A 72089-nucleotide genomic window follows, 5' to 3' on the forward strand; every position below is an offset into this window, starting at 1 on the left:
CGAATTAAAAATTGTCTTATGACTTCATTTCAACGTCATTCAGTTAATTCCTTTATAATATTTTAACATATGTCCCACCTTATAATAACTCCCACCTTATAAATCTTAACCATATCTTATACTTACTAAGCGTGCAAACATTTTTAAGTTTTTGTCGTCCACATGACGGTCGCCATTCAATCGTGATCCACTTGGCTGTCGCTCAGTTAACGTCGCCCAATTTTCAGTCCATTGAGTTTTACAATTAAATGTAATATAATGGAATCTTGTATCTTGTATTTTCTAAATCCAGTTTCTAATTCTTTCTGTCTGAGTATTCTTTTCAATCAATTAATCAAACGTTCATTAACTATTTAGAACCTGATATCTTATTCCACATATTTCATTTTCTCAATTACATTCACTTCTTTGCGTAAGTTTAATCGATTTAAACAATCCAACTTTTCAAAAGTAATATTTATATTATTACAATATAACTCATAAATGCCTTTACTTTCCCGGCTGTTAAGCATATAAACATATTATAATTGTGTCTAATTTTACCCTACAGCTTTTATGCAACTTTCTAGGTTTTTAAACCTCCTGAACCCAAAAAGTCAAAAATCAGGAAAAACCTTCCGAGACAGTATATGTGTGTTGGCATCTGTTTGGTTTAATATCTTCGGGATAATTAAGAAACGAAATTTGTCATGGTACAGTAATACCTCGACTTACGCTACCCCGATTTACGCGAACCCGGAGTTACGCGATTTTCAAATCTCGTCGATTCGTCTTTTGTTTGAGCGCCACGCAACCCTTGATTACTCACTCCCCCCACACTATTGTTCGGCTTACATATTCGGACGTGTCGCGCGGAATCGACACATAGCTACAATTTATTTTGTGTTATTTATTTCTGTGTTTGTTATATCTACGGAGACTCGATAGGCTCTATGTGGTGATTTCTTGTAACCGTGAACGAATCAAAAGACGAGATAAGATTAACGAGAACATTTATTAGATTACATACATCCGACTTGGATTTTACACAAATTGCGAAATTATACCCCGACTTACGACTTATATTCTACTTATATTCTACAAACAATAAACAATAGTGCAGTTTTAAAACAGAACATTATATTGTTCGGTCCCACCTATCGCGTAAGTTCGGGGTATTACTGTACTTTTTATATAATGGGTATTGATGCTATTAAATTTTGATTCTTAATTAAAGATTAGGAGCGTGGGGAGAGAGAAAAGTCATATCTCGAGAGGGATCGGACTTAATAAAGATTTTACTCGTTATTAGGATTTACAATTCTTTATAAAACTCATAATAATTAATAATATAAACAGTTTTCTATGCATTATGTTTGGCGTCATCTGTTATGAGATAAAATCTCATAACAGATGGCGCCATACATAATTTAATTATTAATAGTATAATTAATAATATAAAAGTTATTTTTAAAATTAAATCTCATAACAGCCGGGAAAGTTACAAAACTTGTTGCAGGATTTTTTTAAAAATTTCTTACTTACTTGTTAGAAAACTATTACATTCCTTACTGCTTGTACAAAATATTACATATAAATTATATATTTGCAAAAATGATTGACCATTTAAATTAAAACGTTTTATGCCAAGATGAGGCAGTATGATCACATTGTTTATAATTATTGAAAACCACTAACCACAGTTTCTATTCTCTCCACTGATTATTTTTTATTAATACATAATTACAGAATAATTTTAAAACAATTTTTAAAATACCTAAAAGGTTTGTAAAGACTTAAAACTATCGCATATTCGAAAGGACAACAGAAAAAGAACAAACAGTAACAATAGAATAAAGAAATGAAGAATGTAATAACACAACTTTTTTCTAAACTCACATTTAAAAACATACAATTATAAGTATAATAATTATATAAAACCAAATTCAATCTTACAAAACGTAAGAGAAATGGTTACTTAAAAGCGAGCGAATAATTTATTAACATAAATATATTATCTTTTTTATTTTTTAATTGCAGTAAGCATCTCACCTCACCTACAAGCCGCATATCTTTGTAGACAAATCTGGTTTAACGTCTGGTCAAACATAATTTATTTTCCAGTATATTAATTAAAACGGCATTTTATTTTTCTTATAATGGAAATGTTAATTTTCGCGATTCTTGATCGCAGATATTACATTATGCTACATTCCTCTTGATTGATATCACCTAAAATCAGGTAAATGTCAAAATGTCAGCTTAGATTCGAGTATAGACATTCATTAATATTTTTAACTCTTATTTTAGTTTCGATTTTGCGTTAATTCCAAAATAGAAAAAATGGCGCCAAATCGAAATTCCACTGTATACATTTATATAATGTCTGAATTTACTGGAATTGGGAATATTTTTATAGATAAATGGAAAATAGAATTAGGTTTTTATACTGACTCTCTCTATGCTCCAGGCAAATTTAGGACAACGCGCGATTGAAGCGATCGAAGTGATAGAAATATTTATTAAACCAGTATAATAGCATTAGAGCTATTGGTAGCGCAAGGACCAGTATATCTATCGACTTTGGTAAAATGAGCGTCCAATAAATTGAGTGTTTGCAAGACTTTTTAAAATCTTAATGAATTGAGATTTTGGAAAAAACCGTTTATAGTTCATTCATTCAAAAGGCACAATAGACAGATAAGTTACAATAAACGGTATAAAGATCATATTATCGAATTTTCCAGCAAAGAATTCTTATACTTTATTATTTGTGTTGTGGAATGAATAAAATTGAGAAATAAAGCACGTGAATTTTTGTGTCATTTGAATTAAACAAAGTATCATTCATTTGAATAGGTATTTTTTGGATTTCAAACTGAAAAAATTGTAGACCTATAAATTCCCTCTGTCCTCCGTATGGCTACATTAATCTCGAGAATGATGTTAGATAGATGAAAGTCGCGAACAGATATGGAAATCGTAGGGACAGGGGCCACCGATTAACTGTACAGGAACTTTCTAAGAATGTAAATAGTAATTTAGAATTTCTTTACACCATTATAAAAATTTGTATAAATATATTTATTTTTTAATAAATAAAGTTTAAATATTTGTAAGAGTATTACATTTGTTTGAGAGGTTTTTAATTCTTGTAATCATTATCATAATCTACGAATATTATTTAAATTTGTAATTTAAATATATTTTAACGGCCAATTCCATCTCTTTTATTCTTCTATTAATATCATAAATAGAAGTCGATGTTAATGAACATATAACTAAATTTATATTTTATTATAGAAATCCTTTGATAAAAGTTCAACAAAAAGTAAACAAGAATTCTCAAAGAATTAACAATTTTTTCGCAAATTTTTGCAAATAATTTCGTCATTATGAAGCTAGAAACTTTTTTTTATTATTATTATTAAATTTCTGTTTAAAAAATTGTTATAGAATTTAATTGGAATCGATCGAATGATTTACCCTTTGAATCAAGTAGCTTTAACAATGTCCAACGAAAAATAAAGGAGAAAAATAATTGAAAAAGCATAAACAATTGCAGGAAGTTTTATTCAAAAAATATTTTAGCACGTGACGAGAAACCCAGATTTTTTTCCGTTTTTAATTAGCTTAGTAGCGTTTATTTTCGGGGCTTTGTGTAGTTTAGGACGAATATTACACACTTCCGACTGGAAAAGCCAAAATCTTAACTAACCCCACCATCTTCTGGGCGTCATTAATCTATTGATGTCAACTTTTGACAAGATGAGGGAATAATAATAATAACTGATAAGAATCAAAAAATAATAATAAAACAATTATTACACGATTGCCACGAACTAGTTTTGTTGCTAGCAGGAACGTGAGGAAAATTACGAATGATAAAACATGTAAATTAGATAAGGCAGTGTTTACAACGTCATATTTGTATTTTTGACTTACCATCGAATGTCAATACGTCTGTTGAATATTTTACAAGCCTGATGCTATTTTTTCCGTAATTGAGTGTTTATACTTTGTTTTTCGTGTTATATTAATAATTGAAAAGTAATAAGATATTAAATAGTCCTTTGATTGTTTCCATTTGTTTTCTTCGCGTGTACTTTAAAATATTTTGTCTAATCGTCAAATTCCTCCTCTATCTTTTCCCCGAGAGGTATGTGTCGAGGTTTGATCAAACTTTGTCAACGTATCTATAATTAATTTATGAATATATTCATTTATTTAAAGATTAAGAGTTTTAAATTTAAAATTAGAATCATAACAGATTAATTTTCAGACAGGAAATTTCTATGAGTTAAGTTTAAATAATAAAATTAAAGTATTAGACGTCACTGACTTTGTTCTATTTTTAAAATAATATAAGAGATAAATAGCTTATCCAACGATTATGATAGATTGTGGTTATTTCTAAACTTAAAACAATAAAGATGAATATTAAGGTACAGATTAACAAATGAAAAGAGAGAGTTAATAATAAAGTTAGACTCGATGTTTGAATCCTCGATCAAGTAAATACAACTTTGATAAGAAATTTCTTATCATTTGGTCAAAGTGGGTTCATAAACGTAATTTTAATATTCCTCTTTCTCAGTTTTAAATGTGAACTAAATATACAGAAATTCAAATTTACGTTAATTAAAGTTATGCAATAAGAAATACGTGTAAGCCTAGGGTTCCTGCCAACATTCTATAGACATTATATAGACATTCTATATTAAAGGGGATGAAGACCCAGGCTACTCATAGATATTGCCTGGGATGGAAAAAGTGAGAGAAAAGGAATTTAAGTAAAGAGGCGAAGGGTAAAAAATAAAGCGAGACAGGAAAGGGAAGTACCATGTGCTCCTGCATCGGTTGTTTATTGAGAAAAACAAAATTACAAATTATTTAAATACAGAATATACATGGTAACAAAATTAAACAAAGGTAGCGCCCGATTTGGACGTGACAAGTCATTGAGAACAGAGTAATTTTAGACCCGACAATGTGGTTAACACTCGTAGCCTTGAAAAACAGAAGAGCCCAGACAATTCAAGAATAAGATGAAGTTTGTTATGTTAATTCGTGGAAATTTTGCATCTCGAGCGCACTTCCGTAGTTCTTATACTGGTCCCCGCCAACAGGATAAGTTTGAAAGAATAGACGGCGTTACTCAAAGGTATTTCCGTAAAGTTGGTGAAAAGAAGTGAGAAGAATATAGACGGTAGAGAAAGTATTGGTGGCAGGGGCCAGAGGAAGATGAAAAAGTGGAAGGGAAGATAGAAGAGGAAGGAAATCTCATGAGGTGCATCGGCATTTATTAGAAACACAATCAAAATATTTACAGCAAAACATATGTACAAAATCAGGAGGAACCAAATCAATCTTTTATAAAAAATATTTCGAAAAGCTTCACCCAAAACGAAAATGTCCTACGTCACCACTGTACATGGGGGTCTAAAATTCAAATTTGTCCGAGTCCCGTGAAGTTATAACGCGCCACTGAGTGGAAGAAACATAATTAAAAATACGTAAATATAGAACAATTATTAAAAACTTCATGGATTCAAAAATTCCAAATAATGTACAAAAGAAAAACAATAGTTAAAACAAAATGTAAATAAAATCAATTGCGAATTTAAAGTATAGAGCAAATAGAAAAAATATACATTGATTTAACATATCAACATTTCATCAATATCCGTATTTCTGTAGAATCTACAACTTTTGTAGTAGAAATGTAAGATGGACATAATTCTTTTTTCTTAATCACAAAGATTTTGTGATTAAGAAAAGAAAACATCAGTAAGATTTTGGCATCCTTCCTTAATTCTTCCCGAATGTAAAATATAATTTTTTTCTAATTAGAAAAATGCTATGACAAAGGTAACTATATTAGTTGTTTTTAGTCTTATATTCTCTCTGTTGGATTAAACGAATTTTACCGCTTTTTTATTTGTCTTTCTATAATGTATATTTAAAAAGTTTCGTTGTAATTACAACATTTCCTTGTGCTAATTTTACTTTCTCAGCTACTATGTACTGGTATACGTAACGAGGAAAAGTACTGGAATCGTGTTAAGTTTCACACTCCGAGTTTTTTTGCAAATATCACGTTAAGTCATTGCTTACTTTTTTATACTGTGCTCTAAACATTTAGTGAATCTCTAACAGTAGCCGGATCACGTTTACATTTTGTCAAATGTAGCCTCGTGAAAACGGTACGAGTGGAAATCAGCGAAGGCCATTGATGTGTTTGTGATATCTGTCAAAATTTGAGACAATTGCTCAGGATAGGTTATTATTCGTATATACTCCGTAAAGTTTGGTTTTACCCAAGAAATGTTGGAAATTACTCCTGGAGGTCCAAGTAAATCTGAATGACAAGCATTTTGTTTTTTCATGTGAACAATAATCTGTAATTCTTTGCGTAGATAATTAACCAAACTTTGCAATAAACCTTTGCCATAATTATATAAATTCATTGCATTTTTTATCTTGGTATCTTGAAGACAATCATTAAGTCATTTAATGACTGGCTTAGGTTAAGCCAGAGTCTGTTTAACTCTGATTTTCTGAGTTCAATATCGAAAACTGAATATCTGTTTACAAAAATAGAGTGTGAATTATCGTCATAATGCCGGGCCCCAATTTTTTACATTCTAATTTAAAATAAAATAATAAATAAAATCTGATCTCGATATTCATCTATCTAACTTTATTCCCGAGATTATCGAAGGACGGACGGACACACACACTGATGACAGTGGGAATTTAGAAGTCTGCAAGTTGAAAATTGTGGCCCAATAAAAAATTTTGTACTAGTGCCATATCGTAAATCTGACGTAAAATGAGCCAAAATTGTGTCTATCGAGAAAATATGTAGGATTAAATTTAAAAATTATACATTTAATTTTATTGTAAACGACGTGCGAGAAGTTTTAATTATAATAAAGACAAAATATGAAATGTTGAAACTCATTTTATTATTGTCCAACGTTATTAGAACTGTAGTCGTGTTTACAGATACAAGGAAATGGTAGTTACATACCAACATTGTTATTGCTTTGTAATCATTTAAACAAAATTAATTTCACCTGTTCTATATTATTTTATTTTTAATTTTTTTTCGTTGTTGTTACGCACAATATCCTTCAATGATAATTCGTGCAGTAATTTGGAAATAACATTATTCATTGGAGATTCGATAAATACGTACAAGGCTGCGGAGACGATCATGGTGAGGAGCAACACAAAGGTAAATATCATCATCTAAAAAAAGTAAATTAATATTTTAATAGGTTGTGAGAAGCCACTTTCTTATTTATGACGTGTTCGACGTACAAATTTGACAAATAAATAACAGAAGTAATATAATATCAATAGAAGTGAAGTTTCTTGTTTAGTTATGTTTGAAAATAAATTATTTCAAATAAAATGCATTTTAAATAAATAGAAAGGGGTTGTGTGATATATCATTTAGGGTTAGAATTTCACAAGGAATTGACTATTGAAATATTTTATTGAACTACCTCGAACGGTTACAGATTTATGCACGTTACACGATGTGCTCTTTGTACCTTTCTGGGTACATTCTATATTCTGTAGCAGGGTTGTTAACTGGCTTTCTTTCCCATCCTGAACTATTAATTTTCTTATTTAGCTGCATATTACTTAGAACATCAGTAGAATATAAATATTATTTTGAGTATCAAAATAGATAATAGAAAAACGATAATATTGCTCACAACATATTTGAGGAATTCAAATATAAAATTAGTTGTTTTCACATTCAAAGTGGATTTATAGTAAAATAGCAATTAGCTGCAATTTTTTTAAAAAATTTATGAAAAGTTGTGAGCATTTACAGTTTTTTGTTACACGAATTTTATCGACGACAGTTTATATCTAAGTAGAGAATGTTTTCATTCTTGTTATTCATTGTCAAAACAAGAAGCTTTAGCTGCTTAGAAGCTGTCATGGGAAACCGCATTCCGAAAAACAACTGACAATAACGAGTACGACTGTTTGTTTTGGCTGTAAATTCTCATCAATATTTATTATGTATTTTTCATTTCTTCGTTCAAAACATCTTTTTTAAATATCATGATAACTTTGGCGATATAAATTTATGTTGGAATAATTACTTTATCTATGTATATGGTTAAATAATAATTAAAACGGTTTTTAATTTTCTTATTAGATATTACTAATTAGACTATTTAAAATTATATACGATATAAAGTTGTTTGTTTAAATATAACTGTCAACCAGTAGAAATTCGTATTTTGGATAGCCTGTTACATACATCTTTCAAAAATGAATAAAACCAACATCATCGATAAACATGTAAATACAGCAAAGAGTAACTTATTTGACTTTTTGAAAATGTAAATTATAAATGATTTTATTATCATTCCAAAAACTGCTTTTATATTCTCATTCGATTAAATTGAAATGTTGAAAATGAAATAAAAGTTGTATCTACTTGAACGTTTTTAGGAAAGCTGGGGGAAAAACGTCGTTAAACTTAATCGAAATATTAAATAATACAGTAATTACCCATTACAAATGAAAGATATAAAACATTGTCTTACCAAATTCAACTTGGTGATTACGAAAGAATTTCTTATCGATGCAAAAATGAAAAATATAATTGCCTTATGTATGATGAAGATCCAAATATTTAAATGCTCTAAGATCACGAAAAACTTTGATGAAAGAAACTGGTTGATTACACCTAAAAACAAAATAAACACTTTTATTAAATTAATTAATCCTTAATCGGAAGTAGCCATTGTGTAGTTAATCATTACACGAAATACTTATGTGTGTTATTCGCTCGTGTTTAGAAAACTTTCTAATTTGCATTAGAATTAAAACATCAGAATTAATCCTGATTTTGAAAGTATATTCGAAACCAAATACACCATTGTAAAAATAATATCGAAAAACCAGAAAGAATATACACAAATAAAAAACTTGTTATGATCTTTTATAATTCCACTTAAAATAAATAAAATTAATAAGTAATGAAAGAGCAAAGTAATACTTAGCGTAACACTTTGCATATACATGGTAACAACTATTTTTTAAAGGTTGCAGACCTAACCTTATCGATTTTTGAGATATGTATTGCTGTAAACGTTTTTATCTATATTCGTATATAATACATAATACATCTGTATTTACTGTTTTCATTTTGATTATATGGACGTACAGTACTATACAATACATTTGTTTTTGTATTGCCAGTCATTATTGCTAATTAAATTAACGTCGAATCTAACAGATGATATCATCCGTTTATTTTAAGTATTTTACTCCATTTAGAAGGCGGATAAAATGTTGAAGACGAATCTGTAAACCACGTGTTACGTAACCGTAAGCAGAACTCCAATCTTTATTCCATATACAGTATTAGCTTTGGCTGGACGCATGTTTTGTCAACATGTTTAACCGTATTTCTTGTATTTATTTCCAGCTATTAAATTTTGCCATAGTAGCGGGAGATTATCAAGATGAATATTTCATATTTCATGTTAGTTTATCGTCACTTATTAGTCTATAATCATGATTTTTGTCGAGTGTGATTGGCTGGTGTTATTATAGGCAAATTTAATAATTATACGAACATATACACTTATCCGGTAGTTGTTGGCTTATTACGTATGTACAGAGATCGGGATGTAATACAGCGGTTAATAACGGCTCGAGAAGACAATTTCATATAGCTTAAGACATTAGTTATAAACTTTACTCACCTCCATATCCATTGGTGCATGCCACACAAACCCAATTTACTCCAAGTGTCCAGGCGAAGGGGGCCAAACACTGATGTGCGAGTAGAAAGTTTTCATTCGGTGAAATGTTGTGCGGTGAAGGTATTGAGAATGTCGATACAATCAAGAGAAGAATGGAACAAATCCAAAACACAATTAAATTTTTCTGGAAAATACATTAGAAAGACTATTTGAAATAGACATAGCATGTGAATAATATAAATTTTAGTATGTTTTGTCAACATGAAGGGTATTTAATATGAAAAAACTGCATTCGTTAGAATAACGTGATCAATAAAGCAATTTTGTATTATCACTTCTACATTCATTATTTCTATTAACGAATCTTTCTTTGCAATATAAGCTACTATATAGCCTTAATATCTTGTGTAATTAACAGACAAGGGGAAAATGTATTTCTGACGGTTCTTGTTTGCGCTTTTATTAAAGAGTTCTGACATAATGCTTGTTATAATTATTGTGGAAGTGTTATATAATTCACGTGTTTAATTAATTTAGAAATAATTTAGATGTTATGTATTAATTAGAATATTGCAAAGTTTATTTTTTGTCGATGTCAGATAAGCATTGTTATATAGAAATTGAACACTAATTTTTTATTACTTGTCTAGCACTTGAATTATAATCTGTAGTGGCTTTGTTGTTACGTATTTCGATTTATAATAGATGATTTGGTAATTATTTCTGAAATATATTTAACTTACTTGCTCAAATTTCATAACTTTATTCTTCGGTTGAATGCATCCCAGCAATACACCAGAAAAGTAAGCTGACAGATGAGAGAACCATGGTTTGATGTAATTATTCTGTATATATTTAATATTTATACTGAAAATGCATGTAAATTATATAAGTATACAGTAAAAGAAATGATTTGTAATTATTAATTCATCATAAATGTTGATTGTTATTACAAAGATTTGTTTAAAATCATACTCAGTCCTGTAAATTATTGCATAATATTTTCCTGAAAGTATATCGTTTACATGTAAGATAATTCCTTCTAAAATCAAGAAAATAATAATGACGAACCCAACATTGGGCCATCTGAAATATAAAAAATATATAGTTTTCACACATAGAAACTCATTAGACTATAGTTTTTTACAGTTAATTCTACATTATATCTATAATTAATTGTATTAAAATTGTTCTGCATAGTAATTAGTAAAAGTGTTCTTTCTCCATCGGTAAAATGATTTCATTCATCTGTTCAATCCATGAAGCAGATAATTAAATTGAAATTATTGCAATATAAATAAAATTACATATTATACTAAATAATATTACTCTTACCTTTCATATATATATTGTAAAATTATACAAAGTATAAATAGTTGCATCAGAGCAGCCATGAACCAAGTAACTGACATTTGCTGAAAATAAAGTAACTTCCCGTAAAATAAAAATTTTTTATTATTTTTGTTAAGAAATTTTCAGTAATACTATACACTATGTTATGTTGATATTGAAAAATTGTGGTATATATGTGATATATATAGCCTATATATTACGCTGTTACATAGAATTATATAAATTTTACATATGGACTAATGTGTGTTACAAATAAAGCAAACCACTCCCACAACACTTAAATGACTAAAAGTAGGAGGTCTGACAAATTATGGCCAAACAACGTGCAAGGATACACGTTCCAAGGCCGGTGAGTGTGTGTCGAGACTTGGATTATGGAGTACTATGCAGAGTCACTCTTTGAAGTCCAAAGGTAAGTGTAGGCAAAAATTGGAGTCATTATAAATACATGAAAATCTAAGCAACGGATTTATTATTTAGTAAGGTTTGATAACATAACTTGCACCATTGTTTTCATAAACTTTTCCAATGACGCTCTGAGAAGGTCAAAACTAGCGATGTTCCTCCAGCCACGAGAAGTAGGGACCCCTATACAGTGCTGTTTGCAACAAACATATTTAGAGTTTATTCTGGTTACTTTCATTTTAGATACATTAAAATTCATTTTTGTCGTAATGTGTGAACGAATTGCAATTGCAAGATTCCAATTACCAAATTACCAGTCTTTACCAAGAACATGTACTTGTCCTATACGCTCAAAAACTTTATTGTAGTCTTCTGGTAAAAAAATCAGTTCAGTTTTTCTTAACATTTTTCCACCCTTCCAAATGCCCTATTTATGGGTGAACTCGCACTGGAACTGTGAACCCGCACCAGATATGTAATCTCAAAAACTACACTATACATATCTGAAAAATGACTTAGTATTGCTAATAATGCGTAATTTTTGTTTTGTGCACTGCATCCATCACAAAACAAATTAATTTTCTTGATTTTTTTGATTTTCCTTACAAAAATTTCTACAATAAAGTACGCGACCTATTTCTAGCATATCGACTAAATACTTTTTTGAACTTCTTCAAAAAATGTGGCCATAATTAAAGAAAATTAAGAAAACAATCAAACTTAATAGCACTTGCAAAGCAGTCATTACAGTAAAATAGTCACGTGACCAAAATACACTTTGCAATTGTCTGTACGAAAATGCGAAACTCTAAAAATAAATACAAAACGAAAAACGTCACATTTAAAAAGAAAACCAATTTTTTATACACTTTTCAACAGAAGAAACACCTGTTAAGGGGGGAATATTGTAGCACTACAGAGAAGCACATTATTAATGTGTTGGTGCCACGAACTAAACAAATATAAAAAATGGAAATACGTCACTTTGAAAATAAGCTATTTATATTCTCTATGTAAATTATACTAGACATTAAAAAATAAGGGCCCACGAACTTACATTTAGTGACAGTTCGTACAGATTGACAACGTGAGTAATGTATTTCCACCAATTTTTTTCCGTGTCGATTTGACTTTCGACCAACACTTGCCAGTGAGGTCCATCCACCAGAAGGGGCATAATTATGGTAACTGCAATCAAAGTAATTACAGGAACAGTCAACCTGAAATAATCAACTGCAGAATGAGATACGAATTCTATCTTAATGCAACACAATTGTTATTTTCGTACCTGTTTATCCTCTTGACCAGGAATTTCACGTAGTATATTATATTTTTACTTTCACTTATATCTTGTTTATAGAATGCTAAAAATCCGCTGTTAAATACGTTAGTAAAATCATAAGAACAACAATAATATCATACCCAACAGAATAGTTTCAAATATAATTATTGATATTATCTTTCGAAGTTAAACACGAACGAGCAATTATTTATTGTGTCATCGTCACAATGCCGGGCTGAAATTTTTAATCATATTTTTAATTTATTTAATTTAAAATATATGCTCTCCACCTCAAATTAAATTAATTAGTAGTGTCTTGCCCTTGTACGTACTGTACTGTACATCATACTTTTCCTGACAACAGAGTCGTGCCTGTCATCTATGTAACTCTGTTCTGGGAAAGTTTTGAATTTAAATCACGTGACTTTTGGTATAAAACAGAACTTATGTATATAGTTAATCGGGATTTCACATCTTGTGTCGATTTTCAACTATTTAACTCCGTTCTCATGATTAATGTACGTCTTAAATTAAATAAATTACCTCCCCATTTCACAACAAAGGCATAAATATGATGCAGACCCATAAATCTATGCTCGTTAAAAAAATTTGACTAATAACACAGAATTACCAAATTCAGATTATGCTTGAAATTTTTTAAAATTAAACCTCTGTACTTATTTAATGCGTAGACACAATATCTTAAAGTTCTAACGAATACTGTATTTGGAAATTTTTCTCATTGAAAATGTTAACATTTCGCTTGTAGAATTCGCTGTGCTCTGTTCACACTTGACAAAAGTTACATTTTATCGCGGTGTCTTTACTTCCAAATTTCGTCATTTATTTGTACAGGACATTTGAATCATTAATTAACACATTAATTATTGGTTGTTACATAATTTATAAAAACCGTTTAAACGTATAATACGAACACATTTACCTGAAAAAGAAGAATGCTTCGATGGTTATCGTAACTTGTATAAATACGTCAAAAAAGTGATTTTCGTTCAAATCTAAAGTGTTTGCTATTTTCTCTGTAAGAAATGTAAACTCAACATTATAATGTTAAATATTTTCGGCTCTTAATGGTATATTTCGAGAAAGTCAATCGTTCATCATATAAATTACATCGATTAATTAATAGATGTAATTTTATTTTTTAAAATAACGTCAAATGGGATTAATGGAATGAATAAATGAATAATAATCAATATTTACTTTAATTAACTTCTTTAACAATATCTAATTAGATAGTTTGAATAAAATTTAGTCTTTTTCTAGTAATAAAGCAACGCAATAAATGCTGAAAATGTAGGCTATACATCTTTATTGTAAAATAATTCTTTTGAAATATTTTTTTTTATTTTTCCTCCTATTTATTTGTCTGTTCAAAAAGAACAGATAAATAAATAGGAAGGAATAATGCGAGAAATTTGCCATACCGATTCATTGTTACGGCTACAAAATGATTAAACGAGTTTATATATAAAAAGTCAGATTTATGTGTAATGTTACATAAGTAGAAAGATATGTAAATAATATGCCAAAAAATTGAATTTAATTTGACAGAAAGAAAAACATGCTAATGTGTACTGACTACCTATGTAAGGTGATCACTTTGAGTTATTCCCATCAGTGGTCACATTAGTAGGTTTTGCTGTATTTTCTAAGTTAGAATAAAACTCACCTCCGACTCCGAAATAATAAATAATCGATGTATAATAATGCAAGAATACGTATGTAAACAATAGTAAGAATTTCATTCCGCAGATCGATCGTGTATTTACTTCGATGTCCACAGATGCAAGTTTCTTCACTGATTTGTAAGGGGATGCCAAGAGGATCCACTTCGCGAACATTCCTAAGAATAAAATTAATTATTTCACTTTTTTGAACTTTACATATTAAATTAAATGAATCGTAATATAGTGTAGTCGTATGCTCTATCTAAGCATTTCCATGACCATCTGGTGGGAGCAGTAGAAGCTGTATTCGTGCAATTCGCATATTGATAGTATTATACATAAGTTATAGCCTAGAAGTTAATATATTTATTTATATAACCGTCGTTGGGTATTGTTACTATTAGTTGGCACAAGTAAATTTCTTCAAGAAAGTGCGCCATTTTTAAGACAGAAACTTTATATCGTGTGAAGTTAACGAAGTATAACAATTGAACAAGACTATACTTAACTATGAAATTTAATTACTATAAATTCTTAATACTAATCATTTATTTTGTTATAAACGTTCTATGCGAGAAATTATTTTGTTTTGTTGTTTATCCGTTATTTTATCAAATAAACACATTCTCCTAATTAATTAATCTATTATTATTTAAATTCTCACCTTCACTCCAAGGAAAAGTCATTTGAAAGTTCGTTAAAGTCTCCAGCAGAGTTGCCGACAAAACCCAAATTAAAATTATTCCAAAAACAAACCTAAATGAATAAAAAGGAAATGACTTTAAAATTAGTTATATTTATAAAAGATATAATTAATTACAAGAATTTTATTTTATTTATTTTGCAATTATATATTTTAATTTATTTAAAACATTTCCATCTAAATTATATTTTTGAAATATATTCTATAATATTTTGAAGTTGTTAGTGGCATTGTAAAATTTTGATTAAAATGTGTGAGATGTAATCCGTCTTTTGTCTTTTTAACATTTTCTAAATTAATAATAAGCGATCTGAAATACAACTAAAGAATTTCGGTCATGCATGATACCTATGTTGTAATATTACCACATTAATTCATTATTAATGTATTTTGTATTTTATTGCAAAGTTCTGTTATTTACATTGTTTATCAATCTATGTAATTTCTGTTTATTTACATTGTTTATCAACCTTTTCGTATATTATTTTGTACCTTTAATATTGTAACACTGTATAAATCTATTTTATGTTCGTATTCATTTGAGAGTGCTCCGAGATACCGGAAATTTTAATAAAGTTTTATTGTTAATAGTAGTAGTAGTAGCAGTACTTTTCAAACCGAGATATATTTTTATACGAGGAATAAAGCGTAGAACTTACATACAAATGAGCTGAGAAAGGGAAGGTTCCATTTTATCTCCTTTTGTTTTGCAAAAATCCACTCGAAATACCTCTCCAAACACTAGAAAGAAATTAAATTTGATTGTTAACACGAAAGATAACAATTTGAACAAGGGCGATTAAGGGTATAAAAGTTTTAGTAAGACCATACCATGAATATTGAGCGTGATAGGTTAAGTGCCCTACTTGGTCTGGGTTTATCATCAAAATATTTTAAAATATGACTCTTAATGTTTTAGTTAGATATGTTATTAAGATATAAATACATTCCATTGACAATTTTTTTACAAGAAAAAGGAAGAAAGCAATTGTAATTATATATATAACATATTTACTCCAATAACCGATGTTCTCCAAGTCTTTCTCAGAACACGCACAGGGAATGCAAACATCAATTTGAAGTCTGGAACTCCTTCCATTAGAATCTTTTAAAATTGAAGACAACTTCATTGGTTGCTGAAATATACACGAAATGACGAAAGAATAGTTTAAATACATAAAATATTTTTATTTAATTTAATTACGATATGTAATTGCGTTATAATCAACAGAAATAAGATTTATCATCTTTTTACTACATTAAAACAAACTATTAGAAGTTGTTTATTTAAGAATTTTGACTATTTATATTTATTAATTTTAAATTAAATTTAAAAAATTTTGTGACAATAATAAAAATGAAGAATTTAATAATTGATTTTGTCGGTTTAATTTTTGGTAAACTTTCCTCACTCATTCCAAATATGAACTACCCATACAAAATCTTTAATTTTAAAACGAGTGACTCTTATAATCACTATATATTCGATAATTACTATTACTATTCGATTTATAAGTAAGACATTATTACAAACTGTCAAATACTGATTATAAAAAATGGAGAACAAACTACTCGTCTAATTTATAGAAAATTCTTTCCATGAGTAACATAAAGTATATCGCATCAACAGTAATCCCTATAATAAATAAAATTGTTTATCTTACATACATTACATTATTGCTACGCAAATTACATTTAATACGTACAATGACGTTGCATTTACGTATTAATTAAAAGTCATTTAAATAAATTTCATAAGAAAATACATTTATATATTGAAGAAAGCTTACAGCTAAGTCCTCTATTGTTTGAATCAAAGTATTATTTTCGTATGCTGAAACCATTTCGATTATTTCCGGTTTTAACGGTGGTAATGCTATTGTCGTGGCACAAAATTTTCCTTGGATTACAGCAGATCTTTTGAGCGTGGACCATCTTTCGTTATCGGTGAACCCGATTTTTAAGCATTGATCGTAATCACCCCGAAACCACGGACTGCCCTTGACCACACCCGCGGGTGGCTTTCCTATTGAATCTAGCACTGTAAAAAGAAATAAATTGCAGAAATTAAAAATATAAATGCACTTCTAATAAATTTTATTGTACTTTTTTGAAGCTCTTAATACATGCAATTCTTATGCATTGATAATTCATTTATTTCAGAAATAACGAAAATAAATTTTCCTTAGTTTAATTGCTTTTCGCTGCAATAGATAAAAAAATAAAAGCCTGAAACAATAAACGTTAACTAAACATTCGCAGAATTGTAAATTAACAATAGACATTTTGTTAATCGTAAGAAAAGTAAGCACAGGAGCCAAAATTACAATAACATTTCAATTATCGATATTTAAGTTAATATATTTTTTATTTTTCAGATTACAGACAGCGACCTTTTAATTTTAACAAATTAATTTGTTTGTAATTAGCATTTAACATGTTGGAATACTAATTAAATACTGTAGTCTGGATGAGAAAATTATAAATTGTTTGGAAGAATGTTAAGAATTTTGTTATAATAACATTTTACCTTATTATTTCTTTTAAAATGGCAAAACGCTTGATTTTGAGGACAGAGATGAATTTTATAATAAAAAAATGTAAATATTAATAACGAGTAAAACCTTCATTTTAAATCCAACCTGGTCGGAGATACGACGAGTCACATCCTCTATATCTCCACTTTTTCGATGTTTAACGGTGAAAATATAATAAAATTAATTTAATACCCTTTATACAGACGCTATTCTGCCGAAAGTTTCGTTTTTTAATCATTCCTTCAAACTAACATATTAAACGAAATAGATGCACACATACGCAAACACACCTACATATTCAGAAAACTTTCCTCTTTTTTTTCTTTTTTTTTTGGTTGAGAAATCTCAAAACGTGGATATTTGCAAAAAACTCGGAGTGTGAAACTTAACACGATTCCAGTACTTTTCCTCGTGATGTATTCTGGTACTTAGCAGCTGGGAAAGTAAAATTACCACATGAAAATGTTGTAATTACAACGAAATTTTTAAATATACATTATAAAAAGACAAATAATAAAGGCTGTAAAATTCCTTTAATCCAACAGAGAGAATATGACTAAAAAAATTAATATAGTTACGTTTGCCAAAACAGCTTATAAATGTTAAGTTCCAGACGCGATTCAAAATTAAAATTAGTTATATTATTTCAGTAATTAAGATCAGAAAATTTCTGTTATCGAATCAGACCAAAGGTCGTGCAAGTTGAGTAAAACAGAGACGAGAAAAACGGTAGATGTCAAAACTAACGCGATGCGAAGATGAATGAAGTGATAGGTTGTAGTGGAATGTCCACCCGATGAGATGGAACTTTGACAGGACCCTCGTATACAAGGAGACGAAGTTAGAAAATCAAAAAAGGGGGGAAAGATTAACGGTCAAAGGAGCATTGTGTTGGATCATTGAGATTCTAAAACATCAGAGAAAAGATAATAATAAAGTAAAATTCGAGCGCATGTTTCAAAGTTTTATCAACACTTCCTAATCTAGCTAGAACCTTATTATTTAGAAAGTATGAACTTTGTAGGAATATTCCTATTTATTTAATATCACGCATAATTAAGAATACTTACTTTGAAAGGTCCACCCTTTTAAGTCCATCAAGTCTTTTGTAAATACTGTTAATTCTTTCGTACAGTAAGAAGAGATGTTGACTTCTTTGTACATTCTCATAAAGTAAGGAAGGCCGCTTTTGAGAAGGCCTTTCAAAAACTGTTTCATGCGCATTTCTGCATCTTCTAACGTCCTCAACACTTCGACCAACTCTTCATTTACTGCAAACTTTCGGTGGTGGTTACAGATGACAAAAATGGGCCGTGTCATTACATACAAATACCATGAGAATTTTAGTAGTCCCGCATTCATGTTCGGGCTATCGTTTTCTAGTTACTGTACTATTAAAATATCTAATCGTCGATACTTATAGGTTTTAACTGGTTTTTAAAATTAATATTCGAGTTCCCTATGTAAGTTTACTTCTGGGAAACAGAGAGAAAGAGAAACTTACAGCGAATTGCGTGTTGAACTTACAGATTAAAAATAAAATAGTTGCTTCATCATTTATTATTAAATACAGTAACATATAAACATTTTTCTTTATACATCTACGTGTTATGCTATTTGTTAGGACTTATCACACTGCGTTTTTTTAAGAAACTTGACTTGGACATTTCATTTTCATTTTTTATAAATTTTTACTCCAATAAGTTTTATGGTTTTAAATGTATTACTCCAACTGAAAGAAGAAAAAGCAAAATGTACATTAATTCTTTTTACCTCTACAATGTTAATGTTTATGGTTTACGAAAGTAGTTCATGTTAAGTAAATAACCCAGTTTTGCACGCTAAAATCGTCAGATGATGTAGTGATTTCCAGTTACATGAAGAGTTTGGTCATTGTACTCCATGGCACATTTTTACTTCTTTTTGAAAACCGTTTCATATAATCGGATTTCTAGTGTATAATATTTTTTTATACTAAGAAAGGTTGATAAAATGAATATATATTACACTATTATATTATCCCAAGCTAATTTAAAATTTTAATGATAATGCAAAATTTTCATTAGAAATGTTATACTGTACTACAAAGTTTTAAAATGAATTGTATATGGAAATTTTATATGGAACTACATGGAAATTTTAGTTTTGTTTTTGGAATAGAAAATTCAAGTTTATATAAATTAACTAAACAATTTGTACAGAAACGTATATAAAAATGTAATGCACGCGGTCTTAAACATCTGATTTAAAGTAATCCGAAATAGACATTTTTTTCTATTTTAACTTCTTCCCTAACCCAATGCTTTCGCATCCTTTTTCTATTTGGTTAAACATATCCTTCTTTAGAGTCATACAAATTCCAAAACTGCCCAAATCTAACCCGAATTTATCATTTATCTATTCGTATTAACTATTAAATTAATTAGTTTTATTATATTATATAGTTTAATAACGTAAAAAGAGTAAAGCATAGACTAAGTTGTCGTTGAGGATTAATAGAAAATTATGTATTTTCTCTACGTAAAGACAATAGGATAGGAGAAAATAGATATTAATTAATTAAAGTTGGAAATTATACAAAAACCTAAATAAAAAGTTTAAAATTAAAATTCATGCGCAAAAGGTTAATTTGTAGCTAGGAAATTACAATAATATAATACTTAAAATTTTAAATAATCTGCTTAAAGTGTAGACGTCACCGGCTTTCTTCTATTCTTAAGTGAATTTAAAATGCGAATTGATCATTTAAGAAGTAACAAATATAACTCAATTACAGTGGATTATATTAAAAATAATTTTATAAAATTGAAAGAAAGTCTTTTTCTTATTTTCAATGCTAAAAATTTTTTTACACTAACACGAATTCACGAAACTTGACTATTGGAATTCATTATACCAATTAGAAAAATGATATGTATTTCAAACAACTAAAACATATATCGATATTAAAACACACAATATAATAATAAGTTTAGAATTTAATTAATATGATATTAAAACGATAGAGGTAATATTAGTAAAAGAATGTCTCCCAACAATGTTTGAATTTTAAGACTCTGTGATGAAATATAAGGGGATTTTCATGGGAATTTTCTTAGAAATTAGTTTATGAAACATTACTTGTTTGACATACATATAATTGTCCTGATTGGTATAATAAATTCCAATAGTCAAGTTTCGTGAATTCGTGTTAGTGTAGGTAAATTTTTAGCATTGAAAATAACAAAAAGACTTTTTTTCAATTTTATAAAATTATTTTTAATATAATCCACTGTAATTGAGTTATATTTGTTACTNTATTTATGTATTATATTAATTTAATGATAAATTAATTTTTCCCTTTTTTTTTAAGGCGGCTCGCGCCGCCCCCTAGGCTTGCCGCCCGGGTGCCCCGCACCCTCTGCACCCCCGGGTCGGAACGGCCCTGATTGTCAGGATTAATATAACCTGACATTCTTCAAATTCTATTGTCTTGCTTTGAATATATATCTAGCAGTTTATTTCGGTACTCTTTTGTATGATGTAAAGAAAATACGTTTGTATTCGATGTATAATTTCCTTGATATCGTAGATATCTGTCTTATAAGTATCATGTGTTCAGACCTGAGTGTTTATTTTTAAATTTATATTTGTGTTTCTAAATGTATTTGAATAAAATGCATGCGACTTTCGTAAATTCAAATAATTCTTTTAATCGTTTAACCAAAATCTAATAGTCAAGTTTCTTTAGTCATCCACAATTTTGAAAAGCATAATGAAGTATAATGTACCCAAAAGTATTTTGTTCGAAAATACACTCTAGTTTGTTTAACAGAGCATCGGTAAAGGGCACACTATTCCAAACAAAATTTATAAGAGCCTGTCGTTAATCTTACAGAATGGATACATGGTTACAGTATGATGTATAATGTAGAGATTTGATAAGACCTTCCATCGATCAATTTCCTAAAAGCAGACAGTTAAAGGAGCATCATAATTAAAATAAGTTTTATTGAACACATATATGTGAAGCAATTACTTATGATAAAGTATCATAAAATATATACAGTGGTACCTCAGGTTACGAACGCCCCAGCATACGAAATTTTCAGGATACGATATGAAATTCGAACATATTTTTGCTCCACGATACGAACAAAAACTCACCATACGACGTTACATTAGTTCGTATTTTTCATTTGTTTTTCTTACTACAGTTATTTTTTTAAATGTATTACTTGGCTTTAATTTGAGTATGTTTTTCGCGTTGGAACGAATTATTTGGTTTTACATGTAATCGTATGGGAAAAGATGATCCACCTTACGACATTTTCATGATACGATCTCAGTTTCGGAACGGATTAATTTCGTATCCTGAGGTACCACTGTATACTGTAAATACTTCTACCACTACCTGATATATATCGTCAGTTCAGCTTCAGCTGAAACATACGAAATGATAATATTTCGTCATTTTAAAATCGTTTAATTTTAATCAAAAGTTTTTTTAGCTTGAAGTAGTTTTAATGTATGTAAATTATATATTCGAATCTATTCGATTAATTAATTATTTATTTTTTGATTTTCATCTTAATTTTATTTATTTATTTTTTTCGAACTAAGGAAACAGGTACAGTAGTCAATGTTTTTTTCTGAATTTCTGCCAAAAATCTTATACTTTTACAATTTCGTTATTTACAGTTATATATAGATGTATTTTATTATTTAATTAATTATTGACAAGACTATGTCTGTTTATAAAATCGTGCAGTCAATGGGTTCACACCTTAGCGGTATAAAAGGGACATGTCAGGAGTTGCAATTTCGCACACAGAGTATTAGTACCCAAATCGTGCATACATAAAAAAAATCTGACTCAGGGGACAGAGAACCCAGTCAAAATAAAATACAAAATGGCTACATCTTTCTACAAACAAGAAAGAGTGCAAGTTTTATGCATGCTTATATCGTTGGGAAGTTCAAAATGAGAATGTTGCAAAATCGAATTTTGACAAACGAATCTTTGGAAAAAAACCCATTTATCTCTCTGGTCGCGACCTGCTGACCTTGACTGGTTGACCAGATATATCTCCTTTCAGCATCAGAACGTTTTTGAAACTAGATGGCACTAGTCGTTATAATTTTATATTAAAGGTAACTTCTAAATTATAATTTTTTTTTGTTTTTACATTTATTAATATATTTATTTTGTTTGTAAAAAATAAAATAATAATTTTGGACAATACAAAAACGACGATAATTTTTTTCAAAAATGGGAAATTTTCATTTGGCTGGACAAAAATTCAACCTATGGCAACATGCAACCGACATTGGATAGTTTAATTTCACCGAAAATGCTCGTGGTCATGGCGATGACCAATGCTGGTGAAGTTTGAATAATCACATCGCGCTCTGAGTCTCTTAGACAAAAATTTCAAAAATCTTTAGTCTTTCTCAAAAATCAGCCTTGCCGTTTTACTTGTTTTTCTTATCTCTTGTCCTAATTTCATTTATTTTTTTCAAACAAAGGAAACATATTCATTAATCGATTTTCTTTCTGTAGTGTGTTTTTTTTACTCTATATTTCAGCTGAATCTTATAATATAATCAAGTTTGGTTGATAATAATAATAAGTGCAAAGTCCAAACAGTTAGGAGTTAAAAGTTGAAATTTGGTACAGAGTTATTGTACGTGATGATAATGTACACTAAGAAAGTATTTTTCAAAAATTCACTCTGCAGGGTAGAGGGAGAGGATTCATGCTTACCCTGAAGAACTCATCTTCTACTGTACTATTTTAGATGCGGATATTTGCGTTTTTGAGGAAAATCGAACATATTTTTAGACCCATCTAACAATTTTCTAATTAGTTTCAGAAGAGGGGGGACGTAATTCTTGCACCCGTGAAAACAGGTAAGATTAGTTATAATCTAGTAATCTTTTTCTTTGCTATCGTTTACCTTTTGCCCAAATATTGCTGGGCTCATCTGCTGCTGTGTATATATATATATATATATATATATATATATGTGTGTGTGTGTGTGTGTGTGTGTGTGTGTATGTGTGTTTATATAAATTGATATTTTTCAAGAGAAAATAGATCAATATATAAAAATCTTATATTATATTGTAGAAAACAATATTCTCTTTTGAGCTAGCTTGGTGCCAAAAACAAATAACAAAATGCAAAAATTTAGCTCATAATTTAACATTTCTTTTTGGTAAGTAATTTTTACTTCGAACAGTGATACACTAGTGTGCCGACAACTACATAAAAGTTACCAATGGTAAACAGACCGTCCTCTTTGTATGTGATTCGTCATCAATTACCACGTGACGTATTGACATCGTGGCATTTGAGGGCTCGAACTTTGTTATGGCGCTGCATAGAGATATGGACAACCTGCGAGCATGTTGCCAGATCTCGCAATAAAATCGCCACGTTTGTCGATATTTCGAGCCAGTTGGCATATTTTTATCTATTATATATACAAAAGATATTTAGTTAACATCCTAAGCATTTGTCGGTCAAAAAAGACAACAAAAATTAGAAATGGCAGCATCGGGATTCGATGAATCGTCACGAAATATTTTACAAGTAGATAAAGCCCTCCTACTAGTAATACAAATTTATTCAAGATACGATCGAGTTTTCAGGGAATCGCGTCTAGGCTAACTAAGCAATTACAATTTCCAAAGCCTGGATTCGAAAGGCACTGGTAAATCGATTTGTAAACTTCTCTTTGTTTATGTTTGAATTTAAATTGTTAGTAAACAAAGTTAACCTTAACAAGTAGACAAAAATTGCTAAAAATCATGAAAACAAAAACAAAAGTTATTAAAAATGTGCTTGTATTCTTAAATTCTGATATTATTTTTATTGTATTTCTATATTAACGTTTATATTCTTTTCAGTGTTGGATTCAACAGGAAAATTACCCTCAGGTCTTCTCAGAGGCAGCCCGTGGTTCCGGGGTGATTATGATCAATGTTTGAATATCAATACTACCACTAATGGAAGGTCGTCCACAAATAATAAGGTTCGAGGAAAGTTCTGTGCCACGACAATAAGATTACCAACGTTAAAACTTGAAACGATCGACCTAATTTCCGAATACGAAAATAACAATTTAATTCAAGTGATGCAGGATATTTTCGTAAGTTTCTTACTTCATAATATAATTCTAAGGTTTTATTATAAGTAACAAACGAAAATATTTACTTATTAAATATAGAAGCTTGCTTCTCATTTAATCATATGTTTGAATGTTATTCTTAAAATTTCCTTCTTACATATATTATAAATTTAAATATGAACGTATAATAACTGCCATGAGGTACTTTTATATTCGAATAAATAAAACAATTAAATTAGAAATTTCAAAGATTTATAAAAAGTAACTTTTTTGAAATTTCTAACTTCGAGTTATTACGTAAACTTCTTATTAGTTAAATTCATTACATTTCAGAAACCAATGAAACTGTCATCAGTTTTAAAGGATTCGGATGGAAGGAGTTCGAAACTTCAGATTGACGTTTGTATTCCTGGTTCGTGTACTGAACAAGACTTGGAAAACATTGGACATTGGAGTAAATATAAAATTTTTACAGTTATTTATACAATTGCGTTTACGTATAGCCTACTGTATCTTCTTACACAGACACACGTATACGTTGTGTATTTAAACAGGGTGTTTCAAAGCAAACTTTATAATTCTGCAAACGTATAGAATTTCAATCAAAAAATATAAAATTGTACAAGGGTTCATTTATGGAAAAATACATCAATTTTGTATCACGTAATGAAAAATGTTGCATCGGTACATATATGGTCCAATATTTATACGTATTTATACATGTTGTATTGGTAACTTTTATGTTATCAAATCTACTATAAGTAAGTTATCAAATTATGTTTATTCTATGACAAATACAAAATAGGGAGGCCTACAATTGTGTCCGAAGTTTTGTCGAACAATTTCTATAATATTTTGTCCTAAATAAAAGATTGCATTATTTTAATAATTATTGCACAGTCAGGTCTCTTTTCAGTATTTGGAGAGGTGTTTCGAGTGGATTTTTGCAAAGCAAAAGACGACGTAGTGGAACTTTCCATAGCTCAGCTGATCTGCATGTAAGCACACTATTCATTTACCTTAAATTTATACATTGTAATTTTTTATTCATAATTACTTTTTATTTATTTAAAAAAACAATGTAACTAGAAAACATCAATGTGATAAATAGCAGTTATAGAACTACTGAAATATTCATTAACCAAATAATATCGAAATAAAATACAGAGCAAAAACATTAGAATTCGAGATTAATTTTTTCAAATTACAAATGTTAATTATTCACTTGAATTATAAAATATTCTTTCATACTATTAAAGTATAGTTCGTATAATTAATTACATCTCTAGATGTTATATATTTTATAATTATTTTATGTTTATTGTTTAGCTTTGTTTTTGGATTATTTTTAATTTGGGTTTTGTTGGCAACTACAAAAACGATGATAATTTTTTTCAAAAATGGGAAATTTTCATTTGGCTGGACAAAAATTCAACCTATGGCAACATGCAACCGACATTGGATAGTTTAATTTCACCGAAAATGCTCGTGGTCATGGCGATGACCAATGCTGGTGAAGTTTGAATAATCACATCGCGCTCTGAGTCTCTTAGACAAAAATTTCAAAAATCTTTAGTCTTTCTCAAAAATCAGCCTTGCCGTTTTACTTGTTTTTCTTATCTCTTGTCCTAATTTCATTTATTTTTTTCAAACAAAGGAAACATATTCATTAATCGATTTTCTTTCTGTAGTGTGTTTTTTTTACTCTATATTTCAGCTGAATCTTATAATATAATCAAGTTTGGTTGATAATAATAATAAGTGCAAAGTCCAAACAGTTAGGAGTTAAAAGTTGAAATTTGGTACAGAGTTATTGTACGTGATGATAATGTACACTAAGAAAGTATTTTTCAAAAATTCACTCTGCAGGGTAGAGGGAGAGGATTCATGCTTACCCTGAAGAACTCATCTTCTACTGTACTATTTTAGATGCGGATATTTGCGTTTTTGAGGAAAATCGAACATATTTTTAGACCCATCTAACAATTTTCTAATTAGTTTCAGAAGAGGGGGGACGTAATTCTTGCACCCGTGAAAACAGGTAAGATTAGTTATAATCTAGTAATCTTTTTCTTTGCTATCGTTTACCTTTTGCCCAAATATTGCTGGGCTCATCTGCTGCTGTGTATATATATATATATATATATATATATATATATGTGTGTGTGTGTGTGTGTGTGTGTGTGTGTGTNATAATAAATATAATTTTAAATAATAACAGGAATTTCTTAATTATTTTTGTAAACTTGACGACAGAACGAAATAATTTTAGGTGTGGATTATTGCAAACAGAATATTTAACATTATGAGTTTATAATTGATTTTCAGTTAAGTCTCACAATTTACAAAATCACGTACACTCTCTTTACTACAACCTTGTGTTTATATACTGTACTTTCAGCATTTCATACATTCAATTTGAGATAAAATACTATTATTGACTAATATATTTGAAAGTATTCGTGATAAAGTTAGCACGGACAACAGAGGTGGATTTAGTGGGATGCGCAGGATGCAGCTTCAGTTCCCTTTTGAGGGTTTTTATCGAGTAGACACAGGTATGTAGTGTAGTATAACATTTCCTAATTCATATTGTTTCCTTTCTGCCCCGTCTAAAAATTTTTCGTTCCGCGGTTGATTGACAATATTAAATTTTTAGTTCCTAATTCCACATAAGTAATCGCTGTTTACCAATAATGATGAAATTTTGATTTTTCCAGTTGATTACGCAATATCTCAGAAAATTCTCATTTTATTTTATTGACAAAATTAAGTTCAAATTAAGAAAAGATCGGTTCTAAATGCGCATTCAGAACTTTTCTTAATTTGAAATACCCAAAATTAGTATCGAAATTCAGAAAAAGTCAATAAATCAAAACACAATGAATAACATAATTTTCACTACGAACAGTTTCTTCAGTTCTACAATTAGTAACTAATTACAAACGATATTAGGACGGCTGAATTAGAACGTGCAAACCAACTTTCACCCTGGTGTTGTACCTACCTGAGTGTATTACTGGCGTGTGTGTTAAAGCTAAACACTTACATATTTTATATGTGTGTATAAGTTATTTATAAATTAGACTTGTTCTCTTAGCACAAAAGATTGTGATCCCAACATTTTACTATATCATAAACTGATCACATTTAACTATAGCTATAGAAGTATTTATAAAATATGATGCATAGTTCAATTGTTAATATTTTTAGTTTTTATTATTTTTCCTTCAGATTTGGGGTCCAAGACCCAAGGCATATAGGCACATGCCTCAAGTTCCTAGTGAACTAGGCACTGTTTCTAGGAATGCTGTTATGATTATTATTAACCAATGAAATGTAACATCTGTGCAACAATAAGAGGATTCAGGTGGGTGGAAACTTTTTGGAAATTCGAAATCGTTAACAATCACAAATTCTAGCACAGATTCTTTAATAACTAACGTTTGAACTTATTCAAAAGCTTTCATCAAGCTACGTAACTTCGAATTTTAGAGATGCTAACAAAACGTATTCACAGAGATTCTGTCAGTATTTTCATATTCGAAATTAATTGATTTGATTTACTAAATCAAGCTATTAATAACACTCAGAATTTTTTGACTAAACAGTAATTTTCTCATTAAAGAACTATCATTTAGTCTTTAGTTTGCTTGCTTAATCAAAGCATTTTAAATTTCGAATAAACATCCTTCCTATCTTTTTAACTTTCAAATTAAGTAATACGATATGTTGAAACAAAGGTTGCAAATCACATCATCTGTTTTGTGTCCACCTCACGTGTGTAATCTCTTGATTTTTCCCAAAAATTGCTCATAAATGAGAGGCTATGCCGTATTTTATTGATTTCAGAAGCAATAAAATTTTTTTGTAAAATATAAACATTTTTAGTATTTTACAGAAAATGTTATATAGTTACATAACTTATTCGGGTTACAGTAATTGGGAGGTTTAAACTATTTTACATGATAATTGTTTTAAAAAAATAAGAATAAACATCTCTACAATACCGGGCTGCAATTTTTAATTTAGTTAATATAAAGTATATGCTGTCGATCTCAAATTAGCAGTGTCTTGCTCCTGTACAATACATCATGCTTTTCCTGATAACAATAGAATCGTGCTGGTCATCTACATAACTCCGTTTCAAGGAAGTTTTAAATTGAAATCACATAACTTCCAGTCTAGACCGGCAGTTCATATATAGTTAATTGGGACTTCCTCCCTCTAAGTTTTTCATATCTGGTTTCGATTACCGTCTATCTAACATTGGTCTTAAGATTAATTAAGGGTGGCAGCTCAATAAGAAAACAGGTAAGTAGATATGAGCAAACACATAATAGGTATTTTCTCAACTTTAATTACAAACGTATTCATATATATTAATTATGTAAGTATTATAAAATAATTGCATATGTATGAGGTTATTAACAACGTAAGTAATTTAAACAAATTTTATTTTTAATTGAATACTGTTATGCACAGAGTAAAATACAAATCTACGAAATTGTGACCGAGGTATGAATATTTTGGAGAAAAAAAAAATCAAAACAAATTTTATTGAATTTCTACGTGCAAATTTAGTCTTAATTCAGGACTATTCAAATTTCAATTATACTTTCTTATGCGAGATTAACAGCTATCTCGAACGAAACTGTTATATCGCTGGTGAATGAATTCGTAATTTACTTTATGATCAGAAATAATTAAATTTAAATAATTTGATTTATTTTTAGGAGGATTATTTGAGTGGACTCTCTTGGCATCACCCTTCAAATCAATGAAGAAACTTGTATCTATAGACATCGCTTCAAACACTAGATCCTTCTGCGGAATTAAATTCTTACTGCTGTGTACATATATAACTAATCACGTAATACATTCTACGCTTTATTATTTCGGAATTGGTGGTAAGCTTACATTTTCTAACTTTTTCTAATTTAAAAATATTTAATTAATTTAATTTTTTGCAAATTATTAATATATTTGTACGTTTGTTCAATTTAATTTATTCGCATCATTATTTCCGCTAATTAATATATCCTATACCAAGTAATGTATCCTAAAATATCAAATCACTTATACGGTCCTGGACTATATGTTGTCACTTTATACTGTATATAACTTTAATGAAATGTAAGTAAAAAGAAATAATAAAAAGTGATTTTCTACAGACGAATACATGTAATTATTAAATTGCTCACTTCTAGCCCTTCTGTATATTATTATTAATTATTTCGTTAGTATTATTTTTTAAATATATAACGTCTTTTAGGGCCTATCATACATGGAGATAGATTTTCAGATTTTAGTTTTTATTTAACATTAAAATAAAGTACTTTACTAAGTTTTACAATAAAATACAAGTATTTTACAAGTCACATTTACGAAATAATTATTTTCTTTTTAATAATAAAGCAAACGTTACGATTTAATTAATTTAAGCAAAAACAACATAATGTGCTTAATTCACGTCGAATTAATGTATTGATATTAAGATTTTTCATCTGATCATTACCATGATTTCTCTTGTATGAAGGCGATTTTTTTCATCCTCCGATGGTCCATAAAACGTAGATAAGTGTAAGTAACAAAATGAATTTATTACTTTTCGACATAATCACCGTGGAGATTGAGGCTTTTATCTATCTCCACGGGGATTATGTCGAAAAGTAACCATGTTTGTACCTAAATTTTGGTAATAAATTCATTTTGTTATTTACACTTGTCTTTGTCTTATGCACCATCGGAAGTTGAAAAAAACAGCCTACATATTTACAATAAAACAGCTGAATATTTTATGAATGGACTCAATTACTGAAGAATTAACTCTCTTCACTCTCAAAACATTTTAAACTTATAATATTTATCTTTTTACAGAGAAAATAGCAAACTTTGTGTACTTGACTAAAAATATCTTTTATGACATTTTCTCTCAAGGGATTATAACCATCGAAACTTTCTTTTTTTTAAGGTAAAAATGTTCACACCAAGTATATTATTAATGTATGAATCTTCTGAATTATATAATCACGCGATATTAATAATTAAAATAAACGAATAAATATTAAATTTATTGAAATGTTTTTCGCTATTTAAAAATATAAAAAGATGAGTATAAAATTTTGTATTTGAAAATTGAAAATGTCACTTTTGAAAGTTTTTGTTTACTTTTTCTTAAATCTTTAAAAAAAATTTCTGTCGGTATTATTCTATAAAATTTTATTTAAAACAATATTAAATACCCTATATAAATTCATTTAATGGAATTTCATACTTTAATGAAAGTTTATTTATATATTCAACAGTGGGTTTTTAGCATTCTATAATCGAGATAAAAGTAAAAGTAAAGAAATAACGCACTATGTTAAGCTACTGATCAAAAGATTAAACAGGTATGTCAATTGTTTTACTTGAAATCTTTGTTACTTCTTTTCAGTCTTTGTTTAATTATTTCAGGTTGACTGTTCCTGTAATTACTTTGACTGCAATTAACATAATTCTGCCTCTTCTGGTGGAAGGACCTCACTGGCAAGTGCTGGTCGAAAGTCAAATCGACACGGAAAAAAATTGGTGGAAATACATTACTCACGTTGTCAATCTGTACGAAGTGCCACTCAATGTAAGTTCACGCGCAATAATGTTCCAATGCATAATTTATAGAGTATTATAAATATAACAAAGAAAATATAATATGTCACGTCAACAATCCGTTCCCGAAATCAGACATTAACAGGGAGTCCATTTTGCACTATTTTAAATAAAAAGATTTCCGGTACATCGTGTTACAGTCTTAATTCAATACTCTCAAGAAACTAATAAACAATACGATACCAACGTGCAAACATATTTGGATATAAAATACTTAATACATCGCTTTTTAATTATCAAACTGTTAAATCTGTAATTGTAAAAAACACTTACTTTGCGTTAACACGTACTGTACAGTAAAATCTGCATGCTTTATATCTATCAGTTACATTAATTTCTGCAGTACGTTGAAATGGTCAAGTTACTTTCTGATGCTTGCTTATTCTGTAATCAGGTCTAAATAAAAGTTATAAAATTATATGAACACCTATATTAATTAAATAAATTGCAATAATAAATATCAATACCAATATATAGGCTTACTATTTATAAAATATTGTTAACCAGACTTAGGTATCTTATTGGAAATTACTTCTTACTTTTTAGCAAATAGGAATTACTTGGTTTACGGCTGCTTTGATGCAACTAATTATAATTAGTGTGATTGTACAGTATATATACGAAAGGTAAGAACAACATTATTTAATTTATGCTAATATTTGTATATGATCCAATAATTTTAATGCTGATTTTCTATTCTTCGAACTGAATTTATTTTGTCGGTGGGGAAATTCTGTTTATTTTGAAATACAATTTCCAATATTTAAATCAGTTTAATTAATACTGTAGGTATAATCTAAAATTTACTACTTTAGTCATTATATTAAAAGTCTGTTACCGTATAAATTATATATTGCTTTTTTATGTTTCAGATGGCCAAAAGTTGGATTCGTCATTATTATATTTTTGATTTCAGGAGGAATTGTCTCACATATAACAGATATACTCTCTGCAAAATATTATGCAATAATTTATAGGCTAGAGTACGAACAGTCTGAATCAATCTTTATAATTACAGTCAACATTTAATATAAATTAATGTTTTATTAAAATATATAATTATACAGGATTTTTCAAAAGTAACGCGCCATAGGAAATTGTTTTTAAGAATCATGTGGGCAAAATATCAGGAGCAAATGTGTAATGTATTGGTTACGTTATCTTCAATACTGTTAAATGGAAACTAATGGCCATATTAATTGCGCGAAAATCATGTGTGGTCGAATCACTTTCAACTAATGTGGGCCCAGCTGCTTAATTTCTATAATTTACAACTAGATATGTTAACAGGATTGAATTTGTTTTTATTTAATGTATGAAACGTTACTGGGTTTTTTATCGCTGTTATTTTGTTTTACTCAAATAAAATTAAACATAACTGTAAAAAACTGGCAATGTGTCGTGTCATTGCTAATGTCATCTGCATATCGAGTATTAGAAAAAGCAATCAATTCTCCGAACATATCGGTTAGTTACAAAACTATGCATCTGGGCTTACATTACTTGAAAGTGATTCGACCACATATGAATTTCGTGCAATTAATTTCCGTTTAATAGTATTGCAGATCCAAACTAATGCATCACATAACCAATACACTACACACTTGTTCCTGATATTTTTTCCCACAAATCTCCTGATGCTTCTCTGCACAATCTCCTAAGGCACATTACTTTTGAAAAGCCCTATTATAGTGATAATTACGTTTAATATTTAATTTCAGTATATATATGAGATTTTCACAAAATAATTATGTAAAACCATGGTTTTCTCATCTATCAACTTACTTTTTTGGAGTTTTGTTGGGGTGCATTATTCCAAAGGATAAATTTATAAAATTTGGAAAAGTAAGTCAAATATCTTTAATTCTTGTATATGTACTGTACATTAATATCTATATAGAAATCTATCTTTTGATTTTTTGGACATGTAAAATTCGATTTATTGTTTCAAAATGTAATGTATTTCCAAATCTAAATATCTTCTTTCAAACAATATACAATATCAAAAAATTTTACATCACAGTTTACACTGTAATACAATCTAGCGACACTTGAAGACTCTGAAAATACAGAAATTTTTACTAATTTCACTATACATAACAAAATAAATTAACCAGTTTAACGAATTTATGATATACACAAAAATAAACATATTAGAAAATGCAATAATTGTGTACAAAATGTACAATAGTTTATACAAAAACTGTTGTATAAATTATAATTTTAGTAGAAAAATGTCATATAATTTTGGAATAATTAAAATCATTACAAATGAAATTACATGAAATACTGTTAGATACTGTTAAATAAAAGTAAGCTACATTTTAATTCAAATCTTACAAAAATTCCGAAAAATTCAAGTGTTATATTTTTAGATTATAATAACATAAAATATAATAAATTTCTGGTTCCATTAAGAAGACAACCAATTATTTGTCATTATCACTTTCACAATAAAAATTACTAAGAAAAGCTCTGATCAAGATGAAGCGAGCGCAACAAGGCTAATCGGGAAAAAACTTTGTTCTCCATTCCCTTTAATATATATAAAGAATAAAGTATCTATTATACAGAGTCATTAATAAAAGGAATTAAACTAAAGATCATAATGCTGAAAAATTTGCTTCGTTTATTCTATTACACTTTCAACATGATGCTCTTCATCCTTATATAGTCTACGAAAAATCGCACTTTAATTGATATGAATTTCAACAAGAAAAATTCAACTATTTCAATGTCATACTATATATAACAACATCTAAAATAAGCCCAATAAAAATTTCTTGTTTGTTGATTTTCTGCTTTGGAAGATAGATGTACTGTATGTACTCTTCGATAGATTTGAAGCACTAGTTTTGAGCAATTAGCTAGAGCTTTAAAGGTAACAAACACATTAACTGCCTTAGTTTTAGATGCTTAAATTGAGCAAAGACAGTTTCGGCTTTATTCCCGGAAAGATGGGATATCTTCAAGATGGAAAATTATATCTGAAACCTTAAATGGGATTGCCCTGGTCAATCACAGTCTCTAGAAAATCCTATAAAAAAACTTCTTATATGTTGAATTACTAATACATTTGATCATACAAACTTATGCTTTTCGATTGAAATAGTTTATGATTTACTATTATATTTGTTTTCATTGTACATAAGTATCGATGCTATTAACGATAGTTATAATTCAGCTGAATAACTTGTAGGCCTATAAATTCCCAATGTCGTCCGTTTGCCTGTCTTTCCTTAAACTCGAGAATGGAGTTACAATGATGAACGTCGTGACCAGATATGCGGCAGGAGATTCTGATTAATTATATACGAACTTCCAACGTAAACTGAAAGTCATGATATATCAATTAAATTATTTTTCTCCGAAAGGACTTAGGTAAATGACCGGCCGACCCCATTTCTAACGGAAAAGTATGATATACAGGGGCAAGCCACTACTAATTTGCAGTGGAGAGCATATATTTTATATTAATAAATTAAAAATATGATTAAATTGCATCATTGCTTGTTATTATTAATAATTACTATTAATTATATTATTATGTTTTGCGATTACAGTAGACCCCCCTATAACACGATAGATACGTTCCGTTTTATATGAATTCCGTGTTTTACGAGTTAATTAATTAAATACATGAGCCAATCACAGCGCGACACATGTGCAGTTTGAAAGGTTTTCTTCCATAAAATTAATCGATTCTAGACTAATTTGACTCAACATTTTCAAAACACATATAATTTTCTAAGAATAATCCATATAAATTATGTTATAAACAAAAAATTGTAGGATTACTTACCAACTGTGTACCGTTCGACGACGTCATTGTTTAAGCTTGTTTTCGTCTCGGAGCGGCTCATCGAGCGGTGGGCGCGTGTTTCCTTATAAGTTATTTTTCTGCGAAAAATTCGCTGAACTATGGAGACATCATTAATATGAATATAATTTTTATGACCGTTAAATAATAAATGGTTTTTAGTAGGTCAGCTGCTCGTTTAAACTCAACGGTTTGTGCAATGTCCGCTATTGGTCCAGATGCGACCAATCCTGTCGCAACACGAGTCGGCGATGACGTTTTACCATGTTATACGAGTCTCTTTTAGCGTGTTATACTAACATTATCGCAATTTTTCGCCGTGTTATACGAACCTGTGTTATAGGAGAGTCTACTGTATATCATAAAGAATTCCTAATTTTAACAAATGATTAGTTACAACCGGTAAAATTAGAAATCTCTTATATGATTATACCGAGAATATTTTATACATCAACTAACACTAATTTTTTAAGCAGAAAATGTGTTAGTTATGTATCAAAAACTCTCGTTCAAACCTATGAATTCATATACGTTCACAGTTACGAAAAGTAGATTTTCTTGTGTATTTTCAGAAAAACTTAATTGTCTTTTGGATTTCTTCTTTTGTTTTGATGGGGTTATCAATATTTTCAATATCTATAGTAAAGAATAACATTTCTCTCGACGAAAATATATTACTTGCGTACCAATGTTTGGCTCCATTCGCATGGACACTTGGATTAAGTTGGGTTTGTTTGGCATGCATCAACGGACACGGAGGTGAGTAAAATTCACGACTAATGTTTTACATTATGTAAAATATTTTATTTATGATTGTATATTTAATATTGGAAAAAGAAACGTTCGTTGGTGTATTTTACAATAAATTCTTGATGGTATTTGAAAAATCATTACATTTTTGTTAATTTAATAAAAACGTTTTATTTTTAGGAATAATCAACCGATTCCTTTCTCTCGAAATTTTTGTGATAATGAATCATTTAAATATTTGGATTTACATCATTCATATCGAAATTATCTTTTGCATGTTTGCATCGTTAAGAAATTCTTTGATAATCAATGAATTGAATTTGGTGAGAATATTTGATTTTTCTAAAATCTGTAGTTCTAAAACGTTCTTTTCTATTTATTCTAGTTAATTATTATTTTACACATTTAACACATCAATTATTATAAAGATTGTTACAAAATCTGTCGCGAAGGACTTTACGTAAATGTCACTTAATTAATATTTTCAATTCTTTCGTTTCGTAAGATATTCCGAATAAAACAAAAGAAATAAATAAAGTTTTGAAATTCGTATCTTGTTACAATCAGAGTATAGGGTGGGAAAGTCATTTAACACCCCTGCTGCATAATGTAGAATGTACCCAATGTACCCAAAGTTAATTTGCTCATGTCACAAACACATTAGACAAAGGGGAAACAGATTGATGTGTGTCACATGCACGGCTGTCATCTTGATGGCGGCCATATTGAATGCAACTTCGAAACTGTAAATGGGAATAGAGTCGCGTGACACATCAGTTAGGGTCATAATTCCACAAGGAATTGATTGCTGAAAGTTTTTATCGCCCTACCTCGAACGGTTACAGAGTTATTCACGTTACATGATGTGCTCGATGTACATTCTTTGGATACATTCTATGTTCTGTTGCATCGTTGATAAGTAACATTCTTTCCCACTCTGTAGTTTTAAAATTTATGTTTTTGAATGGCAGAATTGTAGTATTAAGTATGAAGTTATAACATACTTTTTGTATGTTCATACATTCAATGGTTGTTGTTATTTTTGTTTTCTAAAAAAAAAGTATAGAAGCAATACATATTAATTTCTCGCAGCGAAAGTTTAGGTTGCGAAGATACGTCTTTAATAATTTTTCCAATTATTAAAGGAGTATCCTCGCTATTTCCAATTATTAGAATTAAAGACCGATAAAAAAATGAAAATAATTTAGTTATTATGTAAAAATATACAAAAATAAATATAATCACTCTAATAAAAATTAATGATGATAAAGTATTTTGTAATTTCACACTAAATTTCTTAAAATAAATTATGAAACTATGTACATTTTGAAAATCTTATTTGTATTTATAAACGACTGGTATTGTATTTCTATTAAATTAGAATCTGTCACAAATGTTTTCTCCTAAGTGTAATTTAAGCAGTTTTTCTTCTTATAATTCACAGTAATAGTTTTTAATCCACCAGTTCGCTTAATTAAAATTTTGACATCACAAAACTATTATCTTTTTATCATTTCTTCTGTGATATTTTGTTTCCAATTCCAGATTTTACTTTAACAAAACAATGCTTAAATTATATTTACAGTTCTCTATCAATTACCTCATTTTGATATTTTGTTATATCCATTTTAAAGTATAAATTACTGTCAAGAATATCACTTAATATATTTCACAAATCAATTAAACATTACACAATATATTACATATTCGAGTAATAAAATTTGAATTATAATTATCCAATAATTTTAATTTCTATTATTTTAATTCTCTTTATTTGCGTTAGATTAGAATCCTAAATATATAACAAATAAGAAATTTGATTTAACAAAACCAATTTGTATTATTAAAAACATTACTTTATTTTTTTTCTTTTTAGATGATGCTATTTACATTTGTCATGCTACTTACCCTGATCCTCTCTCCAGTTTTTTACGTATTCATCGAATCTCCAATGAATAATTTAGTTTCTAAATTACTGGAGAAATTGCCATCTAATTACGTTGGGCATAACAAGAACGAAATAAAGTTGAAAACAAAATAACGTGAAATACACGAAAACAATTATGTTTGAATGATTGGAAAACAATAACAACGTTAGTATTTAACTATAATTTTCTTATATCTGCAAATACAGTCGACCCCCTATAACACGGGTTCCTATAGTTCGGATTCCTATATCACGGCGAAAAAAATGCGGCAGTATTCGTACAAACATGCTAAAAAACTCCTATAATTCGGTAAAACGTCATCGCCGACTCGTGTCGCGACAGGATTGCACAAACCGTTAAGCTTAAACGAGCAGCGGACCTACCAAAAACCATTATTTAACGTTCATAAAAATTATATTTATATTAATGATGTCTCTAAAGTTTAGCGAAATTTTTCACAAAAAAAATAATTTATCAGGAAGCACGCGAGCGCCATTCGATGACAATTTCTACGACGGAAACAAGCTTAAGCAACGGCGTAGTCTAACGGTGCACACTCGGTAAGTAATCCTACAATTTTTTTGTTTATAGCATAGTTTATATGGATTATTCCCAAAAAATTATACGTATTTTGGAAATGTTGAGTCGAATTAGTCTAGAATCGATTAATTTTATGGAAGAAACGTTTCAAACAGCCTAGTCCGTAAACTGCATACGTGTCGGGCTGTGATTGGTTGGACTCCTAGAAGCTGGATTCATAAAAACAGGAACGTTTCTATCGTGTAATAGGGGGGTCGACTATACTAAACAGTAAATGCTTGGCTAGAGACGGTCGACAGCCTTTCACTACGGATTGAAATCAAATCCAAGATGGCCGTTTAGTGAGATTATTGTTGGGATATTACATTACAGTGCACTTATAAACAAATTACCAAATAATTTGTTTATTCTGGCAGTTTCAGAATTATTTTATTTCATTGTACGTTTTTATTAAGAGTCTGCTAGCATAGCGAGCACAAGTGTATTTCGAGTCTATATTATTTAGTTTATCTACACGTTAAAATCGTAAAGAATAGTGGAACGATGGACTCACTGAAGAGTCCAAATTTTATATTTTATATTTAAGTAAACTTATGTAAAAGTTTCTCCGGAAACCACACTCAATATGAGCCGTAGCATCTAGGGGAAAAAATCTAAATAGGAAGCATTCGTATTAATTGCATGTCTGTATAGACCTCTCTTAAAAATCCAACGCTTCCGCATCAGCTACGTTCTCTTTTTCTTTAATTTCTTACAATGTACAGACTCTCTCACTCTACCGTGTTTCCCTCTTTTAGATTTTCCTCTCGTAATGCATAGTGTTTTTGCTTTAATCTTCGCATCCTTCTATGTTCTCTAACCCACAACGAATTTCAGATATATAGATTTTTTTATCCTTTAGGGGGATTTCATATATTTCGGATTTTTCTCCTTTCTTCCTGTTCTCTTTATCATTCCTTCGTCACATAAAATCAAGTTTCTCTTACTGGCAAATTTTTGTCAATAAAGAGAGCCAATAAAACCGTGTTTAATTCGCTACATCCCGGAGATGAAATTTTTTTTCTAGATATTCCCATTTTTAACAAATATATAAAGGTCTTTTAATCAGGCTTTAACAGCGATGGTATAATAGTTAACGAGAGATGCTTTTTCAGAAGATCTACACGGATATAATTAATACGAAGCTGCAGAATGCACAGTGGAAGATGTGCAAAACTCCATATTGTAACTTTTTTTTTTTTTTTGCTTGTAAGTAAATCTTATCACGGAACTTCATAACATTATACGTTTTCATTTTTAAGTCTTTAGATGTTCTTAACCGTGGGTAGTTTTCGAACTTTCGGAATTTTGAGGATATGTTCGAATTTAGTATTTAGTGCTTCATCTGATGAGCACCGTTTAGCTCGAAAGTACTAAAATGTTTTAAGAATTTTTCCGATTTCCTAAAGAAATTTCTACGGAATCATCAGTATAATTGATATACAGTATTTTTGAAATAAATGTATAAGTAATTTCCATAAAATAGCTTAATTAAACTATTAGTTAATTTTCTGTAAACGAAAATATTGTTGTATACGCGCAATTATCTGAAATATTTCATTAAACAGTAACTCTTATATTATCTGAATTAATTTCAATAAGTCTCGCTGGCTTGCGTGCATTAGAAATGTCCTTTCTGTACGGCCATATTGGATTCTCGCCGAATTTTACGGCGACGCAACCAAAAGGAATTTAGTTGCCATCTCTAATCTGTTTATACTCACAGGTGAACACCATGGTAATTATAATAAATTTGGATATTACTAAAGTATAAAAAAATATTGTAATCACGACATTTATATTAAACATTCTTATTAATTAAAGTACAGTTAAAATTACTGTAAACTTTATTTTAATATTTTTAATTAAATAAAGACAGCTTAACACTATCGACAGGAAACACTGAGAGAACCACCTCGGATTAATGAAACGGAAGTAATGTCGAGATTTATTCCCGATAGTCGGTCATCGGTATTTGTAAAGAAATCGTCGACCCGAACCTTGTATTAAGTCGAGCCACACCGTTGTTTCTCGATATTTGACCGCGGGTTTTGGTTCGGATTTGTGTCGAAGTAATTAATGACTTGAGACAGGAAAATTGGTAAACGAGTCGAACTTCACAAATCGAAAGTTTGTGGGAGAATATGGCAAGGCATCTCGTCTGGATAACGTCAAAAACCGAGAAATGAACGCATTTTCAAATTTAATTTGTTTCCGGGGACGAATCAATCACCTTAACTACCAAAGACGTCACAATCGATAGTTCGGTTATGGGTAATTTCCCACCGTTTGATCGAAATAATTTAAAATTTATGTCGCCAGATAAGACGCGCCCATACCATCCCCTTTTGTAGTTGTGGGTAAACTCGGTGCAGCAAGAGAAAAATCTTCTGTTGACAATTTAAAAAGTTTTAGTTGCCTTAAAGATGGATAAATATTTGGACATGTCTACTCTTTATGAGGAATGTGTCTACTAAGATGAGAAAATTTTGTTCATTCCTGTTTATAATCGAATGACTAATCGAAATTCTCAAAGATTACAACGTAAATTTAAAGAAATTTGTAAATAGCGCGAGTAATGTAATTCAATGAAGATAATCGAACAGATGATTACGCCTAAAATAAGTACCTCCACCAAACGTGGTGTTTCGATTTTATTCTTCGTAAATTGTAACTGATAAATTATGGTTTTGTTTGTAGCCCGATTAGTACAGTATATGCGGGCATTGGAGCTTACAAATTAGCTCTTGGCTCTCACTATGAAAATTATAACAATATTACGTCATCGAGAAATGAATACTAAAGCGTGATTAGTGTAATAAAATTCAAAATTGTACGAATGAACAGTTGCTTATTAACTTTCGAATGATAATTTAGTATATCGAATTATAGACCTGATGAACAAATTCAAGAAAGAATACTTTTTTTGTAGTTTTGTTTAAGAAAATGCTGCAAAAGACAAAAATTTAACATAACGTTAACAATAGTATACATTAGGACCTATACTAAAATATAAAATAAAAAAAACTACGCCACAAATGCTTACTCAAACCTTGCGCGCGCGAGTATGATTCATTGTGCCAAGTTTTTCTTCGTGTAATGAAACAGAATGGCTGTTTCACCGAACTGTCTACTATCTGTTCCGTTATTATTCAATTAATGAGCGGTTGGAGAACGTACAAACATCAAAACACATACACGGTGTCAAAGCTATGGATGCTTCAAGAAGACCACCAGCGGGAATGATCGTGGCAAGTGCGAACGGTGTAACGGTGTTTTTCTCCACCAATCAAAAGGTGGAAACCTTGCTATAGGCCATTTGGCAGGCGTCAAATTTTATTGTTTTGACTGTCCGATGGGCACTAAAAGCGTTATTTTTAATAAAATCCGTGTCTGCGGAGAACTCGGCCAATACATCTAAGATAAACCACTCTCAAAATTTTTGAGGTTGCCAGGATTACATCATGGATAGTCCAGAGCGTTACCATAGGGCAATAACTGCTTCGGCCATCCGGCCAGCACGAACATATTTGCATCCGGCCTGGTTTTAGCGGTGTCGTGCAAGTAGCATAGACTTTCTTATTTCTTAACTCCGCCCAATAGGCCCAAAGAGGGTCTGGCCTTTTCATCAAGTATATTATTGGGTGTTGAAGGACGGCGCCCCTACGTATCCGAAACGACCATTCCCAAAAAATTCCTGGATTTTTGACCCGTACGAATTCTATCTCGGGTTTCCAGAGCGGTGGACTGACACTTTAATTAATCGGAAGGCCATCTATTTGTTGAGAAGCATAGATCACTATGAAGTGTCATTGTAATGTCTTAAGCAACAAATCTTAGTTTTGTTTGAGAACGAACTTGTTTTTTTTTACTCTTATAAATGAATATTTATACAAAAACTTGATTTGCCCGTATAAAAATAAACTTTGTATGATTCCATAAAAGCCCAATTACATACTTTTTTATTCTTGGAAGACACCGCGTTGTTACACGCCGAGGCAGAGTTTAGTGGAGAGATTTCACAAACATACATACGCATATCACAAATACAAATATTTTCGGATTAATTTTACACAAGGGCTCGAGGTAGAAAAATGCTTTAGACAAATCGCGTAAATGGCAAGAAAATCGAACAGTTTGCAGGAACGATCGGAAGGTCTTCGACTTTGACGTACGGAGTAGCAGAAAATACTTGTACAACTAATTATGCAGAGTAGAGAGATGGATCCTACAGTTTAATGAAATGATTTTACCTAATTGCGGACAGATTAGTATGTTGCTCTGGATAAAATTACTGCTATTTTAATTTTTTTTCTAGTAGGCCTACGTATAAAGTTTAATGTGGTAGCCGTAAATATTGCTCGTGGTATTATACTGCAGTTGCCGAGTGAAATAAAAAGAGCAGATACAACCGGAAGAACAACGAATAGGATTGAACTATAAATATGCTTGATGGCATTATCGTCTTAAAATTCTGACCAAGCAATTGCGTATAGACGTAAAATGTTAAGTTTCTGATGAGATTAAATTTCTGCTACTGATGCATGAAAATAAAGATATACTTATGACTAACCCGGTGGCGAGGATCCTAAGTAAAGGTACTGTTTATAAATATATGTGATAATCTAAGCGAGTGGAATTTTTCTAGAAAATTTTACCGAGAATGATTTCCTTAAATCACATGGTAGAAAAACGACTAAACACAGCAGAACTCTATGCCACCCTGAATGAGATCAGACAGGAACACAATTTATTGACAATCAACAACACAAATGGAAACTGGAAACTAATATACAAAAAGTAGCCTAAATATGTAGGCTGCAAACATCGAGTGATGATTTATAGAGTGATGACCGAAGAATAATAAATGTCAAGGGTCCAATATTCCAAATTCAGAATTACTGTTTTTAAATGAAATGGGTATAAATTTGCAATCCAAACGTTGTGGATATTAGCTGGAAAGTATAAATGCGACCATCGCTCGTCCACCAAATAAAAGAAGGAATATAAGTCTCGTAGCTATTTTGACTCCCACGGAATTGGGAAACATAAGGCTGTGAAAAGCCCTACAACTCAGAATTGTTTCTGTTCTTTCTACTTGAACATGTAACGATCCGAAGAACAGATTTCCGTGATTCTATTTATAGTTTCATCACTCTGACGTGGTTACAACCTATTTGACGGAATAGTCCATAAAGTACAATTACCATCGTAATGTCACACCTAAACGTACAACTGACGAGTTTCCGCGTTTCATAGACCCCATTATGGATACAATGAATTCGGGCAATGAATTCCATCATATCTACCTACTTACAAGAGCTATGCTTCCCAGAATATACAAGTATAATGCATTACCGTAAGTACAATTTTATTGAACACTAACTGCTGAAATCTTACTTTTATAGCAGTCTGTCAGAATAACTAGTGTCTGTTTTATATAGCCTATGCTTGAACATATCATTACACAAACGTTTCTGAATTGGTGATAAGCATATGTTTATTTGTGAAATTTCTCCACTAAACTCTGCCACGGAGTATAATATACAAGCATTAGATTTTTAAATTTACAGAAGCAATTTTATCGTACTTCAGGTGAGTCTTATAACACCAAATTATTGGGCGGTAGAAATATAAATATATTTTTGGATTATATAAATAATCCAAAAATTTATGTTTGAATTTTCATCGTAAACGCATGCAGATTTTCAGATACTGAGAATTTCAAACTCCAATACTTAAAAAAATTTTAGTTATAATTTCCGCCAGTAGTTAGCAATATTTAGGGAAAGAAGCTAGTGTGACATCATTAAAATGACAGAAAAACATAGTAGAACTGTATAAAGGAACGGCAGCAGTGTTGCAAATGAGACTCGATAAGTCCATTTTATTAGATAATAGCACTGCATTGTGGTATAAATCGTAACTAAAATATGCAATAACTTTTTATTTTAAAAATTACGTATTATTCGCAGTTCTTTTGCAATGACGGCATAATTTTCGAATTTTTCTAAAATCGTGCCTGTCTAATGAATCACTCTGTATTAGGATGGCCAACTCCCGAAGAGTCCATTCCGTGCATTGTCAATTTCGCAGTAAATTTTAGCAGATAAATCTTTGAACTTAGCAAGACTGAAACTCCTCTTTTCGTCATGTTTAATTTTATTCAGTTCACGGATTATACGCATAAACTGAATGATATTAAATCAATTCCTAGAATTAATTACGTATTAATTCTACATTAAGGCTAAAAATAGAATATTCACTTCATCAACATTGATTATTGGGAAATCACATCTAATTTCCTGTAAGCCTAGAAGTTTGACAATGGTGTTTGGATAGTCAGAGGAATCATGCTCGACATTCCAAACACCATTGTCAAACTTCTAGGCTTACAGGAAAGCGTCGCTGAACGTCCGATGCACACATTTTCGCGTTTAAAACTTCGGCCTCAAATTCGCTAATGTTTATGACGTATTTATGAATAGATAAAATAGATTGAGAATAGATTGAATATAGCCTGATATGTCTTAATTCAAATAATTTCTCCCAAAAGATGTTAGATAGATGAACGGAACAATTCTATTGTTAAAGAAAAAGTATGATGTACAGTACAGGAGCAAGCCACTACTAATTTGAGTGGAGAACTAAATAAATTAAAAATTTTTATTTTTCTGGTTTGCTGATTGTCTGCCGAATAAAGCAACTTGAAATTTAGACAAGTTGATTTCATGTTTTTCTCTTTCATAAATAATATGACTTTAAACTCTTACATTTAGATATATATTTATTTAAATTCTTCATTGTGCATAGGTTCACTGGAAGATCTCATAAACTTTAGTAAAAATTTGATGTTTCCCGACCCTCGAATCGAGATTATTTCTCCATTTTTCACTTATCTTAAAGAAAATTCAAGATCTGTTTCCAAAAATAACAAAATTATAACATTATTTTCTAATTAAGTAACAATTGTGACAAAAGTGAAAACTATGATCAGGAGAATAGGTTTGTTTGATCATCAAACAAAGACAGTTTACTAAAATCTTATAATTTTGGCATTTGCATTATCTATCAATACAGTTTTATTTTCGGTAACAACAGATGAAGATGAAATGTGTAATTTTTTATAATTTATTTAATAACAGTGACTTTATTGTGTCGCCATCTGTGGAGTATTTTTTAAAATATTTTTATTTTAATCACAAATATTAAAATATTAATTAAACAATATCAACAACTTGTGGATATTTATTAGTAAAGAAATAAAGAAATAATTACCTTGCGACAGTAAACGGATGCTCGAACTAGTTAATCCTCATAACTAAAGAAGTATCAGGGTTTATAAATTAATTAACCTGGCTTCTAACGGGGACAAAAATTGTATTTAATTATTAACTTTTGCCATATGATTAATTACGAATTTTTGTGTTTTTTTTTTTCTGATCTGGCAAAATAAAATTACAAGCTTTACATAAAAAAACAAAACTGCAATTTTCTTGAGAGTAAAGTGTATTTTAACTGTCTTACAATTATTAATTTTTTTTTTAAATATTCATGAATAATTTAACTACAAAATATTTTTTCATTTATAAATCTAAACCTAATTTAATTATCAAGAAAAAGAAACCTGAAGCTTTAATTATTTTTTGTATGACAAATGTTTGAATAATTTAAACTTAATTTTAATTTTGATAAAATAAAAAATAAATAAAAATGCTTTTGATAAAATAAAGTTTTCTATATATTTTATTATTCTTTTTTAGCTCTTAATAATAAGAAAAACTTAAATGTTTAAAAATATTTGTTTATGTAAATCATCACCATTTAAAGATTTCTTGTTTTAATTTTATGGTAAAATTATTAACGTAAATAAGTTTAAATTCAACGNTATACACATATATGAAAATGATCACGTAGAGTTACATAACTTTACCTGTTTATTACGCTGCTCTATACACTATTGAGCGCGTAGATCAACACATTACTTGTGTGAACTACTAACACAATCTTATGTACAGTAAACAATAATAACATTTATAGCTATGCTACGTACTGTACATACTTTAATTATAGTAATTATTTATATAAATGTATAAGCTATACAAATAACATATAAGTACTGAAAAGGCAAGAAGCTTATAAACTTATATATTTATTATAGATTAAGTTAGACAAAAGCATATACAAAATAACCCAAAATTCAGTTAACTTTTCGTGTTAACTGGCTTTTGTGTGTGTGTATATATATATATATATATATATATAAAACATTTATATCTATATATATATTAAGTATCCATTAAAATGTAGATATAAAAAATTAATTTAGAGAAAAATTAATTTCCTGAAAACACACATCATCATTAATTTAGTTAAAATGGAGTTTAATCTAATTAAAAACTTTTAATTTGTTAAAGAAAAGTTTAATAGTTAATTTTGTTCAAGAATTTAAAAAAAATGTATACATAAAATAAAAAATGTATTAAATAATAATTAATAATTCCTATTTTTAAATTTAAGTAATTATATTTAATATAACTTTTTACGTAAATATAATTAACAGTTTAATTAATTTATTTGTAAATGTTTAAATTAAAATTAAGTGTGGTAGGTTTTAAATAAATTATATTTTTATAAGAAATAAATCAAAATTTATCTCTTTTATCTCGAGTTTTTAAAGCAACATTTTTATTTATTTATTTATTTATTTATTTCGATTTATCCAATTTGATTCTTTAATCATTTTTAAAATTTTTAAGTTTTAAATTTCATGATAATTGGTAAATTTGTCATCATTTTAGTCCCATTTTCTTCTTCGTATTGGGAATTTAAGTTGAATGCCAATTAATTTTTATGTTTATTGTTATTATTATAGTTTTTTTATTATTTAAATTAAATTTTTTCATCGTTATACTGAATTTTTTATGGTAATTTTCTTCAGAACAAATATAGTTAAGACGTTAAAAAAACAATTTTCTAAACTAAAATAACTTATTTATTGTTTATTTTCCTATGATTTTTACAAAGAAACTTACTTTAGAAAACAAAAAAAAATTCTCCTACGATGTCATAAATTTTTTACTTTACATGAAAACAAAGCACTACATGAATATAAACAGAGTTCCTGCTAGCGTGCTTCACTGCGTTACTCTTAAGTCATGCAGCGAAGGAGAAACCTCAATCAATAGAATGACGTGTTTTTAACCAAAGAGTAACTGAATTTAGTAATTTATGGTTATATCATACTAAAACCCGCAATTACCATTAGTAATTAACTTAAATTTAAACTTCAAACTGATTTATCTAATTTTAACTCCATACGTTTTAATTTTTTGGCTTTTAAAGTATCCATTTACTCGATTCTTAAAAGTCCATCTTCTTTTTTTTTGTATCCTCTACTTTCTCTTTTCTGAAATGGAATTTAATTACTTTCCCTCAATTCTACAATTTATTTCGTATATATGTGAGACTCCTACGCTCTATTTTTCTTAAGAAAAATATCTTCTAACTCCTAAATTATAATTAGAAAATCTCAATTATCGTTAGAGATTAACTTGCTTTTACCATAGATAGCAAATTTTTCGAATTATAACCAAAGTTTTAAACATTTAACTGCGAATTCATTCACTTGACAGGTTTAAAAGAATTTTTAACATTTCTACTTGATTTTTTTTTTTATTAAATAGAAAATTCCTTCGCAGCCACAACTTTGAGTCATAAATGATTAATTTTACAATGTTAATAAACAAGAAAGGAATATAACTTTTTAGCATTTTTATCTTCTTCATTTTCCTAATCATTTTTAACGTGTTTCAGTTTTTTTTTTCCTAATACCTCGAGCTTAATTACATTAAAAATACTCCACAAAATAAATTATCCTCATCAAATGCTTCACGTGTATGATAAGTTTGGTTAATGAAGAATACTTTAAAAATGGAAAATAAATTTGATTGAATTAAAAAGCGGGGGGGACGAGTGATTAAACTTAAATGAAGCACGTATCTTTCTCTTCTGTTACACAAATCGAGTACAAAATAAAAGTTTTCTTCCTGTCGAATTATCTTATTCGTGCCTGGAATAATTCATGATTAAATAACTTTCATATCTCTGCCATGATACGTAAAGCGTGCTTCACTGCATAACACGCCAACATTGGAAAGTCAATAAAGTGTCGTTATCTAGAATTCATTCTCATTTTCGAAATATTTTTTTCCACCCCTTCACAACATGAATATAAATTACCTTATCCTTAATAAAATAAAGTAGAATAGCCAGTTCTTATCTGCAAATTATTAAAATAAATAATGAAAACTACATCTGCAGAAATAATATTCGCAAGATATCGACTTCATTAAACTCGCTAACCTTATTATTTTCACTGATATTATTTTTCTTTACGCTTATTGATATTCTATACTCGTCGCTTCGGTGTGAAAAGTAAACTTCTTTTTTAGATTTTTAAAAAATATTATTAAAGTTTAAAAAATAGATACGCCTTACATTTATTATCTATATATTTCAATTTTCCTTTCTGTAGATAAAGTCTGCAATAACAGGTGGTTCTAACTGGATATCATAACTCTTTCAAATCCAATTAGAACTGGATTTCGAGTAGTTTTGATATACAAATCTTCTTATTTAATTAACACTTACTAATATGTTCGACTAATGAGAAAACGAGGTTTAGGAAATGCATTTTGTAACTAGGGTCGTTGGAAAAAAAGTTTAAGATTAAGAACTAAACTACTTTTGATTAAGACTTGCGTTATTGTATACTCTGTCTGTAAAACTGGAAGTTGAAATTTATAAAAGAAAAAAAGATTATTTGCCCGAGCTCAATAGTCACCTCGCAGGTATTAAAATCAATGGAAAAGAATGAATCTCTTTATCGAATACTCAGTTTTACGCATAAAATTAAACTTGTTTATAGTTTTGAATGATGACACTTGTAAATATGTATACACTGTACAATGCAATCTTCCCCCTCTCTCTTGATATCTTCTTCAGAATTATATTCGCGATCGAGAATCTTATCTTTTATATAATCCCGTTATACTCCTAAAGAATCTTATCCATATTCCTTCTGTAAATTTATTATTATTTATAAAGTTTTATTTACCTTACTTTATAATTCTGTTATATTACGAACTATTACTAGTATTTCCTCTTTAATCTGTTATATCCTTCGACAAAAGCTTACTCCATAATCCTTACTGATCCTCCTTACTTTTCTCCGTAATCCTGTTATACCCTTCCAAAAAATATCACTAATGCTTCCTGTATAATTCTGTTATACTCATCTATATCGTAACGTTTCCCCTATAATTCAGCACCAATCTAACTCGTTCCTCTCTATAGTATTTTTATCGCTTCTCTACAACACGTTTATAAATTTCCTAAATTCTATATTGTTCTACAATCAAACACGAGTGATGAGCGATAAAATGAATTATAAACAAATATTAAAACTTTAGGGAAAAGTAAAGATCATAATCATTATGAGTTAAGAAGGAAAACTCTTCCAAGAAACGAATGCCAACGAATAATTACGTGTAGAATTTATATAACTAATTCTGTTTACGATGGAGAAGTAGTGCTTAATTGAAAAAAATTTATCTTTTGATAAATAAATTTCAATAATTTAAAAGAGCTTTAAGAAGGAAAATTCTATCCACTTAATTTCAGAATATTATTTTCTCTTCTTTATAATTATTGAAGCTCGTTCTATCGTAAAATATTATTGTGTAATCATTCTACTATCTTCTTACTTTTAATGGATTGAATTTATTACTATAATAGATAAGAAATACTCTCTCGGCATGAAATAATGCAATTTATTCTTTAATCTGTTTGTTTATCCAAACTCAATTTTCTTTGCTTAATGTCTTGTAATCTAAAGGAAACGGCAAATACGCGAAGTTTTGGAAATAATAGCCATTAGAAAAAATCTTTAAGAAAAATACTCGAACTCATTTATAAAGTAGAAAAGATATTTTAAAAGCCTTACGTTTCGCATTTCCTACATTTCCATTTTAATTCTTACTTCACAATGAGTCTATATTTCTTTAACGAGGCATTTTTCTTTAAAAATACTTTACATTTAACTACTTAATTAGAATAAAAAAATCTTTATTTTATACACTTTCTTAAGCTTAAAAATTCAATTACTCAAACGTTGGTGAGGATGTCGGAAATAATTAAATAGAATAAGTGATAGAACGAGCAGAAACTTTATCTTAACGTAGAGATATGAAGATAGGGAAGATTTCAATACATAGCTATTTTCAAAAATGAAAATTTTGTCTCCTACTTTGTTTTACATTTTGTTTTTGTTTTTTTTTTTTGTTAAAAAGTGCCACCAAAATTTATATTACAAGTTGATTCTAACGTCATCTGTCAGAAGGAACTTTGAATTAGAAGCAATACTTTTAGATTCCTGAAATTACAATAGTGGAAAGGCTCTAATGGAACGGACACACTACAAGAAAAATGGTTCGAACACTCTCAAATAAAACATAATTATCAAGCACATTGATTGTAAATAGAACATTTATAGTAACTTATCTTCCACAGTAACTATGGAGCTGGCGTGATGGATCTCAAATGTGTATATACATCGCTCCTCCGCCGTAGCTAAGCAACGAACCTATATACGAAATTGAATAAGATATAAAAACTTCCAAAATTCAAACATTACTTCGTACCGAGCTGTGTGACGTTTTTCAGTATTTTATAATCTCAGATTTCTTGCAAAAATGTCAGAAATTTCAAATAGATATAACAGTTTTAAAATAATATATACAATATATATTGGAAAATTATTTTCTACCAGGTAACGAACACGGAACTATTTTCCTTCGCCTTTGTAGACTAATGAACCACGACTCCATTCTTAATCTAGAAAAGATTATAGAATGGCCGTTTGTGGTAATGAATATAACTACTCGAAAACGTTTGTACGCTTTTTCTTTCTGCCTCATTAAAACGTTATTAGTACAGTTTTAATAATTTAGTGTTCTAATCTCTGGCAATTAAATAAACCATCAAATAGTTAATGCAGTTTTTTCACGCAATAAAAATATTTTATAGTCATTGAAAAATTTCAATGTGTGAATCTCCTTAATGAAGCATCTCCTTCGTTCTTATTTAAATCTGTAATCTATTAAGATCAATTAACGTTAAATCTCCGTAGATCTGAATATTATTTATCGTCGTTTTACATTTAAATATAAATATTTTAGCGCTGTTTTTTTTTACATTTCTATTTTATACTCATTTATAAACATGTATTCCACGTAAACTAAGTTATCAAAAAATTTCCTTTAGCAATAAAATATTTTTTCACAATAATGAAAAAAGCCTCGGTTTTTTTATCGTGTGTTTCGAGTTTAAAAAAATAACAGTATCAAAATATATTTTTTCATGCATCACAAAATTTCTTCAAAGAGCAATAATAATTCCATTACTCTGTATAGAGACATAAACTCGTAGCTTATCGTGTAGCCAGTGGAAAAATATGTTTTATTCATTCTTTATTCTCTTATTACAGCTGAAAAGGACAGATGTAACAAGACCGTCGACATCTATCAAGCAGTGTCAACTCCACCTGTAAGCGAGAAGAATAGAGGAAGACCGTTGCATTGTACTTATCGGATTCGTGTGAGACCCGCTCGGGAAGATTGGATCGTGTTCGTTAGATTCACCAGATTAAGAATAGGAATACCGGCAGAAGACAGAAGAAAGTGCATAGGAGGACACTTACAAATCGTAGACGGTTATAGAGATAGCAACGAAACCAATCGCAATTCTCCGGGTTTCTATTGCGGCGAGATCGATTCTCCCAAATTTTTCGTCTCCGAGACACCCTACGTCAAGATCGTTTTCCACGCTAATAACTACGGACACGACACTTACCTACAGTTCGATGCCAACGTCGAGCAACAGAGCGAAGTTCACGCTCGATACGGACAATACGCACAACTGTATCCTCACAGAAGAGGCTCTCCTATACCCGGAACGTACTGCCAAAGAAAATTTCACGATTGCTCACCCGGCAGATGTTTCGTTCAATCTCCCGGTTTTCCAGGTATCTATCCACGTAATCTTCATTGTAAATATCATTTGAGAGTAAGCCAGAGCTTAGTGGGTTTGGATCTTACTACTTTCGACGTCGACGGGCTCCGTTGCGACAATTTGCTCATGTGCTTTCCTCGACCTGTCACGAGAAATCAGGAGGAATGCCCCTACGATTACGTGCGTGTTTACGACGGAGCTACCGAAGACAGTTCCCTGATCGTTACGCTGTGTGGTAGAGGGAGATTAAAGTCGAATATCATTGCCTCGGGCCCTGAAATGTTGGTGGTCTTCGTCAGTTCGCCCGCCGGACCTCTGTTGAATACCGGCTTCCATTTCAAAGCCGACAGCATCTACGGAGCTACGGAATCTCAGCCTCTACAATTGAAGCATAAAAACTGTACGATAGAACGTCACTTGGGAGAAAATCAGCAACACGTATTTTCTAATTTACGCTCTTGGTATCCCGTTAACACCAGCTGTAGTTATAGGTTTCTGGTGGCGGAGGATGAGGTAGTCAGGATGGAATTCGTTTGGTTCCGAGTCGAGAGAGTCACTCTATGCGAAGAGTCGTTAAAATTATACGATTCCTACGATGCTGATCCGGCTAAAATTATATCTAAAATCTGCGATATCAACCGTCCTAGGACGGATCCTCCCAGGTCTGTTTATGAAACTACCTCCCCCTCCATGTTCATCGAATTTTTTAGTAAAACGGGATCACTCGATGGCTCTTCTTTGGGTTACGGATTCGAAGTGAAAGCTATTAATGTCGGCTCCAGAGGCTCTTCCTCCACACACTCTACCTGCAGCAGGACCTACTTATCGGAAAATGGATTGTCGGGACACTTCGGTATTACCGCTCACGACATCAACATCACTACGCACTCCCAGCCTCTATGGTGTAATTATACGTTCCATGCGCATCGCTTGCCACACGGCAGAGTCAACGTAACCATAGCGTCTGGATTCCAGACGTTAACAGAAAATTGTGATCAATGTCAAGAAGAGCTGATTGTTATACAATTTGTGCAAGATAACAAGAGTCCGATTTGTCTCTGCTCCATGGGTAGGAAAAAAGTTCATAGTGTCGCCTCACTCGGTCCTATATTGCACATGAATGTGAAAACAGAACCGGTTAGCGAGGGGCGCAACTTCTCTCCTAAAGATCGCCAGTTGGCAGAAATCGATTACAACTTTTATAGCGAAACGCGTTGCGGACACGAAAATTTAGAGCTAGATCTTCAAGGTGTTCTGGTTTTTCCACCTTTAGAAATGGACAAACCATGCACCTCGGGTTGTACTCGTCAACTGTGGTGTAATTGGTTTATACCGGTTTTTCACAGGATGGACGTAGCATTTCGACTCGATTACTACAATAGTCCGGGTAACTGCAGCACAGATTTGTTAACCATAGATCAAATGCAATACTGTCCCAAGAACGGGGTCAGAGATCGCGAATTTTTAGTAAGAAAAGAAGAGGTAACGGAAGTGGGTATTTCTATCCAAGTCCGCACGAAGGACGCCACCATGACGAATTTTTCTCTGTGGTGGACGCAGCTGAAAGTCCTTCCTCCACCCTCGGGCACGGAATCTTTGTTAAGCTTGGAGAAAGATTGCGAATTTCTTTGTACCTTCTCCAGGACTTGTTTGACTAAGGAGCTGGTATGCAACGGTGTTCCGAATTGCCCCAACTTTAACACAGATTACCAGTTAACGATACGAAGGGATGACGAAGAATTTAGTCTGTGCGAGACCCAAGACGATCGTTTCCAGTTCTATTGGTGGATAGTCGGATTGGGTTTGGGTATCTGCGCCTGTGTCACGCTTTGTCTCATCTTTTCACTCTGTCGAAGGTGCCATGCTGGAAGAGAAAGGTTTTAAATCTATTTTTTGGACAACTTTTATCCTTTTATTGGGGTGAGTCACCGCTCTCTTTTATCCTTTGGTGTTTTATTGCCTTCTGTGGAGGGAGGACACGGAAGAAAGCTCCATCACTACCCTGTTCTATTCCGAAGGACGCACTCTTCAAGACTGTGCTTCTAAGTAAACGTCTTTTCCGTACGAAGAGTCAAATTTCTATCTCATGTTGTTATATACCGTATATGGAAGAAAAAATTCATTTCAAAAATTTGCTTTTGTGAAACGAACCAAACATAAAATTAATGTGAACGATTGCTCTTGTAACATCCCATGTTGTACAGTTTACATGAAAAATAAACACGTGTTACGTATTGTAATGTCGACTTTTTTTATAATTTAAACTTTGTCGCAAACTTGCAAATAAAAAAATAAAAGATTTATTCATTTTCTCATGTATAAATTTCATTTGTTAGATATTTTCTTAAATTTTTTATTATGGCGCAATCTTATTCTTATAAATTTTAAATTGAGTATAACTTTACAAATTTGATTACGTTTAAATTCATTTTTCTCCGGTTTATGTCTTTATATCAACAGTAGAAATTTGTTTGACAATAAAACTGATACTTGAAATAAAATGATAGAAATATAAATATTGAACCTTGCAATATATAAATAATAATAATAATAATAAACTTTGCCTTTGTATAACATAAATATTTTATTAACAATAACACAACCTCTGTACCATAAATATATCAAAGACACATTTTAATATGCCTCTTCAATTATAACAATAAGTATTTTGAGCAATCGTTGCCCACAATACAAATGCAGCACGTGTTAAAGCTGATTTTAACATAGTTAAGAAATGAATTCTATTATTATAATAATAAATGAACACGTAGCAAAAATAAATTAATAACAACGGTAACTTTTGTAACTTAATAAGGCTTACTATACTTGTAACAACTACAGTTGTAACTTATATTTTATTGTAGCGATTCGTAATACACCTTTAATAACACGAAGACATCTATTACAGTAGTATCGTACTGTAACAACTCTATTATAGCAATAAACTGTAACATTCTTCGATAGTAACATACTTTTATTAATGTAATAATGTCTTATGTTATAACTTTTTACATCACTGTTAGTTTTAAGATGTGTTTAAGTATATTTACGACAACGTAAAGGAAAATTCATGTACAAGAGTTAACAGTGTTCATGCTAGCAAAAATTAAAACTAATTGAGTGGTATATAAATTGAAAATAATTTTCCTCGATCCGTTTGGATGAAGGTGCAGCCAAGAATATTTTTTCATCCAATCGGGTTAAAGGAAATCATTTCAAATAATGTGTCAACCAATCAACTTGCGTACGGCGTGGAAACATTTTTCTCTCCTAACTTGATTTTAATTACTAAACTATAAATACTTAATATTTCGTTTCAGCTCGATTCTGTTATGTATTCTGCTTCCATTATTGTGTCGTATACATTAATAATATTAATAAGAATGTATTCGTCAAACTAACGGTGCATTTTCTATTAATACAGATTACAAAATCCTTCGAATACAATACTGTTGATTCAAGTTTGGATTTCGTGACTAACGTTATTGTCCTTTGGATGCTTTTGTAATGTGGCGATAGTGTGATTTACATTGTTAATTAGTGTTTAAAGCGACGTAAACACTACATAAAGATGGTTTGATTAATTTTTATCGCGCGAATGAACATTTTATTATTCAAAATGTTAAGAAATCTGATAGTAATAAATGTTATTGAATAGTAAAGGCATGTTAATGAATAGTAAGTGATTTTTAATGGCTCGTTAATGGCTAATTATCGTTTGTTAGATAACGTGTTGCTAAATGTCTTTTATGCAAAGAGAATGATGTAATATTAGCGCGTTAATGGGTAGTTAATGATAGGAAATGAAGTTGTTAATAGTTTAATAAGCCACATTGCTAAGTTTAGATCGTTCAATCCGATTTGTATTGTTATTATAACAGCGTGCTACCGCCTACAAAGCGAATTTAACGTTCGGAATACTCACGAATGATCAGGACGGATTTAAGTACTACAATTTGTTCCTTTTATGGACTAACGACGCCATCTAGTGCAATAAAATAGCATCAGATGTATCATTTCCAACGACTGAGCGATTTTAGGTTCATTCACACCGAACCTACAGGATGGCCAATAAGAAAAGCCACCAGGATATTGCTCCTGTGTCGGTGACGTATCTGATGTTATTTGCTGCGATTCTCAAAAATAGTGCGATATCGTCGATGACGCATGATGGCAACTCTCCCTTCTTATTGGTTCGCGATACGCTTAACGCGAATTTATCTTAAATATGCGCGAAAGTTTTTATTAAATTTATTTTTAGCAGTCGGAGCTCTCTTCTAAAACTAAGATTATAAAAAGAAAAGCGGATAAAATTTTTGAATTTAAATTATTTAATTTTTTTCAATAAAGAGCTATAAAATGTCTTTAAAATTGAATTCCGAGATTATTTTCGGCGTTATTATAATAATGCAACGCCGAAACTTTTCACTATATCTATTCTTCGTTTATACATATATTATATATTCATTTTAATTTAGATAACATGTAATTAATTAATAATTTATATCTGCAACGTGACTCATTATCGAACGAGATCGCAGAATCGCTTTATTTTATATGTTTTATGACACTTTCAAGTATATTTTAGTGAAAGTTTCTTATATATAACGTTATCGCCTTCCTAATATAATTTCAAAACGGTCCATTCGAGAGTATACTTCCAAAAATTCGTACAACTCGAGTGTTAATCCCGTAAAGTATCGCGTCGCTTGGCTTATAGCCAGAGACGTCGCGGATGATAATGCTTTTTAGCTGATCTAGAATAATTAATACTAAATGGAAATACCAGTTTCAAACTCTATGAAAGTCAAAATTCAATCAATTATAATGCATTAAAAGGCTTATAATCTACTTATTCGTAACTTGTTAAGGCCAGCTCGCGCAACGCGACTGGTCAATTAGTACTAAATGCAGAAAATAGAAAACGTCGCGAAACTGAAAACGTAGCAATTTGCATAGGAATGGATAATTTTAGAAATGGCCCATTGGACAATAGAGTAGTAAGGTATTTTTGTATCGTGGGAAACAATGTTTTCAGAAATAATGTTTTCGGAACTGCCTTTTACTATAGCGAGAATAACAAATCGTTTCCTAGAAAACTGTATTAAATCGACATTTTCACACAAAGCAAAATTGCGAGGGCGGAAACCCGGAAAATCGCGGAATCGAACTTTTTACACATGAATACACATCAATCTACATGTTATCCGTCTTTTTATAATTCTTTTTTTATCTTCTCTCTCTCTCTCAACTTCTTTGTATTTCCTTTGTGCAAATGAATAATGCGTTTCACCTCGATTGTGCTTTTATCGTCTTTTCTTTCCCTGTTTTCTATCGTTCTTTTTAAATATTAAAGATATTATAATCCGCTTTTCATAGAATCCACCAAATTTAAATGTTTTCTTCCCTTTCTAAACAATACATTAATATAATCCATTATCAAATTTAATGTAGAGCAACAGATCTCAATTTTCCCTCAATTTCTTTATTGCCTTCGGCTTATTGGACAATTTGAAATAATAAAATTGCCCGATTGGTCGATATCGTAAAAAGGTTTAAATATTTTTTAATTTAGGAGAAAAATGATGTCGCCATGATTTTTTTCTCAGTTTTTCTAATAAAAATTTTTTACATTTTTTCCGCTTATTAATTTAAATTCTCCTTTTGTTAAATAAACACACTTTATTGTTATACGATTTTCATTGGTTCATTTAAATTTTTAAATAAACTTATAACGGTCTTACTTCGTTCATTGGTCGGTTGTAATTTTTAAATAAACGACAGTGTGTGTTTATATTATTCGTTAATTAAATTTTAAAATGATCATTTTATAATTTAATTTTTAAAATAAAACATGTTTAATATTCAATTTTTTTTATTAATCAACTTAAATTAGGATCAGTTTTATAATATTTTATTATTCATGCGGTTTAGTCGATTTTTAGTGACAAATAAATAAAAAGAATTCTAATTATATATAATTATTTAAATATTAAATGTGAAATATTTATTACTTGTTGGACGTTGTAACAAAAATGTCATTTCGCAGATTTATTTTTGGCTCATCTTAAACTGAAATGAATTGTAGTTTATTTTATTTTTAAATTATGATCGTTCCTGAATTTGATTTTACATTGCACAGTATATTTATCCAGATATTAATAGAGTTTTCTTTCAAAACGAGTGTCTTAAGTAGAATTGATAACAGTAACGACGATGCGGTGTTTACCAACGCTTTTATTGTGTTACCAAATAAGTTCCCAGCCATTTTTTTCACTACAGTCGATAATAAACAGCGCACGTTTCATCTTACATTTGGTAAAATATGTACTGCAATACCAACAAATTTCATTTTAATGCCGATTAATAAATATTACATGACTCACAATTTATCGATATAGTCCCGGATTAATAATTCAGTTAATTAGCATAAAGTTCTATACGCAATTTCTCATTTACATAATAAAGATCTCGGTTACGAATCTTAGTGGAAACACACGAGTACCGAGATAAATGTTAAAGTTCTTAAAAAATATATTTTAAAAAAAAATTAAATTTTTGATATCAGAAATTCCTTTTCGCCAAGTTTTGCGAGTTTATAACGGTCGTCTACTATTACTAATTGCTTAAAAATGCTAATATAGATACATTTTATAGTGTAACACCTACCTTTCGACGATCACACCCATTACGTACAACCAAGCCGTATATGACTCGAATTTTAATGCGCAGGGTAGAATTGCAAATATTGCAGGTATAATGAGAGCTTTGAGAACGTTAAATATGCAAAAGATTCATAGATTAATTAGTAATAAACCCACTTAAGCAAGCTATCAATAACCATAAGATGTTCGCTGCTTTAAGGATAAATTATTGCACGTTGTAACTATTTATCATCGATATTGCTCCTATCAAAATAGTCTATATTATTATTCTTATGATGTAAAATGCGTAACAAGTTTATGCAAATGATCCAAACTGATATCAACTAGTTTTATAAAATGATATTGTTAAATTTGTTATTCAAAATTTATCACGGAGCAATTCAAACTAACGCAACAATTTCTAACTTTCAAAATTTTAGTTTAATTTTGACAATAATATTTTTTCTCGTAAGAAAGTTTATTCGTCATTATTATAATTTAATTTAATGTTGAGAATTTTTTCTTACATCCAAATAAATTTATATTTAAGCGTGTTATTTGATTAAAAACAAGTATCTTAATAAATCATTCCATTATATAAACTATGTTGCATTTATTGGCTAGTTTGAATTTGAAATTAGACAATAAAACTGGAATTTACTGCCACGTCATCAAATATTTAAATGAAATCGAACGACGTTTAATAAATTATCCAATCAAATGTTTATTCCTTTCTGAATTCGTCCAATTAAACTTTGACTTTTATAATAAATTAAACTTAACTATTTCGATAAATCATGTTAATAATAATATTAAATGTTTTTAAAACACGCTAATTTAAATTTTTTAAATGCATATTTTTTTATAGTGGAAGCAAGTAAAACGTTTTTTTTTTTTAAATTTAAAATGTTATAGCTAATATTTACGTCTCGTCGATAAACACTAGTCTGTGGTGTCTTGTTTTTGTGTCTTTCTTTCTTTTTCTTATTTATTCTTCAAACAAAGTTTTAATGCATTGTGAAAACTTTTCATATATATTGATTCTGTTTGCTAAATCGAATAAATCTGATCAATGACAGAAGCGGGGAAAATATCGAGTTCTTCCAATTGACATTCTGGACAAGGGTCTTGGCTAGATAAACAAGGATCTCAGGGGACATCCAACTCGGCTCATACAGAAATGGTACAATGACATGGAACTGATAGCTACTTTAACAGCTCTACGTCACTCTGCAACAGCCACACAACATTTCTCAACCGAAAATGGAAGAGTTTTTAGAAAGTCATCCCTGCAAACTCTTAATATACTTTTTTTCGGCAAGATTAAAAAATCAATTTCTACTTAGAAAAAGTGCATTCGTTCATTCTTACCCGTCTGTCAACTTAGAAACGTTTAAAATTAAATTAATTAATTTTTTTTCTCTCTTAAACCAACAACAAAAATTTTATTCAATAGAAAGAAAAAATAAATTAAAAGTTGAAAAAAAAAATTTACATAAAATTTAAAAACTTTTTCTTTTTAGCTTTTAATTGTGGAAGCGCGTAACTTTCGTTAATGATTATGGCAAAGTTAATGTTCTCGTCGCCATTTTTTAAGAAATGTAATGAAAGTGAATGAGAAAACTGAATAAAAAATTAGAATGAATAAGATACGTAGATTTAACTTATCTGCTTTTGTTACAATCTACGTCTTTATTATCTTTTGTCTTTTTTCCTGTCATTTCATTAAGATTTATGTACGGTTTACTCGCGAATAAAAACCCTTTCTATCGTTTTCTGTCTCAACTTTATTCGTATAAAACTTTATTTCGGCTGTCAAATTATTCAAACTTTATTCATATTGTCACACACATTTCTTCCCGGCTTTTTATCTGTGACGTCATAAACTTTTTCCTATGTCATTTCTCCTTTATGTCTATCCATTCCGAAACTGAAAATATCCATAAACAATTGTAATCGCTTGTTTCTATTGTAACAACTAAAGTATTTCTTCATTAAAATTTTTATATATAGCTCAACCCTTGTGTCTTTTGTCACGTTAAATGACAAATTTTGAACAAATAAATTTTTAATTAACAACAAACCACATATTATGTACTGTACGTGTTAAGTACAGCACATACAAGCAAACACTCGAAAATGACTTGTACAAAAATAATTCTTGAGGAAATGTATAATTACGTTCTCTTTAATTAACAAAGTAAATTTAACTAATTATGAATTTGTTATAAAACTAATTAAAGATTCGAATCAATATTGAAATTAAACTTCAACTTATCCCTTTAATATTCAGCATAAATGTAACTTACAGAAACAATTTTCGTGCTTTACACCACAATAGAATTCGTTACCTTTCTTCTATTCGATTGGCTTAAATTTATAATTTTTATTGTTCTTTTTTTTTACAGATAAGAATTGTTTAAATATAAAGAAAAAAATATATTTTGTTGCATCTTCTCTCTCTCTCTCTTCTTCCATTGTTCGGGTTCCTTTCATTTTAGAATCACATTCGATTCTATTTTTTTCCAAGTAAAATGATCGATTCAAGTTCTCTAGAGAGAGACACGATGCTTATCTTTGTATAAAACTGCTACGTGTACTTACAGATATAAGTCCAAGATTAAATACATTCTTTTCTCGAGTGAATACCGTTTTTATATAAATATATTTCGTATAAACAGAATTCTTTCTTGCAGAATTACATTGCGTAAAAGTAATAATACAATTTTACAGTTGTGTTCGTGTGCAAATTTAACCCCCGCAAGCGGCACTCTTTTGTTACTTAATTGGTTACGTCGGCGATGACGCATTTTAAATTACTTTTTACTTATAACTATGAAGCCAAGTTTTTCTTCTAAGTAATTTAAGATTTTTAAACAGTTTCTGTATTAATTAGAAAATGATAAAAAAAAATTTTTTTTCCTGTAATTATTATGTTTTTACGAGTAAATCTCCTGTTTTGATGCAATGCGGCAACAACTTTATTTCAGAATTTCAAATTTTGACATAAAAATTATTTTAAATGGTATTTTTGTTCGATTAATTACAAAATTTTGTACTATAAATTAAGTGTTTTTTACATTGAGACGTTTTTTAAAACTGCATCCTTTTTGGAATTTGACAGTAATTATCTCTTTAACAATAAAAAATGTAAATTTTCTTACGTGCAAAAGTAATTGTTGCAATTGATGCGTATGGAATTAGTCATTTTTTTTGTTTTTTACTTAATTAATATGTTTGTTTATGACGTCGAAACTACTCTGTTTCGTAATTTAAAATTTAAATTTAAAGTAATTTTATTCTATTCCTGATTGATTCGAGTTTGTTTGATTTTTTTAAATTTACGTTTCGCTCATTTATTTTCGATTTGATTATGATGTAATTCGAATTAATCTCTTATATTTTACAAATATTTTATTTCATAATTCAAAAATTTAAATTTTAAAATCTCTGCTCATATTTTATTGATTAATTATAATTTTTTTCATATGTTAATTTATAATTTTAGTTTAATTAGGCTCGTAACGTTCTTGAATTAACTTCTTTTCATGGGAATTTTACATAATTGAAAATTCAAAATTTTAAATCCTTATCTAAACGAATTTTAATTGGTTTCGCACCAAAAGACACGTTTTCCCTTGTCCTTTTGTTTATTTTTCCTTTTAATTGTGACGTTTTTTAAAATTAATTATTTGTTCGTGATGTCACGACACAGTTCTCACCATTGTCCAAATGTACAGTACTGTACAATCTTTCTTTTTTAAAAGTTTAATTTTAAACTAAATTTAAAGATTTTTTTTTTTAAATTTATTCACTTTAATTGTTATAAATTTAATACAATGTTTTAAATTGCCATTTATAAAAATAATACATTATTTCATTTCGATTATGACGTTTTATAAATTAACAAATGATTAAGTATGACGTAACAATCGCATGTCTTAATTTAAATTCCTATCGATCTCGATTTTTTTTTTTTTTAATTTAAACAAATTTTATTAACTTTTTTTTTAAAGTAAAGTTTTGAAATATATTTTTAAGATTGTTCATGCAAGCGTATTTTAAAGTTAAGGTTTTTTTTATTTTTATTTTTAAACAAACTTTATTTTTTTTTAAACTACTTAAAGGATTAAAAGTAGTTTTAAATATTATTTATCTCAATATATTACTTTTTATTCCATTTCTAAAATTACTTTCTCTTTAAACTAGTATCAACAATCTTTTTCGATAAATTTTAAATGGAATTTTTGTGGAGAAAATTCTTTTACCGCGTGTGTGAGTGTGTATGTGTGTTTTTTTTTCTTGTTTTATTTGAAAAAAAATCAAATAAAATAATAAAAACAGGCGCTTCTATTTTTGCTTTCATAATACTTCTTTTAGATAAGGAAACTTTTATTAGAAGAGACACTTCTCTTGCCAACAACAAAGTCGACAACCTCCTTCAAAATGTTTGAAGTCGAAATTTGGCAAAGGATAAACCAGTTATTAATGGTATCTGTCAAGACATCACTACTCCAAATATTTCGCTAAGGAGAAAAATGCTGACAAATCAGCAATAGAATGGCAACCCACAATAAAATATACCCTAATTTATTGTCATTCAATTTTATTTATTATTATATATTTTTTAATCTTTGAATATACTTTTATACCGAGTTATCATCAATCTAAATTTTTATGATCGATTATATGAAAGTATTTTATTTTATTTAATTTTTTTTACTATAAAATGACCCAAAACTATCAATCAGTAAAGCAATTTTAAATATTTGACACTTCGGCGATAATATCGCGCACGCTTCTATACGTTAATCAATTTTTAAAAATTTAAATTTTAAATTAACCAACTCCTTAAAGACCGTTGATCGATACGATTGTGACGATTTATTAAATTCGTTACGCGTACTTAATTTAAATTTAAATTATATTTTCAAAATTTTAAATAAACAAATAACGTAACTCGATTAGCTGATGCTATGACGTTTATACTCAAAATGAATCTGATTGGTTAAATTACGTCCACGGTTTTTTTAAAATTTAAATTCGATAACGTTGATTGGTTAAGATGTTCTTGCGTGCTTATTCACAATTTTATTTTCGAACGTTATTATAAATCAAGCTTAATTTTATCAATATTTAAATATTTTAATATCGTTTCGATGTTGAAGGTGATAGATAAAACGTTCTAAATCTTGATAAAATACGTTTTTTTTTTCCTGTCTCCTTTTTCGAAATTTATAACTGGAAAAAAAGCAGATAAATCAAATTTACTGAGAAAAATTCGCTCGTAAAATGCCTCCAATACGAAACTGTGTAAAACCGCACGACCAATGAGAAAACAGATAACAATAACATCAAAAAGTACTCGAGTGGCACGAAATGGAGTCATTAATATATTATATAAAAATATATTTTGGAACTTTCGACAGTTTTAATCAATTTGAAATCTGTATTATCGAAATCAATAATACATAAAAATGACAAATGTTCGGATAAAAAAACATCAGATACATAAAATATTTATTGATCAACGTGATGGATCACGAATTTTATTTCTTTCGAATTCATATTTTAACAAATAAAATAGATTTTATTTATAATTACAAAATGTTTTTTTTTCATTTTTTATAAAGTATATAAGGTCATAATTCATTTCTTTTCTAAAAAATAAATTATATATTACGAATGACATTTTAAATGCACGATCAACATTTAACATACATCATGCATTATTATTTTTTATTCCATTAAAATATACAAATTCTTTATCTCGTGTCATGCAATAAACTAATAAATAACGTCGCAAATTGTTCATTTATTATTTTTCAATGCTCGATTTTTAATCTGAATTTATTCTCTTTGTGAATTATTAAAGTGTGACATCATAATCAGTTGTTTTAAATTTGAATGATTAAACAATTTAAGTTACATTCGTGTTCGTTTGCTCGACGTTACATAAAATAATTTATGTACGTTCATCCAATTAATACTCCGAATGAAATTTTCATTGTTTACTATTGGTTAATATTGATGACGCTATTTAAATTTTTAAAATGGTAACTTCGTTTTATTGGTTTATTCGTCATTGAGTTTCGATTAATTCTGACGTAATTTAAAATTTTATTCTAATGAATTTCGACGACTTTAATATTGTTCGAATTCAAATTTTCAAATTTTAACATTTTATTGATCCGTTTGAATTATGTTTTCCTCGTACTGCTATTGGTTAATTTATAAATGTAATTTTAATTAAATCTATTAAGATGTTTCTAATTGGTTAACTTAAATCGTGAAAGTTTTCAAATGTTGAAATTGAACCAAAATAAAGTAGAAATTTAAATAATGGCCTGATATATATCAAAATTTATTTACCTTTAAGGAGTTCTTATTTTTAGGTGTAATTTTATTTTGGAATTTCCAGCATTTTTCTATTTCTGTTGCCACTCTCCGAGCTGGAAATTGTCCTTTTGGAAGGTAACTAAATTCGAGTTAACTGACCGAAAATACAGATTTAAATTCTCTCCATTGCAGACACGTGAGAGGATTTAGAAATCGATCATTTCCTGCACTACCCAACAATCGAGTGAGAAAAGCAATAAAATTTCGTAAAAAAAAATAAAAAACAGTAATAAATTTCAAAATTACTTACCTTACTTCACTCTACAAGAAGTGTAAAAATGAAATTTATGTATATCCATTTTTAATCATTACTATTCATTTTTGGGGTAAGTAATGTTTCCATTGGAAAAATTGTTTTCTTTCCAAGTAAACTTGCATTACAAGGAAAACAAATTAAATTTTTAACAACATTCTAAAAGAAAAAATGTTTGGTATGATTCTATAAACAATATTTTCTTCTTTACACTCGCTTGTACCCGTCTGTATTAAAAATATTTTGTTTTTTTTTTCTTTTTCTTCCAAGTTTAATCGATACTTTTTAAATATTTATATTAAGGTTTAGTAATTTATTTCATGTCAAAAATAATTAATATATACTAAATTACGTGCAAGTTTATCACGTATTGTTTATATAAAAATAACAGCTAATATATGCTAACGAATTTTAATTTTCTTTTTACTTTTACGCTATCATTTTGTTTGTTTTTAATTAAATTAATGTTAGAAAAATTAAATAATTTTAATTCCGAGACTGTATTATGATAGTTCTTTCATAAATCCATTAACGTTCTTTAGATTATTTTTATTTTTATTTTTTATTTGCATGTTTTAAGTTCAACCTGAGAGAGATGGTTGAGATGGTTTTTTGGGTTCGAAAATTAATTTTAGATGCGAAAAATATTAGAAGTTACATCAGGCAGGAAGTGGTAGAAGTGGTTAGTGGATAAAGTACTTAAAAACGGGAAGTTTGAGAGAAATAAAGTGTCTAACGTCAAACTGAACGTTGAACATTCAGTTAAAAAACATCAGACACACGATTTCAATTGAATAAAGTATAAAGTAAGCTTAAATTATTTTCATAAATATTCTTGGGAGTCTATAACANAACTAATAAAATAGAAACATAGAATTGTCTACAAATATGGTAATATATCGTAGTATATTAGAATAAATTTGCAAAAAATCTTTTTTCCGTGGAACACTTGAGGCAGGTTTAAGGAACACCGCGGAACACTGGTAAAGAACCATCGATTTAACATAACAAAAATATGTCTACCCGACAATTTTAGATTTTGGGCAACTTCTAACCACAAATCGACTACCAGCTTAGTATTTCTGGAGCCCACCAGTAACCAAGCGGTCTTCGTACCCTGAATACTAGGAGTTAGGTTGTGGGTTCGCGCTTTACTCGGACGGGCTGGCCACGTGGAGTTTTCCGGGTTTTCTCCACGTCTGTAACACCTAAATAGGGGCCAGTTTTTCTTAAAAATGCCTCCCGGAAGGCATCCCCTCTAGGCAGATCGTCCAACTGTCGCGTTGCCATAACTTAACAAACTTAAGTATTTCTGTGCTCCTTTCATTCGTGTTTCAAACTGAAGGGCATTCTTCAACGAAAGAAATAAACTTCTAAGCACGTTTGTCTGTAGTCATGTTACCAGCATGCATTACTTTTCCTCAGCCTATTGATTAGAATATTTGCGGATCCTCTAGATTCCCAGCCAATATGTTGAAACTGTTCCTTGAGATTTTGCACGTTTATGAAACGACTTGCAAAACTGTTTCAAGTTTGTTTTCCGTGTCGCAAATGGTGACTGAGAAACAGGCTTAGTAATGATTTCAAAAGAGTATAGAATCTTCTGGATTTGGAAGCGTTGATTTGAGTTGGCCTAAAATAACGAAACTTGTCACATAGTTGGGATGCAATTTGAAAAAATTGTAGACCTATAAATTTCCACTATCGTCCGTCTGTCTTTTCTTAATATCGAGAACGGAGTTAGATATGACTCATTATCGAACGAGATCGCAGAATCGCTTTATTTTATATGTTTTATGACACTTTCAAGTATATTTTAGTGAAAGTTTCTTATATATAACGTTATCGCCTTCCTAATATAATTTCAAAACGGTCCATTCGAGAGTATACTTCCAAAAATTCGTACAACTCGAGAGTTAATCCCGTAAAGTATCGCGTCGCTTGGCTTATAGCCAGAGACGTCGCGGATGATAATGCTTTTTAGCTGATCTAGAATAATTAATACTAAATGGAAATACCAGTTTCAAACTCTATGAAAGTCAAAATTCAATCAATTATAATGCATTAAAAGGCTTATAATCTACTTATTCGTAACTTGTTAAGGCCAGCTCGCGCAACGCGACTGGTCAATTAGTACTAAATGCAGAAAATAGAAAACGTCGCGAAACTGAAAACGTAGCAATTTGCATAGGAATGGATAATTTTAGAAATGGCCCATTGGACAATAGAGTAGTAAGGTATTTTTGTATCGTGGGAAACAATGTTTTCAGAAATAATGTTTTCGGAACTGCCTTTTACTATAGCGAGAATAACAAATCGTTTCCTAGAAAACTGTATTAAATCGACATTTTCACACAAAGCAAAATTGCGAGGGCGGAAACCCGGAAAATCGCGGAATCGAACTTTTTACACATGAATACACATCAATCTACATGTTATCCGTCTTTTTATAATTCTTTTTTTATCTTCTCTCTCTCTCTCAACTTCTTTGTATTTCCTTTGTGCAAATGAATAATGCGTTTCACCTCGATTGTGCTTTTATCGTCTTTTCTTTCCCTGTTTTCTATCGTTCTTTTTAAATATTAAAGATATTATAATCCGCTTTTCATAGAATCCACCAAATTTAAATGTTTTCTTCCCTTTCTAAACAATACATTAATATAATCCATTATCAAATTTAATGTAGAGCAACAGATCTCAATTTTCCCTCAATTTCTTTATTGCCTTCGGCTTATTGGACAATTTGAAATAATAAAATTGCCCGATTGGTCGATATCGTAAAAAGGTTTAAATATTTTTTAATTTAGGAGAAAAATGATGTCGCCATGATTTTTTTCTCAGTTTTTCTAATAAAAATTTTTTACATTTTTTCCGCTTATTAATTTAAATTCTCCTTTTGTTAAATAAACACACTTTATTGTTATACGATTTTCATTGGTTCATTTAAATTTTTAAATAAACTTATAACGGTCTTACTTCGTTCATTGGTCGGTTGTAATTTTTAAATAAACGACAGTGTGTGTTTATATTATTCGTTAATTAAATTTTAAAATGATCATTTTATAATTTAATTTTTAAAATAAAACATGTTTAATATTCAATTTTTTTTATTAATCAACTTAAATTAGGATCAGTTTTATAATATTTTATTATTCATGCGGTTTAGTCGATTTTTAGTGACAAATAAATAAAAAGAATTCTAATTATATATAATTATTTAAATATTAAATGTGAAATATTTATTACTTGTTGGACGTTGTAACAAAAATGTCATTTCGCAGATTTATTTTTGGCTCATCTTAAACTGAAATGAATTGTAGTTTATTTTATTTTTAAATTATGATCGTTCCTGAATTTGATTTTACATTGCACAGTATATTTATCCAGATATTAATAGAGTTTTCTTTCAAAACGAGTGTCTTAAGTAGAATTGATAACAGTAACGACGATGCGGTGTTTACCAACGCTTTTATTGTGTTACCAAATAAGTTCCCAGCCATTTTTTTCACTACAGTCGATAATAAACAGCGCACGTTTCATCTTACATTTGGTAAAATATGTACTGCAATACCAACAAATTTCATTTTAATGCCGATTAATAAATATTACATGACTCACAATTTATCGATATAGTCCCGGATTAATAATTCAGTTAATTAGCATAAAGTTCTATACGCAATTTCTCATTTACATAATAAAGATCTCGGTTACGAATCTTAGTGGAAACACACGAGTACCGAGATAAATGTTAAAGTTCTTAAAAAATATATTTTAAAAAAAAATTAAATTTTTGATATCAGAAATTCCTTTTCGCCAAGTTTTGCGAGTTTATAACGGTCGTCTACTATTACTAATTGCTTAAAAATGCTAATATAGATACATTTTATAGTGTAACACCTACCTTTCGACGATCACACCCATTACGTACAACCAAGCCGTATATGACTCGAATTTTAATGCGCAGGGTAGAATTGCAAATATTGCAGGTATAATGAGAGCTTTGAGAACGTTAAATATGCAAAAGATTCATAGATTAATTAGTAATAAACCCACTTAAGCAAGCTATCAATAACCATAAGATGTTCGCTGCTTTAAGGATAAATTATTGCACGTTGTAACTATTTATCATCGATATTGCTCCTATCAAAATAGTCTATATTATTATTCTTATGATGTAAAATGCGTAACAAGTTTATGCAAATGATCCAAACTGATATCAACTAGTTTTATAAAATGATATTGTTAAATTTGTTATTCAAAATTTATCACGGAGCAATTCAAACTAACGCAACAATTTCTAACTTTCAAAATTTTAGTTTAATTTTGACAATAATATTTTTTCTCGTAAGAAAGTTTATTCGTCATTATTATAATTTAATTTAATGTTGAGAATTTTTTCTTACATCCAAATAAATTTATATTTAAGCGTGTTATTTGATTAAAAACAAGNCAAAATCCTTAGCATAAAATTTTAAGTGTTCTTTCCAGAAACGAATTCATTTCATCTTTAGGTATGGCTTTCTTACATTCTGGGATAGCTCTGTGTAAACTCAGTATTTCAGTACTATGTAAACTCAGTACTTTGTAAACTCAGTATTTCAATCCATTTTGTTACTAGTTTTCTACAGTAAAGTTAAAGGAGGGGAGTAGACTTCGATTGAAATGCTAAATTTTATAATTAAATAAAGAATGGAAGCTGAAATTTCAGTAAATTAAATTATACGAAAAGAGCAGCTCGGTAATTCTAATTAAATGGTTAATTTTGTAGAAAGTTAAGAGAAAAAGTTCATTTCGAGATCCGTAACAAGATAGGATAACAACTTCGAAAATTATCCTCTCGGGATTTTCCGAGGTCAATTTTTATTTATCCTATCGGTTATTTGAATCTCGTACGTCGTCAAGATGACTTCAACGTCATTAAATTTTGATACTTAATGAGGATTCGGTGATTAACTCCCGACTGAGTCCAAGTTGCGGATTAGCTTTGAACTTTCCGAATTTTTCATACGTAACCTTATAACTATTGGCTTAACCAACTGATTTAAAAAACATTGTTTACACCGAAGTGCTTTAAGTAGTGTATCATCGATCCGTTTGTTTTCGAAAAGAAACGAAGATTTCTGAAATTACAATAATTAAAACTTAATTAATTCTGTTTTTCGGAGCACGTAAGAAACATCGTAATGAAAATCAATTAAGTAAATCTTTTTGCCAAAGTGCCACAGACGTATTTTTTTTTTAATGCATAGAATATGTTTTTAACTTATATACAGCCGCAGGGCTATTTTGTCCATCAATTATAAGTTTGCTTAAAGTTTCCGGGTTATTACTTTTATTAATATATTTAATAGACAATAAATGCCTATTTCGTTATAAATTGCAAAAATTACTCCAGATAATGAAGGAGTTATTAATTAAAGTTTATAAATTAATACACCGCTAACTTTTTAATCGATGCTATTTGCTTTAAAACTCCTGTAAAGTATCGCCATCCTAATACAAAAAATCGTGAATAGGTCTATATAACTGCCTCTGGCGACGTTTATTTTTTATATGTTAGCATATAACTGTAGCAATTTATTGAGTCTTGTAATTAAAATATCATTTATTGGTAATAAGACAATGTAACCAAATATTTTAATTTTTAAAACATAATTTAAAATTAAAATGCGAATGTATTTAATTATACTAAATAATTAGATACGAATAATATAATTAGATGCACGCCTAAGGAACGTAATCGACGGTACTTCGTTATATTTGTACCGTACAGTACATTAAATAAGTGATTAAAATTTTTAATAAAGTAATAACGATCGTAATAAAAACAGTAGAAAACAGTATAAATTATTCATGTAATTATACAATAAAACAATGACAAATTCCAAACAAACATGTACAGTACATGATATACTGTATATACTGTACGATTGGTATAGGGTGAGATCTGCACCAACATCATTTCCATTCAATCACCTAGGCAACAAGTCCATGTTTTAATTAGCGACAAAAATTGGTTATATTTAATTACTCTCCTATTATGTATTATCGATACATTAACTGATTACGCGTATAATTAGAATTAAACTTTTTTAGTGAGAACGTTAATAAATAAGGATAGGAATCCATGGTGCTGCACTACGGTTTCCCGAAAATAAGACCTGCATAAGGTCTTATTTTC

The 72089-nt window shown here is 29.5% G+C and overlaps 2 protein-coding genes across 2 annotated transcripts; both read left to right on the plus strand.

Annotated features, from left to right (window-relative positions):
* The first annotated feature begins 21450 nt into the window (after positions 1–21450).
* Positions 21451–38073, plus strand: LOC111625176. The gene is made up of 11 exons (XM_023368238.1): positions 21451–21472; positions 24591–24832; positions 25145–25265; positions 25728–25809; positions 31120–31206; positions 31271–31433; positions 32009–32088; positions 32335–32344; positions 35855–36041; positions 36213–36355; positions 37909–38073. The coding sequence occupies exons 1-11, from the start codon at positions 21451–21453 to the stop codon at positions 38071–38073; spliced, it is 1302 nt and encodes a 433-aa protein (XP_023224006.1).
* A 3678-nt stretch (positions 38074–41751) lies between these two features.
* LOC111625177 lies at positions 41752–54833 on the plus strand. Its single transcript, XM_023368239.1, has 2 exons — positions 41752–41794; positions 52089–54833. Exons 1-2 carry the CDS (start codon positions 41752–41754, stop codon positions 54494–54496), a joined length of 2451 nt encoding a protein of 816 aa, XP_023224007.1. The 3' UTR covers positions 54497–54833.
* The last annotated feature ends 17256 nt before the right edge of the window (positions 54834–72089 follow it).

This window comes from Centruroides sculpturatus, unplaced genomic scaffold, assembly GCF_000671375.1.
Source record: "Centruroides sculpturatus isolate CEXI.00-Female unplaced genomic scaffold, Cexi_2.0 scaffold258, whole genome shotgun sequence".
Lineage (NCBI taxonomy): Eukaryota > Metazoa > Arthropoda > Arachnida > Scorpiones > Buthidae > Centruroides > Centruroides sculpturatus.

What these genes read in the sequence shown, in the direction of transcription:
- LOC111625176 (XM_023368238.1), top strand. Translation starts at nt 21,451, where the DNA reads ATGAAGTATAATGTACCCAAAA. An exon ending in AAGTGATGCAGGATATTTTC is followed by an intron (nt 24,833 to 25,144) that starts GTAAGTTTCTTA and finishes ATTACATTTCAG; the next exon opens with AAACCAATGAAACTGTCATC. An exon ending in ATAGCTCAGCTGATCTGCAT is followed by an intron (nt 25,810 to 31,119) that starts GTAAGCACACTA and finishes TATATTCAACAG; the next exon opens with TGGGTTTTTAGCATTCTATA.
- LOC111625177 (XM_023368239.1), top strand. Translation starts at nt 41,752, where the DNA reads ATGGATGCTTCAAGAAGACCACCAGCGGGAATGATCGTGGCAA. An exon ending in AGCGGGAATGATCGTGGCAA is followed by an intron (nt 41,795 to 52,088) that starts GTGCGAACGGTG and finishes CTCTTATTACAG; the next exon opens with CTGAAAAGGACAGATGTAAC.